This window comes from Protopterus annectens, chromosome 3.part0, assembly GCF_019279795.1.
Source record: "Protopterus annectens isolate FY-2018-M chromosome 3.part0, PAN1.0, whole genome shotgun sequence".
In the NCBI taxonomy this organism is placed as follows: Eukaryota; Metazoa; Chordata; order Ceratodontiformes; family Protopteridae; genus Protopterus; species Protopterus annectens.
Window position 1 is genome coordinate 1,159,009,773 of NC_056731.1, and position 72,089 is coordinate 1,159,081,861.

The window sequence follows — 72,089 nt, forward strand, 5'->3', positions numbered from 1 at the left end:
AGTACAAAACTAGTACTGCTACAGATTGTGTGTGTGTGTGTGTGTGTGTGTGTGTGTGTGTGTGTGTGTGTGTGTGTGTGTGTGTGTGTGTGTGTGTGTGTAAGAAATATCACTAATAATTGTTATCTATACATACACCCAGTATTGCTAGGACGCATGCATTATTCTCCTAGGTATCAATAAAAATACAACTAACAAGTAATTATATTTCAAAAGTAAGGCATAAAATATATCTCAAAACTTTCAGACACTAAGATCTTCTAGGATTCTGGTGACCCCTACTCCCCAGAGTATATAATTGGATACAAGCGGCTCCTTTAATCATCCTTGACTGCGTGGGGGCCCCACAAAAGCTGTTGCTGGCTGGGGAAGAATGAGGAGAAAACAATGTATTCATTTTCTGATTATGATCTTTAATCTGAACAGGGCTGTGATATGACTTTGTCTGCCCTCTGCTCTCAGTTACACCCATTCTAAAACCATCCTTGCTTCATAGGTTCATAGGTTCATAGGTTGGTACTAGGCTATCAGCCCTGGGGCCTATGCGAGCCTAGCCATAACAATTCCCGGGATATTTCTTCCCACAATATTTACTTCTCTGGACCCCTGTCAAGCAGGGTGACTGACATGATCCCCGGGGTGAATTTCCTATCTACCATCCAATCATCAAGGTTCCTTTTGAAGAGGGCCAATGAGGTGCTCTGCTTGACATGTATGGGCAGTCTATTCCGGAGTCTGGGGAGTCTCTGGGTCAGGAACCTATCCCTCCAGCATTTTTTGTTCATTGTGATGACAAGGTTTAGATCCCTGGAGCATGTGGCTCTGAGGGATTGGGATTTCTTTAAGTGGAGCATGTACAACAGCTCAGGGTTTGACATGGCCTTGTATATTAAGCAGAGATCACCTCTGAGTAGACGATATGCCACAGAGTATAGCTGGAGTTTTTTTAAACAGTCAGCATATTGCATCTGTTTTAGGCCTGTGATTCTTTTAGTGAGGTATTTCTGTGGCTTTTCCAGCTGTTGCAGATGTCTTTTGAGGTACATACCAAATGGGGCAATATACTCTATAATGGGTCTAATGAAGGATGAGTACAGTGGGACAATGACCTCCTTTTTTCTAATGAACAGACCTTAGTGATGAGGTGTGCCACATAGATGGATTTTCTGACTGTTGTGGCGATGTGGTTATCGAAAGTGAGACCACTGTCCACCTGTGTCCCTAAATCTCTCATCACACTTTCGATGTTTAGTGTCCTGCCACCTATGTGGTAATTCATGGATACATGTTTTTTTCCAAAGGGGATAACTATACGTTTCTTGGCCTTAAGCTTGAGCCCATGGCTCTGGCACTAGACATCTGTTTCTGTAAGGCCCTTTTGTAGAATATCCACATCATTTGGGGCTTTAATAATGGCTCTCAGTTTGCAGTCATTTGCGAACTTTGTTAGCCAGAGTCCCTTACTGTTGGCCAGTACTTCAGATAAGTTGATACCAAACAAGAGTGGTCCCAGGATTGAACCCTGAGGTACTCCAAGTGTCACTTGTCTGGAGCTGGATTTGGAGTCGGCTACTTTTACAGCCTGGGTTCTGTCAGTAAGCCAGTTGGCAACCCATCGAGTGATGTAGGGATTTATGCCCAGTTTAGTAAGTTTATCTATGATTCCAGAGTGGGGGATGGTGTTGAAGGCCTTGGCAAGGTCCAGATAGGCTGTGTGGGCCACCTTACCCTCGTCTACAGCTCTGGAGACTGATTCGAAGAAGTCAGTCAGATTCAGGAGACAAGATCGGCCCTTCACAAACCCAAACTGGGTGGGGTCCAGTGTTTGAAGGTTTCCAATGTCTTTGTTTATAAGTTCCATGATAATGCATTCCATGCCCTTGCAGATCAGGCTTGTCAGACTGATGGGATGGTAGTTTCTGGGATCCAAGGTGGATCCTCTCTTGTGGAGCGGGATAACTATAGCTGTAAGCCAGTCAGTGGGCATGAAGCCTGAGGTGAGGCTATGATTAAACATGACACTTAGTTGAGGTGCCAGTTCATTTTGTAGTTCATGTAGTACACAGCCTGGGATGTCATCTGGTGCCATGGATACTGTATTCTTAGCTTTGGAGAGTGCGGTTTCTACCTGTGTGGCCATGATTACCGGAATTTGGCAATCTTTTGCTATTGAGATGAGCCCTTTAGGGGGTGAGAGGGGGTTGAAGTTGGCACTAAATCGATCTGCCAGGATATTGGCAATATCCTTGTGATCAGTATATTTAATGCCATTCTGTTGTAGCTCAGAGCAGATCTAAGCATTGCCATTTAGACTCTTTACATAACTATAGAATGCCTTGTGGTTGTCTTTGGAATCTTTGGCAATTTTATTTTCGTGACTAGCTTTTGAGGATTTTATGAGGGATCTCAGCTTCTTACTGAGGCTGGTGAGGGAGTTTTTTGCATCCTGAGATTTTCCTCTTTTCTGCAACAGTTTCTTCCTTCTGTTGTATAGTTTGTTTATAGCAGGAGACCACAAGATTGGCTTCCTTTTTTGGAGAAGAGCATCTTGGTTCTATTTGGGATGGCACGATTTATGCATGAGTGGATGTGCTCATACAGTGCCTTAGTGTAGGATTCTGCAGTCGAACTTCCAGATCCCATCTGCATGGGTGTAGTGAAGTTTGTCACTTCTGACTTCAGTAGCATGAAGATGGCTTTGGAGAAGTTTTTTAAGGAGGTTTCCTTACTGGGGTGTGGGGGTGGTATGTGGATGTCAAGGGTGATTTGCTTATGGTCAGACCTGTCCAATGAGGGGGTGACCACTGGTGTGGAGCATCTATCTCCCATATTGGTAATGGCCAGATCTAGGATATTGGAGCCCCTGGTGGAACAATGGATTAGTTGATCCAGGGCATTGGAATTTATGAATTCCAAGAACCATTGGGAAAAGGAGTTGGTACCCGAGTAGTTTTCCCAGTTAATGGCAGAGTAGTTGAAATCACCCAGTATTAGGGTGTTTGGTTGTATCTTAACATTTTCCAGTATGTTTAGAAAGGTGTAGTGAGAATCTTGGGGTGTGGTGGGGGATCTGTAGCAAGCTACAATTTGGATTGCAGTCTTACCTAGTGTTAGATGCACCTGGAGAATTTCAGATGCATTGTGTTGGGCAACTAGCCTGGAGGTGTGAATATCCTTGGTGAATATGGACAGTCCTCCACCTTTACTGTTTCGGTCTTGGTTTTGTGGCCAAAAAGTGTGGTAAGAATTGTAGCCTGGTATTGCAGGGGTGCTCTCTGGAGCCTTGAACCAGGTCTCAGTTTCTGCACAGATATCAATGCTCTCCATTTTTAGGAGTGCTTCGAGAGAGCGCATTTTGAGGTTTAGACTTCTAGCATTGAGTAGCATCACCTTTAGATTTTGCTTAGATGTGTATGTACAGAAGACTGCTGTAGTTTATGTGTGTGTGTGTGTGGGGGGGGCGGGTGGTGGAGATTGTGTGGTTATTACTTCTTTAATTTTCTTCACAGTCAAACCTTACAGGTGTGCACAGGAGGTCGTTATAGCTTATGTTTGGTGTGAGGACAGTGTGGTTATTGTTTGTTTTACTTTTATGATAGACCTCAGAGCTGTATAAAGGTGTACAAAGCAGGGTTACTATAGCTTCTGTAGGGGCAGTGTACTGTCTTGGAGCAACAAAGTAGAACACATTACAGTAATCATTATTATTTTCACTTTCCTCACAATCATACATCTGGCATGTATACTAGTAGCTGCCATTAGGGGCTATGGGTAAGGAGTGAGGAAGCATTTTATGTATATGTATGACAGCAGTCACTTGAAATACATGACTGTGGACATTTGTACCTCTGCTTTCTTCCCAATCTAACACCAGTGGGATGGATAGGCAGTGTTTTTTTTTTTGGGGGGGGGGGGGTTAGGGAGGCAGGCAGTATTCTGGGATAGACCTGTGTAGCCTCACAACAATTGGCTTGTTAGCTTATTGTGAGTTATAGTTTTGTCAACTTTAAACATTTAGCGTTGGGCACAACTTAATATCTTCCTTGAAAGACAAAAATATAACAATAAGACTGAAATTATTTTCTTACTCATTATTTTTGTTTAGGCCACCATTGGATTAGAAGTCTGGGAAAAATGTTCTAAAATGCATCCCAGAATATCTATAACCCTATGGATTCCTGGACCCTGGCTTATTTGCTTTATTTCCTAAATGGTTATTACTGTGCTATCTTGGTTAGGAGAAGTGTGTTGAAAGGATGCAAGGAAAACTAAAGCTGAACAGCAACACTGAATTTCTTTCTTTAAACATAATTTCTGTTTAAGCCACCATTGGATGAAAAGGTAAAAATGGAGAAAAAACTAAAAATGTACTTTAGAGCATATAGAAAGTTATTGTGTCTTGAAAAAGTTGAAGAACAAGGCAAAATGTGAGAAAAGGAAGGGAAAGATAATGTGCATGGCATGGGAAGTTCAATATGAGGGGAAACAGAGGGGAGGACTGAATGGTGTGTGTGTGTGGGGGGGGGGGGGGCTGAAACAGTATGCATAGGGTGCCATTTCACCTAAGTCCAGACCTTTACATAAGAGTTGTTGTCCTGTATCATTGTTGCAAATAAATGCCAGTAACTGTGAATGGCCCTTTGTGAGATGGGCCATCATAGTGTGGTACACAGGCCTGTTGTAATGTAAGAGCATAGCAGTTACAGGTCAGTCTGTGCATACATCTCCTGAAAGTTTGCAGTGTGAGCTAAAAGGTTGCTTAGGATGGGTGGCAGTGGCATGGTGATACACTGGAAATGCTTAGGGGGCTCCCAACTTGACTTTTGCTGGGGCCCCAAAAATGCTAACACTGGTCCTGACTGCACTGCAGCTTCATAACCCTATCACATCCTTTGTTAGCACATCCATTTTTATTTATGTGCATAACACTGGTATTGCCATTGACATTTTAATTATCATTATATCAATATGGCAGAATTTATGTTAGGAATATTTCTTTGACATTTCAACACATTTGCATGTGGTGTATGACTAGTCTTTACCCATTTTCCCTTCCCTATTAATTATTATGCAGTACAAACCATTTTTCTGTGTGTACAATTCTCTCATTTCAATTCCCCTCCTTCAGAATTCTTTTACTGTTCTTGTCCTTAATATTTCAGGGCTACAGTGCATGCTTGCATCTTAGCTTTGCTTTTAAGCAAGCCATTTTTTTACATTCTATGCTGGTGTAAGCAAGCACCTTTCTAGGGCCCCAAACACTACTGCTGGCCATGAAAAAGTATTTGCAAATGCATATACCTACATCATGGAGGTTTAGCACAAAGTCAACATGTCTGTTAATGCATCCCAGGATTATCTTTTATTAATCTTGAAAGCCTCACCATTTATGCTTTGACAAGACCTTTTTTCTAATGCTGACGGTGGCAACTATTAAAATGCAAAAAGCTTTTCGAAAAGTGTGATTTCTGAAAATAGTTGATTTTTAAACCCTCATCTTAAATCTTTTCTAAGTATTCAAATGTAAAATATTAATTTTCCATTTTGCAAATGTACCTGTAAAATATAAAAAAGTAACTGGTAATTTCCATAAAATACAAACTACAAACCCATATGATAAAAATATAGTCAAAAATTGCAGATAGATTTTCAGGTATTAACCAAATTATGAATAACACACAAAACTATTTTCCCAATACCACAAAACAATATTTGTGTAAATGAGGGGCTGATCATGCCCCCATAGTTACTCCTGTCAGCTGATGACAATATTCCCCATCAAAATAAAAATAAGTGTTAAATAACAACAGCTCCATAAAATGGATAATATGATTTGTCTCTTCATTAGATAGATCATTGCAGAAGTAAACTTTTTCTTTAATCCATTCTAAACCTGTGGCATTAGATATATATATATATATATATATATATATATATATATATATATATATATATATATGGGTCTACTTCATTTCACCTAACTTCCAATTCACTGACTTTCATTTCACTGACCCCATTTCACTGAAATTTCATTTGACTGATGCTTCATTTCACTGACAGTTCATTTGACTGACAAGTATTATTAGCAAGAAAATGGAATATGCCCCCTTCCCCACTGTAGTGCGACCCTGGAGTTAGAATATATAGTTGGGGGGGTGTGGGGGGCACAGCCCCCCACATCGGGGGGTGTGGGGGGCGCAGCCCCCCACTTCATTTCATATGATATTGTTAAGTTTTGATATAATATTGCTTAGTAAAAGAAAAGTAAGTGGGGGGCTGTGCCCCCACACCCCCCCAACTATATATTCTAACTCCAGGGTCGCACTACAGTGGGGAAGGGGGCATATTCCATTTTCTTGCTAATAATACTTGTCAGTCAAATGAACTGTCAGTGAAATGAAGTGTCAGTGAAATGAAATTTCAGTCATTTGGTCTCAGTCAAATGGGAGTCAGTGAATTGGAAGTTAGGTGAAATGAAGTAGACCCATATATATATATATATATATATATATATATATATATATATATGTGTGTGTGTGTGTGTGTGTGTATAAAACTCTCTCTCTCTCTCTCTCTCTCTCTATATATATATATATATATATATATATATATATATATATATATATATATACTTATATAGCTATAGATAGATATATCTATGTTTGTCTTTTTCTATATATATCTATATGAATATAGATGTGTATATATATATATATATATATATATATATATATATATATATATATATGTAGCTCTATCTATATCTAGATCTATGGGGTCTATATTATAACACTGAAGTGTCAAAACTTCGAATGTTGTAACATCAAACCCAAAACCTCGAAGACTGATGATAACAAAGCCGTGGAATATTGAATTTTTTCCTAGGGAAAGAATTTGGTGGGCTGTTTCCATGGCTTCACTATTTTCTCCACTGTGGTGCGATCTCGGAGTTAGTATATTTAAGTAAAGGGGTGCCCCCCACGTTGGGGGGTGTGGGGGACAAAGCCCCTACATTAGAAATAGTTTGTAGTGTTTGTGTGTTTCGTGTTTTATACTGGAACAGTGATTTTTTTCCCTTGGAAAAAAAATCACTGTTCTCAGTCTTCGGGGCTTTCAGCTTTCGTGGTTTTGGGTTTGATGTTGTAACATTCAAAGTTTTGACACTTTGATGTTATAATATAGACACCTCTTACCCTAAGTGGTATCTCTACAACAGAGATGTGGTGATCATAATAATCACTTGGAACTTGCAGAAATTAAATAGATAGAAAGGTTCCATGCACATAGAGATCCTGGTTTAAACTCATACTTCCCACTTGAAACCGGCCCTTGAGGGGCAGAAGCTGAAGCATTAATGTCAATTGACTGAATGTTTTTCTACATTTTGACATCACTAATAAGTTTAACAAATCTGATGAAGGGTATTCTTGTACCTGAAAGTTCTTATCTGCCAGTTTTATAAGTTTCTTGGAAGTTTTTTTAGTCTTACTATTTTGTTAAAGTTCTTACCCAAGTCAAACAGTGTTTTATGGACTGCCTTGTTGTAACAGCATTGATTTTGGTTTTCTCATATTACTTTGTAGTAGGTGCTGTTCTTTGGTGGCTGTTCCTGTTTCTTTGTTTATTTTGGCCTTTTTGGGTGTTTTTAAGAAACAGACCCACATGGCAGAAGGGGTCGAACAACTATCTCTTTAACTGGATTATTGTCCTTAAACAAATTTAAGAGTGAAATAACCAGAGAAGAACTCTATTTTCCAGCAACAGAGTCCATTACTATGTTTGAACTTTAATGGCATGAATGTTTCAGTATATGAACCAGGTGAGGATTATTATATATTTATGAAACAGATGAGGGAATTAGAGAACAATTTTCTTGAACTTAAGCATTTGCAGTGGCAACGCTTCCATTTGGAAGCCTATTTACATTACAACATTGTTCCGAGGGGGTTGATAGTGTTACTAATGACAACATATGGTCAGACATATCCAGATTTATTAAAGAAGTGACAATTATCTAACATGGAGGTAAGCTTTAATTACATAAAGCTTTTAATTGACTTCTTTCAACCTAAAGAATGTGAACTTAAAGTTAGTAATAGAAAAGCAACAAAGAGAGATAGAAGGTAAATTTAATCAAGAAAATTATGCTGCTAAGCTTGAAGAAATGTATTTAAGGGTGTCACATTTTGTTACAAGGTTTGAACAACTGAAAATTAAAAAACTAACTAGAGATTATGTTGATTTTATGAAAGGGTGTGTCTTTGCATGGCCTCGCAATACTGATAATAGAAATCTAAAAAGGGATGGAATTCAGGATGACACCATACAGCAGGAAGCTATAAAGTCCCCGGTTAAGCATGATTTAATGTGTAGTGGGAATAATGAGTCTTCTTCACTACATTTAGTATCTTTCCATACAGAAGTTAAAAATGATGGAAGATGCACTCAATCACCACAGCAGGTAACATTATCTGCACATGTAAATGCTAAAACAGGCAACCTGGATGTTTTGCTAGGTGCTAGACCTAAAAGCACTTCTGTGCAGATGCAGTTTTTTCCGGAATTTACCCTACAGATGTGAGAATATAAGGACAAGAGAGGTCTTTGCTCTCAGAGCAGAGGGAGAAAAAGGAGAAAATTGTCAATAGATCAAGGGAAGAATGCCAACTAGTCAACATGAATATCATAGTTGTGAACTGATCTGTTTTTAGCCTGACAGATGCCCACTTGTCTCTTTTAAATCAAGGCCTAAGTTATGTTCCAGTAAATTGTTAAAATTTATATGATGTTATTTTACAGCTGAAGGTGTTTGGAAGAGACATTACATTAAAGAGTATTTTTGGTAACAGTTCGCAACATTGTGCTAATATATTCAAAAAGCCTAGAGATTTTGTTCCACAGAATAGTTCTGTGGTAGATACCTTTGTAAAAGTGTGTGAACAAGATATTGTGCAACATTTATTGAGGCCAAGGCACCAATTTCATAACATATCCAGCACTGAGAGACAAGCCTTGAAAGATCTGATGATAAATGATAATTTAATTATAAGACCTGCAGATAAAGGTGGAGCCATTGTTCTGATGAGCAGGGCATTTTATGTGATGAAAATGAGAGAGTTATTGAGTGATGATGACACTTATAAGCCCATTACAAGTATGAAGCTGATACAACTAAAGAAATCAATGAACGATATTCTGCATGAACTGCTCATGCGTAGATCTGTTACAAAAGACCTTTTTGACTATTTAGTAGTAGAGCATCTGAATATTCTAGCTGCATAAACATGAGAATAATCCACCTATGTGTCCTATTGTGGCAGGCAATGGATGGATTACAGAGCCAGCTTCTATTTATATTGAGCACCAGTTGAAATGTTTTCTGGTTAAAGCACCCAGGGTTATTAAATATACTAGACATTTTCTGTCATCTCTTAATGCCTTTATTAATCAACAATTAAATATGAATAGGCTTCTGTTAGTGACTATGGATGCTGTTAGCCGTTTCACGGCTATCCCAAATGACTTTGGGTTAAATGCTATTACAGAATTCCTACAGAGAGAAGCTGATATTCATATCAATCAAATCAATGCAATAAGTCTAGTGCTTAAACACAATGTGATGATCTTTGAAGGCAATGGGGTCTGTGATGGGCACCCCATGCGCCAACAGTTATGCTAATCTTGTAATGGCGAATTGGGAACATGATTTTGTGTTTAATAACTATCTATACTCACAGTATGTGAAGTTTTATCAGCGCTTTTTTGATGATATATATGTTATGGGAAGGAAGTGAAGAACTTGCCAGCTTTCATAGATTCTTAGAAGGGACTACTGAGTTTTTAAGATTCAGCATGCATTCTTCCTATGAGATGTTACCTTTTTTGGATGTGATGACCATTCAGACTAACTGTGGTAAGATTGCCATACAATTGTATCATAAGGAAACTGCGTGTATAACTGCTCACCCAAAACGCCAAAGATGCGCACCAGAGAAATAGAACTTCCTGATGTTTTAAAACAAAACAGGTCGGACATCCGATGTAAAATCCACAATTTTATTGCACACTCCACATTAAGCGCTTTCACCTACTGGAATCGTAGGCTTCATCAGAACAGTTTAAAAATATCTTACTATCATTTAAATAGTGTTACATTTTGGCGCCATTTCATATAACTACCTTCATTTAAAGTGACATGCACATAATACTTAAAAACAATTCCACTTGTCATTTTTTAAAAACAAAGCAAAAACCAAAACTCCATTTAAGCTATATAGTAAATCCTATTGATATTACTATAAAATTCATATATTAATATACTGTCACGATACCAAAAGTTGCATTCTATTAACAATGTTCTAATATACTTTTTACAGATATACTGTCATTAAGTCCTGGGGGGGTAGTGGCATCCGTTAGAATTTGCCAATAACATTCCCTATACAATAAAAAGTTCTTTAAATTGCCCCCCCTCGGATTGGGTTGAACTGTTTCTAGGATACCAAATCTAAATTGATGATCTGTCCCTTTCTGCATCACATGTTTTGCCAAGGCATTTTTTTCGTCACTATTTTTTATACTATACACATGAGCATATATTCTCTTCCTAAACTTTTGCTCAGTTTTGCCTATATAATATGCAGTGCAAATTGTGCAATAAGCAATGTATACCAGGAATTTACTGTCACAATTACCTTTTTTAAAAAATATCTTTGTACCATTGTAATTGGACAGTTTTTTTTCCTTTTCCTGTGTTATATAAATACACTGGCTACAATTGCCACATCTCCTTGTATATAACTTCCTGGTACCACCTGCAGTATGTTCCACTACTATAGGTCTTTCTAACAGATTCTTCAAATTAGGTGCCATTTTGTATACTAATTTCGGTTTTATACCCATTAAATCAATCATGGCATCATTTGTTAATAATGTGTACCAGTATTTATTCAATATATGTTCAACCTTTTTACTATAGGGACTGAATTCTACAATACATGCTCTTCCTAAGTCATTTCTGGTCACACTTCTATCATTGGTACTACCTATCAATTCATTATTGTTAATTCCTAACAACGGGTATAAATCTGTTCCTCTTCTTAGTCTTAGTTCCTCTCTTATTTTTTCCATCATATTCATACTATAACCCCTCTCCTTAAATAGAGACATAATATACGAAATTTCCCTGTTGGCCTCTTCTGTTGACGATGTCATTCTCATGGCTCTGATACATTGGCCCTTAAAGATGTTAATTTTTGTTTTGGTTGGATGACAGCTATCATAGTCCAAATAAGAATTGGTAAATGTTTCTTTTCTATGTATTCGAGAATGAAAGCTGCCATCCTTCCTAGTTACCAATGTATCCAAATATGGTACCCCTATATCATTACTATAAGATGTAAATTTCAGGAAGCTACTGCTTTGATTTAAATATTCTACAAAGCCCTCAAAACTATCCTGACTACCTTCCCATATTATATATATGTCATCCAGAAAACGGGAATAATGTTTGATGGATCTCTTGTGTTCACTCTCTAAAATATTATTCATTTCCCAATCCAACATAACTAGGTTAGCATATATGGGGGCACAAGCTGCCCCCATAGCGACTCCCCTAGTTTGTTTATATATTGTATTTTTCCATTGGGTGTATTGTTAGATTCACTACTGAAGCACATATATAAGAAGGTACAGCATATGGTCAAGGATTCGTGGGAATTTTTGAAGAACTATCCGACTACACTTACAACTGGCCATTTGATATTTGCATCAATAGATGTTGTGGATCTATTCACGTGCATACCCAAGGATGAAGGACTAGAAGCATTTCTAAATAGCGTACACAAATATAGTGATCTGACTCGAGACAGAGCTCGATTAGTGTATGAATTAATGTCGATTGTGTTAGAAAACAATTTTATATATAATGATGGTACAATATATAAACAAACTAGGGGAGTCGCTATGGGGGCAGCTTGTGCCCCCATATATGCTAACCTAGTTATGTTGGATTGGGAAACGAATAATATTTTAGAGAGTGAATACAAGAGATCAATCAAACATTATTCCCGTTTTCTGGATGACATATATATAATATGGGAAGGTAGTCAGGACAGTTTTGAGGGCTTTGTAGAATATTTAAACCAAAGCAGCAGCTTCCTGAAATTCACATCTTATAGCAATGACATAGGGGTACCATATTTGGATACATTGGTAACTAGGAAGGATGGCAGCTTCCATTCTCGAATACATAGAAAAGAAACATTTACCAATTCTTATTTGGACTATGATAGCTGTCATCCAACCAAAACAAAAATCAATATCTTTAAAGGCCAATGTATCAGAGCCATGAGAATGACATCGTCAATAGAAGAGGTTAACAGCGAAATTTTGTATATTATGTCTCTATTTAAGGAGAGAGGTTATAGTATGAATATGATGGAAAAATAAGAGAGGAACTAAGACTAAGAAGAGGAACAGATTTATACCCGTTGTTAGGAATTAACAATAATGAATTGATAGGTAGTACCAATGATAGAAGTGTGACCAGAAATGACTTAGGAAGAGCATGTATTGTAGAATTCAGTCCCTATAGTAAAAGGTTGAACATATATTGAATAAATACTGGTACACATTATTAACAAATGATGCCATGATTGATTTAATGGGTATAAAACCGAAATTAGTATACAAAATGGCACCTAATTTGAAGAATCTGTTAGAAAGACCTATAGTAGTGGAACATACTGCAGGTGGTACCAGGAAGTTATATACAAGGAGATGTGGCAATTGTAGCCAGTGTATTTATATAACACAGGAAAAGGAAAAAAAACTGTCCAATTACAATGGTACAAAGATATTTTTTAAAAAAGGTAATTGTGACAGTAAATTCCTGGCATACATTGCTTATTGCACAATTTGCACTGCATATTATATAGGCAAAACTGAGCAAAAGTTTAGGAAGAGAATATATGCTCATGTGTATAGTATAAAAAATAGTGACGAAAAAAATGCCTTGGCAAAACATGTGATGCAGAAAGGGACAGATCATCAATTTAGATTTGGTATCCTAGAAACAGTTCAACCCAATCCGAGGGGGGGCAATTTAAAGAACTTTTTATTGTATAGGGAATGTTATTGGCAAATTCTAACGGATGCCACTACCCCCCCAGGACTTAATGACAGTATATCTGTAAAAAGTATATTAGAACATTGTTAATAGAATGCAACTTTTGGTATCATGACAGTATATTAATATATGAATTTTATAGTAATATCAATAGGATTTACTATATAGCTTAAATGGAGTTTTGGTTTTTGCTTTGTTTTTAAAAAATGACAAGTGGAATTGTTTTTAAGTATTATGTGCATGTCACTTTAAATGAAGGTAGTTATATGAAATGGCGCCAAAATGTAACACTATTTAAATGATAGTAAGATATTTTTAAACTGTTCTGATGAAGCCTACGATTCCAGTAGGTGAAAGCTCTTAACGTGGAGTGTGCAATAAAATTGTGGATTTTACATCGGATGTCCGACCTGTTTTGTTTTAAAACATCAGGAAGTTCTATTTCTCTGGTGCGCATCTTTGGCGTTTTGGGTGAGCAGTTATACACGCTGACCTCGTTGTGGATTAGTCAATACTGCCTTTGGGTTTCTATCATAAGGAAACTTGGAAGAATAATTATTTGGCAAGATCAAGTATGCATCCCCAGCATATTTACTCTAGTATACTTGAAGCACAGCTGCTCAGAGTTTCCAGATTAAGTACTAGAGAAGATGATTTTTGTAAAGACGTATTAAGAATGGGGTCATTTTTTCAACATAGAGGCTATGATAAGAAACAGACTTTAAGGCACAACAGAAGGTTAGGGCCGTATGTGGGCAAAAAGGGAGACCCTACTTGCATTGGAATGATACCCACCCCCAACAGAGTTCTGAACAGATGAAAAAGAGGCCACAGATGGAGCAAGTCAGTTGTGTTGTTCTGACATATACGAGTGATATTAAGTATGTATGTGACATCATTTAAGCTAACTGGAGATCCTTACATCGGATGAGACGATTAAAGAGATTGTTGGAAATAGACTGCATTTTGCCTTTAAGAACAGTCACAATCTTAAACAAATGCTATGTTTTAAACATACAGCATATGTAAAGATACAGGAAAGGAACCTATCCATGTCATTGTTGTTCTAACTGCAAATATATATCTAAGGAACAAGATTTCAAACATCCATTTATCAATTTTATGTTTATACCAAAGCTGTATGCTGACTGTACTACTGAAAGTTTGATGTACTTGGCTACATGCGACAGCTGTACATGTTCCTATGTAGGTAAGATGGTGAGACAGTTTAAAGAAAGGATATGTAAGCATATCAGTGATATCCGTCTGAATGATCTTAAAAATCCCCTGGTGAAACATGTGCACGAATCAAATGGACACAAGTTCTTTTATAGAGTATTACAAGTGGTATCTGAACATCAGAGACGTGGTGATCATAATAATCACTTGGAACTTGCAGAAATTAAATGAATAGGAAGGTTCCAAGTACATAGATATCCTGGTTTAAACTCTTACTTCCCACTGAAACCTGTATATATATATATATATATATATATATATATATATATATATATATATATATACACAACAACCCCAAGCTCACCATACTTTGGAGAAAAGTGAGTATCCCAAGAAATGGTCATCTCAGACTTCATCCATTTTTTTGGCAATTCAGTCTCTGTTTTCTGGCTACTATTGTCCAAGTCTCTCTATATTAAGAAAATAATCAAAATGCTTTTCATTTGCTTATTGAGACTGTTTAATCCTACTTCACCAGGAACCTAGCAATTCTAGTGCATTAGTCAGCTCTCTAGGTTTCTGTCCACAGTAATTTAATTAAATAAAACTTGCTTCTGTTATTTCTGCAAGGTGAACTAATCTCTTCTGGTCACCGGGTTATCTGAGTGCACTTCATCTCTTGTAAGACTCCTCTCTTCTAGTGAATTACTTACTTAATACAGGTTTCCCAAATTAGCGTGTCAGCCAGTGTGAAACATATAAATTAGGCTGCCAATTCAGGCAGGGGTTTGCTTTAGTGAATTGAATCTCAGTGCTTTGGTGTAAGCGTACTGTATACTGTTGTATTATCCTTGTGCAGTACGCAGTACATAAAAGTATGATGCATCATCCTACAGTTCAAAGCTCTTAGCTAGAGTTTGTGGGCCATAAACATCCATTGCCACTACCATGTTATCATGTCTACTGTAAAACGTAAACAGCAGAAAATGAATATGGCCCAAAACTCCTGAATTTAAAATCTATCACATAAAATAATGAATTTTATTAAATGTAAAAAAAAGAACATCATCAGACAGGACTGATTCGTGAAATTCATTCACTTGAATTATGAAGTGTTGACTCATAATTAGAAATAACCCAAAAAAAGGAAAACTATGAGAAAAATGTTAAACAGTTATGAGACAGGTAATATCACAGAAAACTTAAGAAACCTCTACAGAAGCACCTATATATAAATTATAGATAAATATGTGAGCTTATAAATCTGTCTTGGGATTTATAGACACATAATGCTTAGTGCAGTACTAATTAGTGTGCGTAGAAGCTATGCAGAGGGTGTGGATAAATATAGGACAATGTAAATACATGTCCTTTTAGCTGTGAGACTCCTCATACAGCAAATGTCTTGACTGTTAATGATATGGAGGTGCACAGCCTTCATCTATAAATCTCAATCCAAGTGTTGACCGTTTTATAAACAACCAGCAGTAGAAACAATGTTCAAGTTTTGATTCTTTAAAACATTTTAAAATTAATAGCATCATTAAGACTTTGACATCTTTTTACATGTAACAGCATTTGTCAGTGATATAAACTATAATGAATTAATGTGTGAATATCATCCCTTTTCTCATTAGGCAATTTTTTCCAGAGCATACCTAAGTTAGCTGATGTACTGTGCAGGTTCCTGTTCTGGCATCACCTTCAGCTCTATGTTTAGGAGGGAGGGCCAGATTCAGGAAGGCTTACACGGAGTTCAAGAGTAGTGTAAGCCTCCGTGTAAGCCTCCCGATTCAGGAACAGCCCAAATCTCCGTGTAAGAGACAGCTAACACGTCTCTTACACGGACTGGGGGTGGAAATGCTCAATACCTCATTTGCAGCTCAAAGATATGCAAATGAGGTATCTGAGCGATCTACGAAGCAGAAATCAGTCCGTGTAACGGACGTGTTAGCTGCAGAAATGTACTCAGCTGACAACTGAGTACATTTCTGCAAAATTAAAAACGGAGCTATGTCAGCTCCAAATAAAGGGTGCATTTGTTTCATTAAACATGCCAATGGCCAAATATGTGGCCATTGGCATGAAAAACTGTTGCAAAAATATGTTATATAACTTTTTTTTCACGGGATTTTGAGGTTTAACTGCAGCGCACACCCGCGCAAACGGGCTGCGCTACCTAAAACTAAAAACCGAAGCTTATAAGCCCACAATTGTGAGATTTATGTATTACATGGAATGTCAATGGAGGGACTTGCAGACCAAAAACAATATGGCCTCCGTTTAGTGGTTGTCAAGGGGGGGAAGCTCCGTGTAAGACATGTAACTAGTCATTACTAGGCAATCCTATGTAAATGAGGGTTACAATACTGAATCACACTGCCACATAGGTAATGAGCACTTTCTGAGTAGTGTAAGAGTTAGAGAAGGGGGAGGAACAGAGTAAGAGGTAGGTGACATCACGGGGGGGAAGGATAGATACAAATGTACCAGATTGGAGGGCAATGTAAGGTGAAAGATGACAGACAGACTTCAGAGAGGGAGGTGTGTCCCAACAGAACACTAGGAAAGTCAAGAAATTGAAGGTTTACGCTATCCCTACACTCAAAGTTTCCTGAAATACATGCATGCGCGCGTGCGCGCGCATGTAAGGCAGGCTCAACATATGGGAGAGTGTTGCAAACCGTTTACAACGGTTTGCGCGGGCGTGCACGTGTGTAAGGCAGTTTGCGCGTGTTTTAACATGAATCAGCCTAGTTCACACCGTGTAAGGATGAATGCGTGCGTGTAACACCGTGTAGGGATGTGTGCGCGCGTTTAAGTGACTGTGAGCGTGTTTAAGCTGGTGTGCACATTGCTCTCCTTCAGGAAACAGAGAGGAAACAGGAAACAACCAAAATACACAGAGACTGCCAGAGGATACTGCTGGAGTTAATTGGTGGAAACAATTGGAAGCAGGCAATTATGCAGGCAGACTAGAAGCCCAACCCAGCACTTAAAACACTGCAAAGAGCAGTGCAGGGTGTTTCTCACAAGAGATACTGCAAGAAAGTAAGCTATCAGAATTGAAAACTGAAAAAGCTGAACTCAGAGCAGAAATGCTAGGGGCTGCCATAGCTGTTATAATCAGGCAAAGGTGAATTGCTGAGGGTGGTGACAATGCAGATGCTGACAGACAACCCAGAGTGAGGAGAAGGAGAAGAGTATACAGGCCCAGGGTCACCTACCATGGGTTACATGAGCTGGAGATAGTAGAGCGCTACAGAGTGGACAGAGACCTTCTGCAGCAGATTGTTGAGCTGTGCAGGCCACATCTCACACACAGAACCAACAGAGGGAACCCATCCCAGTGGAAACCAAGGTATGTGTTGGCCTAAGAATACTAGCAACAGGTACCTTCCAGAGACCAACTGGTGATATGATGGGGATATCACAGGCATCAGCCTCCAGGGTACTGCACCAGTTCCTGGATGCCATGTCAGCACATGTCAGTGATCATATATATGTCCCTAATGACCGTGAGGTTGTGGCCAGCAATATGCATCTCTTCCAGCAAATAGTGGGATACCCAGAGGTGCTGGGTGCAATAGACTGCACGTACGCATCAAAGCACCAGCTGGTGAGCGGGGTAGAGTCTACATTAACCGCAAGGGATACCCCTCCATCAACTGCCAGGTCGTGTGTGATGCCCAGGGCATAATAATGAATGTGTGTGCTGGCTGCCCTGGGAGCTACCACGATTCCCACATCTGGCATCTGACGCAGCTGTACCAATCATTTGCTAGTGGGGACTTCCCACACGGACACCTAGTGGGGGATGCAGGTTATGCACTTGAGCCGTGGCTGATGACACCCATCAGAAATGCACACACACCTGAACAGGAACGCCATAATGAGGCACACGCACAAACACGTAATGTCATAGAGTGTGTGTTTGGGCTGCTCAAGTCACGGTTCCGGTGTCTGAACACATCTGGTGGAGCCTTGCAATACACACCAACTACATGTACCCAAATGGTCATGATATGTGCTATGCTACATAATATGATCCTGCGGAAACAGCTGCAGCAGGACCAGCACAGGGCTGGGCCTAACATCCCCCCACCATTGCCAAGGCCACCACAGGCAGAGGGTGACTTGGAGGAGGAGCAACCTGACCTTGTCCCAGTAGGCAGAAGGAGGCGTGCCCAGTATGCCCTGGCCTTGGCAAAGAGGCAACGCATAGCACATACACTTGGTCAGTAGGAACACTGGGACTGATATCCGCTCTGACTCACTCATATAGTAACAGGGATGCCTAACATGACACAACCTGCTTCCAAACATGTACAGGGAGTGTAGTATGTGCATCCGACAGAGGCAGCCCTGCAGCACCACCTGAGGCATGAATGCCATGTGTTAAGTAATGTAATACCATGTACCATATGCACACCTGAGGACCCGACTAACATCCACCCTCACCAATCATAAACCACAAAAAACACAAACCTAACTCATAGGTACCACAAGGGATAGTAACCTAGATGTAATGCTACCCAATGCCAGAAGTATAAATGCATGCAGTGTAAACGCACACAGTATAGAGAATGTAGATATCAGTGCTGTAATAGAAAACAGGGTCAAAGCACATCAGCACCCTGACACTACCAGGTCACACCTCTGTCCTAATAGCAGGAACAGCCCCAGGCCTACTCTGGCAACGTGAGTGTCAAACGAAATATTACTGTCAACCTGGGTGCCCAGGTCCCTGATAACCTCTTCTGTGCTTAGAGGATTGCCACCTAGATGGGAACTAGGGGTAACCCTGTTGTTCCCGAAGGGTATGACTATGCATTGTTTAGCATTTAACGTAAGGCCATGGCTCTGGCACCAGTTATCTGTGTCTATGAGACCCTTCTGAAGGATGTCTGTGTCAGATGGGTTTCCAACTATGGTTCCCAGTTTGCAGTCATCTTCAAACTTTGTCAGCCATAATCCTCCTGTGTTTGCTTGTACTTCTGAAAAGTAGATGCTGAACAAAAGTGGGCCCAGGACTGAGCCCTGTGGGTCACCACTTGTGACAGCTCTGGAGTGTGACATGGCACCAGCAACTTTGACCCTGTGTGTTCTGGCACTTAGCCAGTTTGCAACCCATCCTGTGATGTATGGGTTCACATTTAAGCTGGTGATGTTTTCAATGATACCTGAGTGGGGTATTGTGTCGAAAGCCTTTGCCAGGTCAAGGTAGGCTGTGTGGACTGCCTTGCCCACGTCATTGGCCTGGGTGACTGTCATGAAAAAGTCAACCAAGTTTAAAAGGCATGATCTGCCCTTGACAAAGCCAAACTGGATTGGATCCAACGTCTGCAAGTCCCCTATGTCTTCATTTATCATTCCCATTATGATCCTCTCCATAGCTTAGCAGACCAGGCTTGTCAAGCTGATGGGATGGTAGTTTCCGGGGTTGGTGGAGGCACCTCCTTTGTGAAGTGGGTCCACCATTGCCGTATGCCACTCCTTGGGCACATATCCTGAGGTGAGGCTAAGATTAAACAGCTGCCCTAACTGCGGGTGTAATTCCTCATTGAGTTCATGGAGCACACAACTGGGGACACCATCTGGTCCCATGGATAAAGTGTTGTCCACCTTGGATAGAGCAGTTCTCACCCCAGCATTGGAGATGTTTGGGGGGGGCTACAATCCTCTGGTGTAGATACCCCTCCAGTTGGGGGGAGGGGGGGGAGAAATCCGCACTGAACCTGTCAGCCAGTATGTTGGCAATGTCTGTAGGTTCAGTGATATTTACATCATTCCGAACTAATTCTGAGCATATCTGGGAGTTCCCTCCCAGGTGTCAAACATAGGTAAAAAAGGCCTCATGATTGTCCCTTGAGTCCTGAGCGGGTTTACTCTCAAAACTTGCCTTGGATGATTGTATGGGGGAACCCAGTGTTTTACTCATAATGAGCAGGGGTGTCTTCCCTTCTATGGATGTTGCTCTATCTTGTAGTAGCTCCTTCCTTTTGTTGTAGAGCTTGTTTATGGCTGGGGTCCACCAGACTGGATGCTTGCCTGTGGTACAAAGAGTCTTTGTTTTGTTTGGGATTGCTTGATCCATGCAGTCCTGGAGGTGCTGGTAGAAGGCATTTGTAAGTGATACAGTGGCTTGGATAATGGTGTCCGCTGGCTTGGGGGCCTTGAAAGAGACCACACCAGTCCTTAGAAATGTGAAGTCGGCATTTGAGAAGGTCTTCACTGTTTGTTTTTCTATCTGGGGTGTGGGTGGGATGTGGACTCCCACTGAGATTAGTTCATGATCTGATCTCACCAATGATGGGTATACTTCTGGTGTTGAACAGTGTGACCCCATGTTCGTGATGATGAGTTCTAGTATGTTGTCTCCACTTGTGGGGATGGTGACCAGTTGTTCCATGGCATTTGAGTGTATGAACTCTTGGAACCTTTGGGTTAGAGTGTTGGGGCTTGATTAGTGATCCCAGTCTATATTTGGATAGTTGGAATCACCCAGTATGATGGTGTTTGGAGATACATTTATCCCATCCAGTGTTTTCAGGACAGCTGTGTGAGGTACCTGAGTTTGAGAGGGTGGCATGTAACATGCTACAAACTGCAGAGCAGTCTTGCCTACGGTTACTGGCACCTGGATGGTCTCCGATGCATCGTGTGTTGCCACCAACCTTGAGGTGAGGGTGTCCTTGATGAATATGGACACCCACCTCTCCTTTCTTGGTGTTGTCCGGATTTTGGTGCCGGAACGCATGATATGAGGTAACACCCAATAGTGCCGGGGTGCTGTCAGAAGCCGTGAACCAGGTTTCAGGCACAGCACAGACATCAATGTGCTACATACTGAGAAGGGCGTTGAGTGTGTGCAGCTTGAGGGTGAGACCTCTGGCATTGAGCAGCATTACCCTTAGTGTCTTTCCTTTTCTGTGTTCTAGGGTGGTAGGTGTAGAATCTGATTCTTGCATAAAAAAGGCACAATTGGGGTGGCAAGAGCATCAGCTGAAATCCGGAAGCCCAGGGGTGACAGGTGCAAGCCGTCCCTTGCAAATCAGCGTGGCCTGTCCAGCATGTCATCCCAGGCAGACAGACATTGGACCCCCTTTGAATGACACCATAGTTTAAGCAAATTAATACAGCTGATCATCTTGTCTCTGTTTATGTGGCATCATACTTGGTGAAGGTAGGATACTGTTCAAGGTCAGGGTCATACCTGCCTGGCCTACATAATCAGAGGGATCCTCTATGTCTCTTTCCATGTAGTCCAGGGAGGTACATCTCAGGTCGTTCACACCAGCATGGATAATGACTGGGTCAGACTTGTACTTGCAGTTGAGTGACCTGAGTGCTTGCATTATGTGGTGGATTCCAGTGCCCGATAGGCAGCTTACTGTGACCTCCTCCGTACTCGATCTGGTGAGCGGGACGTCAGTGTGTCTGACTATGGAGTCACCTATGACAAGTGTGTCTGGCATTGTGTTTGGTCTTAAGGACTGTGACTGTTTGGCACACTGACTCTGTGGTCTATGTGTTGCATGTGCTGTGCCCTGTGGAGGCAGTTGTGTGGGTGTCTGCTGTGGTGGCCGCTGCTGTTTTGGTGGAATTCTGATCAGAGCCTCCGAGTATGTCTTTGTGTGTCTATGTGTATGATTTTAAGTTGTGATAGTGCTATGTGAGACTGGGTTTGTGATGTGTGTGGTTACCTTCACCTTCTCTCTGGTCTTGCTAGTCCTATGTTGAGAGAGCTCAGCCTCCACTTTGGCTATATAGTTGCATCTCTCACATGTATGTGTGTTTTATGGGAGAAGGAGAGGGTTGTCAGTGTACATGAGGCAATTGTAACATTGCCTCAATATTCCCAGGTTCACCAGCTGAGCAGGAGAGGACACTAGCAACTGATCCCTAGACATGCTAGAAGGAATAGACAAAACAATGTTGGAATACAGGGAGATATCAAGCCCCCCAAACCACATCATAGTGCTTGACTGACAATACCTACACATACACCACAGTTTCATAGTGTCATAGTTTACTAGTAGGCTATCTGCCCTAGTGCATGTATATGCCTAGCCATAGTGATGTGGCTATTGCCACCCCTTATAGTGGTAATCAGTGTACAGAATAGATTCCGAATATTGTGCCTCTGACTTAGTAGTGACACATTATGACCCCCTTACGTAATTGAATAACATGACTGTGCCTCTGTCTAGTCTGTGCCTCTGTCTCATATGCAGTTGTCCAGATGTATCTTGAAGAGACTCAGTGAGGGACTCTGTCTAACATGAACTGGGATACTCTGCTAGAGTGTGAGATGCCTCTGAGTTATGACTCTGTCCCTCCAGCATGTCCTATACATGTATGTGCTGAGGTTCAAATCTTCAGCTCTCATGGTTCTGGTGGATTTGGATTGCTTGCAGTGGAGCATGTCCACCAAATCCTGATTGGACATGGTCTTGTATGTCAGGCATAGGTCACCTGTAAGTATGCGGTATGACACTGAATAAAGCTGGGTTTCCTCTATTCTGGAAGCATATGACATGTGTTGTAGACCCCTGATCTTCATGGTAAGGTACCTTTGGGGTCTCTCCAGCTGTTGCAAGTGCTGGGTGAGGTACATACCAAATGGGGCTTTGTATTCAATCATGGGCCTGATAAGGGAGAAGTATAGTGGTACAATGACCTCCTATGATCTGGATGGAAAACTCTCCATGATAAGGTGGGCAAGATAGAAAGTCTTTCTAACCACTTTGGCAACATGGGTGTCAAACGAGATGTCACTATCCACACGTGTCCCCAGGTGTCTGATTTGTTTTCTGTGCTCAGTGGGTTGCTGTCTATGTATTGATCTGTGGGTACTTTGTTCCTCCCAAAGGGGATGACTACACATCAGTTGCATTCAGTTTCAAGCCATGAGTCTGGCACCAGCTATCCGTCTTTGTGACGGCATTCTGTAGGATGCGTGTGCCGGCTGATGTATTCACTATGGTGCCTAGGTTGCAGTCATCTGCAAACTATGTCAGCCACAACCCTCCTATGTTTGCTTTCACATCTAAAAAGTAAATACCAATTAAGAGGGGTCCCAGGACACATCCTTGTGGGACACCACCTGTGACTGGCTTTGAATCTGACAAGGCACCTGCAATGTTGACTTTATGGGTTCTGTTTCCTAGCCATTTTGCAACCTATCCTGTGGCATATGGTGTTATATGTCAGTTGTTGAGCTTGTCTATGATGCCTGAGTGGGGTATTGTGTCACAGGCCTTAGCCAAGTGCAGGTAGGCTGTGTGGACTGTGTAGCCCTCATCAATGGCCCTACTGACAGTTTCATAGTAGTCAACTAGGTGCAAAAGGCAGGATCTGCCCTGTACAAAGCTGAACTGGGTGGGATCAAGGGTCTGTAGGTCAGCAATGTCTCTGTGTAAGAGCTCCATAATGACTCTTCCCATAGCTTTGCAGACAAGGCTGGTTAAGCTTGTGTGGTGGTAGTTGCCATGGTCTGTGGAGGCATTTCCTTTGTGGAGTGGGACCACTGTTGCCGTACGCCAGTGTTCAGGTACATATCCTGTAGCAAGGCTAAGGTTAAATAGCATTTGTATATCCGGGTCCAGCTCCTTCTGGAGTTCACATAGCATGCAACCGGGATACCATCAGGTCCCATTGATGCTGTGTACTTGTCTTTGCTGAGTGGCTCTCACATGGACATCCAAGATGACAGTGAGGTTACATACAGCTGTGATAACTATCTTCTTTGGAGGTGAGGGAGGGTAAATCTCTGAAGCTGTCCGCGGAATGTTGCCAATATCTGTCAGGTCACTGGAATATATGTTGTTGTGTACCAACTCTGAGCATATCTGAGGGTTCCCAACCAGGTGTCTGACATAACTGAAGAAAGCAGTGTGGTTACCTTCATTGTCTTTGGTGATTTATGTCCCCAAGTTGACCTTGCATGTCTTTATGAGATAATGTAGCTTTCCACTAGTGCTAATCACAGCTGTCTTCCCTTTTGGAGATGTAGCTCTGTCTTGCATTAGTATCCCTCATCTGTTATACAGTTTGTTTATGGCTGGGGTCCACCAGACAGGCCACTTTCCCTTTGTGGAGAGGGTCCTGTTTTTATTTGTGATTGCATGGTCCATGCTTTCTGACATCTAGCTAAGAGGAGGTCATTGTGGTTCTGCAGTTATCTTTCATCAGCATTAGAAATGACCACAACAGCCCCTGTGGGGTGTACCTCATGCAGACACATCCAGCAACTGTAAAGTCCACAACAGTACCTCACCAGGAGTATGAAAGAGCTGGAACACATGTAATGTGTCGCCTGATTAAACAGAGTGCAGCTCCACACACTGCCATGCTGTCCACCCAGATGCAAGCTGTGCCTGATGTAGAAAGCCATGTCCAAGCTGGAATCAATGCACATGCTGCACCTTGTACAATCTGAATGGCAGGGAGCTATGCACATGAGGGACCTGAACCCCAGCACTGACATACATAGGACAGGCTGTACTGCATTATCCATAACACAGAAGCCACCCCCACGCATGAGTAAACTACCAGTACAGGTTATCCGTAGAGTCACTCGTTGATTCCCCTCAACAGGAATCCTAATGAGTGGATGGGAGATGGTAGGTTTACCCTGGGTATCAATGTTATGTCACAGGTAGACAGAGGCACAGTATACTAAACAAGACATATGTCATGGCAAACTACACTTACAATGTGTTGACGGACAAACACACTCTCCGACTAGCATTAGAAATGGCCTAGGGCACATCGGTAGTGTTTGCCAATGTACACCCATGTTGTGGAATACACTACTGATGTTGGATGAGGCTGTTGTAAGTAGTTCACATCTGAACATAATGCAACATGGTCAGATAGGTTCATAGGTACATCGGTTTATACTAGGCTATCTTCCCTAAGGCAGGTATAAGCCTAGCCCAGAGTTTGTTGGCGTACACCACCCCTTATATGGAAACAGTACTGTGCCTATTATTATGTCGTGCCTCTCTCCAGCAGTGACACAGTGACAATCCCCAGGTTAAACGTATGACCTTCCATCCACAGGTCAAGATACCTCTTGAACACAGCCAGCAAGGTGCTCTGCCTCACATGGACCGGGATTGTATTCCACAGCATAGGGAGTCTCCGAGTGATAACTCCATCCCTCCAACATGTCCAACGTACATCCATGCTAAGGTGTAAGTCACTTGCACTAGTGGTTCAGGTGGATCTGCCGATTCTGAGGTGGACCATATCCATTAATCCCTGTTTGGACATAGCCTTGCATGTCAGGCACGTCACCTCTAAGTAGACAGCATGTGACTGAATAGAGCGGGAGTGTCTTCAATCTGGCAGCATATGACAGATGTTGGGGTTCCTTTATCCTTTAGGTGGGGGACATTCAGGGTGTCTCCAATTGCTGCAGATGTTGGGTGAGATACATCCAGAATAGGGCATTCTACTCGATCACCGGTCTGATAAGTGAAGAGTACAGGGGAACAATGACCCACTAGATCTGGATGTGAATCCCATCCTGATCAGTTGGGCAATGTAGAAGGTCTTTCTAGCCACTTTAGCAACGTCAGTGTCAGAAGAATGGCGACTGTCAACCTGGGTCCCCAGGTCCATGATAACCTCCTCTGTGCTTAGAGGATTGCCACCTATATGGTAGCTTGGGGTTACCTTGCTTTTCCCGAAGGGTATGTCTACACATGTTGTGCACTTTGACTTCAGGCCATGGCTCTGGCACCAGCTATCAGTTACCGTGAGTCCCTTCTGAAGGATATCCGTGTCTGATGCACTGTCCACTATGGCACCCAGTGTGCAGTCATCTGCAAACGTTGTCAGCCAAAGTCCTCCCATGTTGGCCTGTACTTCTGAGAAGTACATGACAAACAATAGGGGGCCAAGGACTGAGCCCTGTGTGACACCACCTGTGACCAGCCTGGAGTCTAACATAGTGCCAGCAACTCTAACCCTGTGGGTCCCGTCCTTAAGCCAGTTTGCAACCCATCTTGTGACATATGGGTTTACATTTCAGTTGGTAGGGTTTTCCACAATACCTGAGTGGGGTATTGTGTTGAAAGTGTTTGCAAGGCCAAGGTAGGCTGTATGGACTGCCTTTCCCTCAACAATGGCCTAAGTGACTGTTTTGAAGATGTCAACCGAGTACAAAAGGCATGATCTGCCCTTGACCAAGCCAAACTGGGTACAATGTCTGCATGTCCCCTATATCTTTGTTTATGAGCTCAATTATGATCCTCTCCATAGCTTTGCAGACTAGACTTGTTAAGCTTATGGGGCAGTAGTTACCAGGGTCTGTAGAGGCACCGCCTTTGTGCAGATGTGCACAACTGGACCCTAACCAGGCTGTGGTGCACACTATGGAAATGTAAAGCAGTGATAGGACTAAAGCCCAGGATACTGACCACCACAGTGAAAGTACTGAACCACTACACTATACAGTACTACAGTGTTAGGTCAGTATGAACGGATGTTGACAATTGTGTGCAAAGTATCCCATGCAAAACCTGCAGGCACAGTATACTCCCTGTTGTGTTCACACAAAAATCATTTGGACAGTAACTACACAACATGGCACAGAACACACAACCATAAACTGGAGGTATTTGTTGAAGGTCACACTCATCCACAAATGTGATGGGCTGCAGAGTTCAACATATGGAAAGCCCACACTGGGCATGCTCACACACTTAGTCCAAATGTTACTCCTAGCAACTGTGAAAACACACCAGAGGATGCTCATTCCCCTTTCTAGACACTGATCATGTAAGCACCCTATAAGTATATCAAGAGAAAAGGAATCGCCCAGTAATTTGAATAGCGTGCTCTGCTAATGCGTCTGTCTGTAGTGTCATAACATAGTTAGGTAGGGGTTTGAATCCAGCAAGTGTGTGTGAAGGGGGGTAAGTGTGTGTGTGTATGAAAGAAACATCCCTTTTGGCAACTGGGAAAACACACCACAGGATGCTCATTCCACTTTCTAAACTCTGATGATGTCAGCACCCTATGAGTATATCATGGGAAAAGAAATCTCCAAGTAATGTGAATAGCTCGCTGTGCTAATGCATCCATTTCTAGTGTCATAACATACTTAGGGAGGGGGTTGAATGTGGCAAGTGTATGTGAAGGGGGGGTAAGTGTGTATGACTGAAATATCCCTTTTGGCAACTGGGAAAACACACTACAGGGTGCACATCCCTCCTCCTACACACAGATGATGTCAGCACCCTCTAAGTACAGCATTAGAAAGGATTTCTCCAATTACTGCAAATAGCACACTCTGCTAATGTGTCTGTTTTTACTGTCATAACACAGTTAGGTATGGGTTTGAATCTTGCAAATGGAAAGTATGTGTTTTACTGTGGGTGGGGTTAGTGTGTGTGCACAATGATGGGGGTGGGATGTGGCTTTTGCCACATGGGGCTATGCACTGCAGGGTGCACATTACCCTTAACAAGCAGTGATGTTGACAGTACCCTATACAAACAAAACTACAAAAGAGAAGGTGGTGGTACCAATAACACATGTAAGGTAACACTTCTTCAAGTAATGTCCACAAAACGAAGTAGGATAATCAAACAATTCTTTTATTCTATACAAACAACATGACAACAGACAACTGCCAGTACTCAGTATAGTGTTACATGCTACTGTAACACGCACATGTACCAGAATATACTAGATAGTGTTTTGAAGCCTGAATATGGCAAGTGTGTGGATGTGGGATGTGTCTGTGTGTGCATTTCCGTATGGGAAACATGTTTGATGTGGCAATCAGGGTACCACAGTACCTGATGCACATTACACCTTTGAACTGATGAGGTTGCCTGCACCCTGTGAGTACAGGTAGAGAAGAGGAAGTCGGTAGTAAACAACATAGTGCACTTCTCAAATGTGTACCTGTCATGTATCGACAGCTACTCATGTAGGGTAATAAATAATGGGAATGGCAGGTGTGCATGTGTGTGGGTAGCAGGGTGTGTATAAATGCATGTGTGACAGAACAGATACATATAGCTGAATCTACATAACAGCACATGCAGTCCCATAGTCAATGTTAGCATGTGATGGTGTGCAGCTGGTACACTTTGGTAAGTAGTATGGGTGCAGATAACAATTGAGGACATTCATACAGTTACTGCAGCAGGACTGCTGGGATATACACACAATCATAGTGGAACAGTGAACAGTTACCAACATGTTACTACTTATACACATCTATGTAGTCACCCTGTGCATCAGCAACGTGTTTACCTTTTCCTGCACCAATGTTGTAGTATGCAGGAGGTGGCACAGTGTCATCATATGCACAGGGTGTGGGTTAGGTATGCCCAAGCCAGCCACTGGTAACACCAATTGACATGTGTGTGTGTATGTGTGTTTGTGAGGGGCAGCAGTACAGGGTGGACCAGTGTTGGTGCAGTGTGTGTGTGTATGTGTTTGCCCTAGGTGTTAGGTGTCTGCATGTGTGTAAGCACGCACACAGTCCCACATAATGGCTGCCATGTACAGGGTTTTGTGGACAGCCACAGACTGCACCTGTCAGGTCATCCAGATCAGTGTCTGTGGGCACGGACACGGTACCTGTGCCTGGCAGGGTGCTACGGGCGTATCCGGTACTAACCCAGACTGGGTACTGTCGTCAGAAGCAGGGGTGTGTTGACTGGACACAGTTCCCTGTTGGGACTGTCCAGAGCCACGTGCACGTGGTCTCCTGGGGTGTCTTGATGACAGCACAGACCCAGCATTGCTGGGGCTGGTGCTGGCACTTGAGGTGCGTGAGTGGGCCTGTTGTCGTCCGCGGCCACTGCCAGCTGGTGCTGTTGCTGGCATACGGCCATGTCGACGTCGCAAATGCACACCATCGCCCTGGCCCATGGACATCTGGTTGTGGAGCAGCTGTTCTATGCCCCCACAATGTCTGTCAACGACATCTGTGAAGTTACGGATAGCATTCACAACGTCACGCATGCCGTCTGTCATGGCTGTGCGACATGCTCTCAGCTCCCTCAGACCCTGTCTGGTGTACCTTTCCATACGTGCCTGTGCCTGCATGACAGTTCGAAAACCCATGGGCGACTGTCTGCGTGGTACCATTGGAGGACCCTGCTCATGGCTGCCTTGTGGGGATGCATGTACCACAGGTACCACATTACCCTGATCTATGCCCACTGCAGACTGTCCATCACCTAGGGACAATGGTGACAAAGGATGTAACGGCAGGATGACTGTGCGCATTGACGAGGTTGACAGCTGTGTACTGTCAATTGGCTGACCAATGGTGGACCCAGACACACCTTTCTGTACCATTACAGACATTTCATCATCATCAGTACCTGGGGCACAAGATTCAGGTTCCCTGCTGCAGGTCACCAGAGCAGCACCAGAACCTACGGGAGGAAAACAGGGAACACAGATTACAGTCTCAACACATATTTGACAGAGATGTACTTCAATACTAATGCACACATTCAGAAATGGACACATGCACTCATGGACACTAACACACATGCACACATGGGCACAGGCACAGGCACACTCGCACACATGCACACCCCACAGTAAACACACACATCAGTACCGTGTTACACTACTCTTAATTTAGTACAACTGGGTATTGCAGGTATTATTAAACACACTCACCAGCATGTCTACTACAGAGTTACACTACTCTTACTAGTATTATAAATTGTTTTTCAGGTAATGTTAAACACACTCACCAGCATGTATGGCCTGCCTCGTTGCTAGATGGGAGGGACCTGGAAGTGTGAAGAGAGTAATGTCAGTGGGCACAAGTGTGCCATTTGTTTTGCACATGATACAGTACAGTAGTACACTAGTTCCCTTATACACATCAGCTGCTCATAATGTCTGTATCACACATGCACAATTACATATCATGATGACAGATACATACCACATGCACACCTTATGCGTGCATGAGGTAACAGTGTACAGAACAGTCATATGTACATACCTGGAGTTAACTCTAATCTCACCCTTACCTCTCTTCAAATGACAACTCAAACTGTACTTCCAAAACCACTGGCTTTGTTCTTGTTGGACTCCAGGCTAACGTCCCTCTCCCCACCCTCTCTTTACCTTTAACCCCTCATTGTGCATAAAAACTAGCTTCTACCCTGTTTCTTTCACCTTGATGTCCTTCTATGCTCTGACCTACTTCTCCCATCCCTCCCACCTCCTCTTGACTGTCTTCCTTCTTTTCCTCACTTCCCTTCTTGACTCCTGCCTTTTCCCTATTATTTTATCTTTCATACTCCTTCTACTTCTCTACCCTTCTGAGCTTTAACTATTATCTATATGGCTTTTGCCTTATTGAATAACCGTTATGCTTTAGGTAGAATTGCATTGAAACCGACAGTACATTGTGTATGACTTTAAACTGTTTGAGTTCCTTAAATGTATGTTGATTTAATTAACAGGCTGGTGTATATTTCTATTATGTTGGCTGTCTGTATTAACAACTTGTCTGTCTGCCTTTATTATGTTATGTGTGGAGCTTTTCTCCCCAGGCCTCTACTGAAAATGGACATATATCCAGCTAGACTATCTTGGTCAACAAATGTTAAAGTAATAACAATAAATAAATATGGCATCTTACCTGCATGCTCGGTGTCTTGCTGCTGTGTGGATCCAACCTCCATCATGATGCATGACTGTTGCTGTTGTTGTTCTGGGGCTGGATCCACAACACTTAGCAGTAGCCCCTCCTGTCTGGTGAGGGGGGGATGTGTGGCCACCCCCCCACCTGTGGCAACCTGTTGCCCGCGGATATCTGCAGCACGCTGGCGGACATTTCTAATCAAATCACTGCAGTGATGTCTCACCTGCTCATATGTCCTATCATGCATGCCAACATCATTTATCCTGCTAACTAGGTTTTGCCACAGTGCAGACCTTTCCTGCTGATTCTGGGTGGTGCGTGAGAACAGGATGGCATAGTCACGCACCAGGCTCTGGTGAATCACGTCATCCTCTGCAGCAGAATATGCGGGGTTCCTTTTTGGAGCCATGTTAACCTGGAAAGGTACACAAACAGGTTATCAGCATAGTATCTCAGCAATACATGGTACACATTCTATACAGGGAGTATTAAATTGTGCTTATTACTGCTTGGTTGTAACTTGATTACAATGTAGCTATCATTCTAAGTCATTTGGACTAAGCACTTGGCCTTCAGACCAGTTGTTTTACATTAGGGAGGTTTGTGGCAAGCACTGTGGTGGCAGGACACATATCTTTCATCCGTTGAAGTTGGGAACTGCTGATTGAGGGCCCAGTGTACAAGTGTATTAGTTCTGGTATAGGCAGTTGGCCTTCAGGCCAGTTATTTAACATTAACAAGGTTTGTGGTCTGCACTGTGTGACAATAGGCTGTACTCTGCCATTCATAGCTGGGGACATCTGGTTTCAGGTTTATAGTGCCTGCATATTTGAGCTGTATCTTACTGACATTGCTACACCTTGTTTGTTGTAGCAAACACTACATCCAGGCCTCCTGGATCTACCTTTGTTTATATGCTTGTTATTTGTTAGCTTGTCATTTCACTGGTATGCTACTTCCACATAATACACAGCTTCTCAACACTTCTGTGACTCACTACTGATATCTGCATTGCTTACTGTACGTATTTCCATGTTACACATGACAGCAAGTGACTGCTTGCCATTGTTGCATTTACTTAATTGTGACACATTGCACTTAGGTTACCTGGCACTTGCTCACTGACGCTTTTATATCAGTCAGCAGTAGTAGGTAATATCAGTACACCCTCACTCCCCCTGGACCTTGTTTTCAATTATTACAGAATTCACAATAGTATTCTAGCATGTCCAAAGGTCAGTTGTCAGTCTCCTCCCCAGTCCAGCTGGTGAGTGTGGTACTCCAGAGACAATGTTAGAACAGCTGCATGTACACAGACAACCCCCTCCTCCTAACAACAAATTCAAACTCATGTGAGTGATGCAACCATATACCAAACTGGAGGCTAGGCTCTGTCTACTCAATACCGCCATAACCAGTCAGGTGGCGAAGGAAACCACACTCACTACACGTCCAGTCTCGCATAGACCTACCACGACAGCAGAACTAACACATGATCACACATGAACATACTTGTAGGCTCGGACTACAGGTCTGCCTACGCAGCAGAGACCTCCTAAGCAGACACTCAGGCAACCACTACCATGGAAACAAACACGTGCAACACATATCACACAAAGCCAATGTGCTGAACACTCACAGCCATTAACAGTAAACAACACACCTAATACACCTGTACTAGGTGCCTCTATCATCAGGCACACTGACATCATTTTCACCAGGCTTAACGAGGTGAGGGTCACGGTGTGCAGCCTGTCGGGCACTATGACCTGCCACATAACACCAACACTCAGGTAACCCCAAGGCAAGTACAGGTATGACTCAGTCAATGTCCATGCTGGTGTGAATGACCTGACACATTCCTCCCTGGACTACATGACATGAGACAGTACGGAGCTCTCTGAGCACGTAGCCCAAGACAGTTTGACCCTGACCTTGAGTAGCATCCTACCCTCACCAAGAACGATGCCACAATATCAAGGCACAATGATCCCTTCCAACAATTGACTGACATACTGGTGTCATTCACAGGTGTGCCAATGCCTGCCATCTTGGGGTGGTATGCTTTGCTAGGGACAGATTGCACCTGTCACCCCTGTCCTATTGGAATTTGGCGGAGCCTCTTGCTACACCCATAGTGCCTGTATTAGGCAAGGCTCATAAGGCAAACCCACATCCATTTGTATCACAAAGGATGAGGAAGTAAGAGTGATGCTACTCAACACCGGAAGTCTAGACCTCAGGATGCACGCACTCAAAACCCTACTTAGCATTATGGACATCAATATCTGTGCAGTAACATAAACCTGTTTCAGGTTTCACAGGAGCACACCAGTACTACCAAGTTATAGCTGTTACCATTCTTGTCGGCCCCAACACTTGAACAAGGGAGGGGGAGTATCAATATTCAATGCAGATTCCCACGCCTCCACATTGGTGGCAAAGTACAACATAGGTGTTAGGCCATTGAGTACAGAAGACGTAGTTGGGGACCTGGGGAAGAAACATGGTAGCAGTCTGTCATTTGTCAACCACATGGCCAACGTGGATTGAAAGACATGTTATATAGCCCAGCTAATCATGAGGGATTCACATGTATGGCAGGGGAGGTCATTGTGCCTCTTTACTCATCCATCATCAGGCCTATAATTGCGTATAATGCACCTTTTGGGATGTACCTAACCAGACACCTACAGCAACTGGTACAGGACAACAGTACCTCATCAAGAGGATGCAATGGCTCAAACAGATGCCATATGCTGCCCAGGTAAAGGAAATCCAGCTGGACTCAGTGGCATACTGCCTGTTCAGAGGCAATCTGTGCATGCCATATACAGCCATGTCCTACCCAGCAGTAATGAACATGCTGCACCTCAGGCAATCAGAGTCCCATACAGCCACATGCTCAGGAGACCTGAACCTCAGCACTGACGTACATGGACATGCTGGAGGGGTATATTCCTAACCAAGAGGCTCCCTTCACTCTGTAATGAGCTCACACTACAGGTTAGGCAGAGTCCCTCATTGACTCTCTTCGATAGGAATCTGGATGACTGGATGTAGATCATAGTTGTACCCCAGGTATCACTTCTATGTCACTGTTAGACAGAGGCACAGTATACTAACGTCGGACAAGGGCATAGCAGCATAACTTGTAATTGGGTGGCAAAAGACAAACACATTCTACTAGGCTTATCAATGCCCTAGGGCAAATAGCCTAGTATGAACCTATGAACATGTGTGTACTGCTATAGTACTTCTGCCATATGTTGCATGTGTGTGTGTTGTGGGGGATGCACAGGTAATGGCCAGATATTTCTGCACAGGCGACACGTCTGACACACTCTGGGTGTTCATCCCTACATACTGGATGTGTGTTGCCATCCAACCCTGTGATGTGGGCACACATTACTCAGCCTGGATATACATATCCCAACAACACCACAAGCACAGTACACTACCTTGCTATGTATGCATGTAATTACACAATTATTCACTAGTTATGACTGTGATGCTATCCATGCAGCCCATTGGGCCAGTAGAAGCCACAACACACACTGCTGGCCCCTTTGCATATGCTTACCACAGACATCCCACATACTGCATGTACTGTGCACACACATATCTAACCCAGAACATCTGCACACCACTTATTAATCCTGTCCAGTGGACTACAGATACAGGCACATTGTATAACAATAGCAGGAGGCTACTGCAGCACAGGGCAGATTCACATGAAGGCAAGGCATCTGTGGTCAGCAGTGTTAAGATGCTTCACATTCACCAAATGCACAGATATTGGCAACATTGTTGCAGACAGTTTAGGTGCAGGTACCCCCCCCATTCTCCTACACATGTGGTATTAGTTATCCCAGATGACTGTAACCTCCCTATCCTCTCACATGTTCAGGTGAGAGCCACCCTCAACATTGCAGAACACATAGCATCACTGTTACGAAATGGTATCCCTGGATGTGTGCTACGTTCACCCCTGGAGGACATAGCACCACATGACAGACTGATATTAATCCCTGGCCATACTACAGGATATGTACCTGAACAGTGCCATACATACACAGTGGTCCCACACCAATGAGGAGTAACCTCTACTGACCCTGGTAACTACTGCATCATATGCACAACTGGCCTTGTGTTCTAAGCTATGGAAGTTTTAAGTATGAGCAACATGTACAGCAATATTACATATGTATATATTTCAGGACTATGTACACACAACCTATCTCATGGACATACCTATAGATAGTGAACTATGATACATTTGGAGGTGTCACAGTAAACACAGTATTAGCCTGCTACTTTGCATTACCTGTGTTTGTGGCAGCTGTTGCTGTGTCAGTGGTGCTGCTTGCTGCTTGCTGTTTTCTGCTGCTGCTGCTGGTTTTGCTGCTGGCAGTCTGTATATTTTCTTATTTCTGTCTCTCTCTCTTTCTCATTAGGTTTGTGCAATGACTGTATTGCATGTGTGGAGTGTGGGTACTGAATGCTTTTGTAGGTATCTGCATAGGTCCATGTGATGGCCTCTGCACCAATTGTAAGGCAGCATTGGCTAATTGCATACAGCCAGTTGTGTACTGATTGCATGTCTCACTGTGATTTCAGGACAGTGCCTATAAAAAGGTATGTGAGATAGGCGTTGCCCTTTCAGATTGTAAGGGCGTGGACTATGCTGGTATGCTGTTGGCAAATGTTCTGTGAGTGTGAAGGTTAGTACATCTCTCATGCTTCATGCTGTGTTGTGAATTCAGGTTGCTGCATTTCTCCCACCTGTTCCCTGTAGTGAGTGTGTATGCATACTGACACCCACAACTATATTTATTATGTATTGCTATATATACATATGTGTACATATACATACTGTCATATATGTACATTAGCTGACAATATTGGGTACAAGCTAACAATTTTCAGGGCTGTTTCTGTTAACACACACTAGTATGGGAATCCAGTAATTGGGACAGTGAAAGTCTGTCTGACATGCTTAGGGTAGTACACATACTATATTGCCTTTATCTTCATTCCTACTATTACATGTTCCACTTATTTAGCACTATATTCCTGTATGAGAGTCATGTCTTGCTGGTAGGTCATACAGACTAGTGTTACAATGGTCTTGTGGTAGGGCCTACTAGTATGCTTGTATTTTGCTTTCAAATTGAGTACAGGGTCTATCAATCAAAGTGCTGGAGGCACCTTCCAGCAGTTAAGGGGTTAGTAGGTCTCACAGGAGTCAGGCTGTGTTGCAGATTCTGGCTGCTGCATTTATCTTCACTGTTTCCTGTAGTGAGTGTGTATGGATACTGACACCTACAACTATATTTCATATGTATTAATGTATATTTATATGTATGTATGTGTACATATACATACCTTCATATATGTACATTACCTTACATTATTATGTACAAGCTGACAATTAGCAGGGCTGTTTCTGTTAACACTGAACTAGTGTGGGAATCCAGTAATTTGGCCATTAAAACTCTACCTGAAATGCTTTGGGTAGTACACCTCCTATATTGCCTTTATATTGATTCTTACTATTACATGTTATATTTATTTTAGCACAATGTTCTCATATGGCAGTCATGGCTTAGTGGTAGGTCATACAGACTAATGTTACCAAGGTCCTGGGTTTGAGACTGGCAGTGGGAATTTATTTTTCTTTCCAAACCTTCAAAATGAGTACAGGACCTGTCAATCAAAGTGCTGAAGCCACATTTAAGCAGTTAAAAGGGTTAGTGGGTCTCAGAGGGGTCAGGCTGTGTTGCAGATTCTGGCTGCTGCATTTATCTTCACTGTCTCCTGTAGTGAGTGTGTATGGATACTGACACCTACGACTATATTTCATATGTATTACTATATATTTATATATATGTATGTGTACATATACATACCTTCTTATGTGTACATTACCTTACATTATTATGTACAAGCGAACAATTAGTAGGGCTGTTTCTGTTAACACTGAACTAGTGTGGGAATCCAGTAATTCGGCCATTAAAACTCTACCTGAAATGCATTGGGTAGTACACCTCCTATATTGCCTTTATATTGATTCCTACTATTACATGTTATATTTATTTTAGCACTATGTTCTTGTATGGCAGTCATGGCTTAGTGGTAGGTCATACAGACTAATGTTACCAAGGTCCTGGGAGCGAAACTGGCAGTGGGAATTTATTTTTCTTTCCAGGTTTTCAAAATGAGTACAGGACCTGTCAATCAAAGTGCCATAAAGGCACTTTTAAGCACGTAAAACCAGGTCTGCGCTCGTTTGCGCGGAGCTCATGCATGCGCACTGGCGTTGAGCTCCGCTAACACACGCGCACACCCGCGCTATTTTCTTTGAAAGAAAAGAAAAAGGGGTGACAGGAAAGTGGTGAAAAAGGGGTCACAAAGAGGGTAAGACAGTAGGGAAACAAGCGTGGGATTTGCAGGAAGGATGTAGGTAAGGCCCATAGATACCCATGTCTTTCGCAGCAACAGCTGTGTATTTCTATGTATTTTGGTGAGACATTTGAAACCTTCCACCCCTGAGAGAGGTGTCAGGACAACATTAATATTTGTTGTAGAGCCAATTGTAATTAACAGTTTAAATGTCCAGTGGACATGTGTGCAACATGGACAGCTATGTATGGGGCGTACTTTTTTTGTGGGACAGAGTGCCCTTTTTTTTTTTTTTTTTCAGGTGAGAGTGGTATGTCAGGTGAAGGAAGTCGGTATAGCTGGGGAGGTAGGTTGGGTAGGTTAACAGACAAGACAGACAAGACGCATACAGGGGCGGTGTATGACACAAGTGGGGGGGTTACACAATTGACAGGGACGGAGGTTGGGATATCCAAGACGCATGAGCCCATAGATGGCAACAGTGGAACTGATATCCCCACCCATAGGCAGTTGCCACTGTTCCTTCACAGCCCAGGATGGGGCTGTTCTGGGGGCTGTGTAGGCGGGGCTACGGGCATGCCCGTAAGCTGTGCCACCTGAGCCTCGAGCTGGCGTAGGGGCCCAAGAACAGAGTCTTGGATCTCCCTTCGCACCACAGACCGGACACCTTGGAGGGTGAGTGGACGTACTCCTCCAGCCACGCTTGCAGAGGGGGGACGGGCCCCATCCCCTGCAGTGCTTCCACCCGAAGGTGGCACAGGGCCACCGGAGGAGGGTCCAGCCTGGGCACTAGTGCCAGGTGCAGTCGCCAGCTGAGGTGGGAGAGGTGGGTCCGCTGGGACCCGCCTTCCCAAACGTTCAAGGTTTGTGAGTAGTTATGTTAGTTTGGGTTAGTGGCATTTTATTCCATTCAAATTAGTTGTAACAGCATGCATTGGTATTCCCATTAAACAAACACCCAGATATTCACACCATTGCACAACGGGCATATCAATATCACATGCATTATTTGAACAGGGATACACATTCAAACAACATGCAGGGTTGATTGATGGCAACAGGCCATCAGGTTTGCAAGTATGAACAGGGCACATGCACAAACAGACATGCATATATTTTTTAAACGGACAAATGTCCATGGTTAATGAAATGTTCACATACCAATATTTAGTGGGTGTTTACAATTGCAATTATAGGATGGGTTGGAGAAAGGAAATGATGACACATTCATAACTTACACATTGATATACATTTGTAATAGGTACACAATTAACTTGAGTCTGATTTTTAAAATGATTTTTATTTGGCTGTCATGCTAGACCTGTTACAAATACATCACTATCCTACTTATTTTGAATTTGATCAGATACATCATCCTGCTACACTTTGATGACAGGACAGGGGACAACTATGGCTGTTTAGTCTGTCAGATAATCATTCATTCTATCTGCAAATTGTTTACTGTTATCACCATATACAGATTTTGGCCTAGACATTCCAGATTCAGACACACTGAAATCAGTTTGGGATGTTAATATGTACTTCCCACATGCATTTAGTTCTGTAGAAACACACTGAGGCTTATATATTCAGGGGTTATTACTACTTTATTTATTCATACATGACCCTTTCTGTCAGTCTCACACATCCTGTAACTTCACAGTTCAGGTTGGTACTTCTAGGCTTTGTTCACATATTAGACCTGTGGTGATTCAAACACTTTCCAACAGCCTCACTTCTGTCATGATTCAGCATTTCAACAGGGATAAATCTCACATGTGACTACCTCAGATTCTGAAGCTGTACTCTGGAGACTACTGCAGGTTATACTATATTTAATTAATGGTGGGACATCTGTATTACAGCACTATTTATTTCTGTCAATTATATTTCCAGTTACACTTGCATACTGATGAACTTGTTGCAGCCATACCTGCAGACTTTCAATTCTTGCTTGCACATTATATTACTTTTAATCAATACACTGCAGTGTTCTGATACATGCTACACTATAATATTTATTTACAAGTACTAGGTGGGGTTACTAACCTGCATGGTGGCGCAGCCGCGCCAGCCTATGGTCATGCGTCTCACGGTTCGCAGAGCGGACACCTGCAGCTGTAATACAAAGGAAGTAATATTGGACTACACATCTCCATGGTATCAGCTAGTTGAAATCCTTACATACATGAGTAAAATGTAACTTACTCAGCAGTGGGGCGTTGGGCATACCCCGGGCCTCCTGGATCCATTGGGTCAACTGGTCTTGCTTACGCCGCTTCAGGTCAGCATGGTGGTGATGGACCTGCTCACCAGTGCGTGGAATGCCAGTAGCACTGGTCAGATCATGAGCCAACCGGTCCCATGCCTCCGCCCTATATGCTCCCCATGAGACCTGGCTTTGCATGAGTTGGGCCTCATGATGGTGGACTAGGAGCCAGACCATGTATCTGGACTCCTCAACGCCCCAACGCTGTGCTCGAAAGCAACGTCCCTCACCTACTCCACTCATGCTGACTGCAGGTCTGTTCTACAATCGGTTATGCTGTGTATTCCCGCCTATGGGGCTTATATATACCACTTTTCCCACACATTTCTGTGATTGGCCGTTTTGGAATTGTATCTACTTCACTGAAAATGCTTTATCATGCTCCATTCTGGATTTTATCCCATATATATGCTATTTCTGCATTTCTAGGTATTGCTGTCATGGCTTAGTGGTTTAGTACCTTGACTCTAGTGCATGGTATCCTGGGTTCAAATCTGACCACTGATTTTTAATTTTCCTGACAGAAATGAGTTAAGGACCTGTCAATCAAACATGCCATAAGCACTTTTAAGCACTTAAAAGGAGGTCTGCGCTCGTTTGCGTGGAGCTAATGCATGCACACTGGCAGTTAGCTTGTGGGAGCGGCGCGCAAACGGTGTGCGCTGGGATAAACCTTAATTGGCTAGTGACACACATGTTAAGCTGAGCACAGCTAGTTGCAAACAGTTTCAGCCTGTTAAACCGGTGCTTAGCAATGGGCATGCAGTTTGCAGTTTTTTAAACACTACGCAGCTACGGGCACTCTGTCTCACAGCAGCTTAGCTATCAGTACATTTCTAATTATTTTTATTATTGTGTTACTTCAAAATATATGCTCCATTTCATTCCATTTTACAAAAGGGTATACTTTTACATTTGTACAATACTGTCAGGGGCCTTTTTAGTGCTTATTTACAAAAAAAAAAAAAAAAAAAAGGTTGTTGTGTGGGCTCGAACCCTGCCTACCTACTCTTAAGCCGGCAACTCTACCGCTAAGCTATTTCTTCTTGGCTTACTTTGCATATTTAGTTCTCATATCTTTCTCCACTGCCTGCTAACTGCAATTGCGCTAGTACCACACCCGCGCACATGAGCGCACACAGTAGCACACATTTACGGGGTTTAAAAAAAATAAAACAGTTTTTATTTTCATTTTATAGCATCTGTTCACTTTGTACACTGATGGTCTTTGGGGGAGTGTGTTGTGTAGTGTGTTTATTTACATTTCCATGGCCTCTCTCGTGGCTGTTTACTTTCAGCCATTCCACACTTCCGGGGATGTGTCCGCATGCAGGGCTTAGCCTACGGACACGCCCCCTACTCTCTTACATGGACCGTGTAAGAGTTACAGTGTGATTCAGCATGCCTCATGCACCTCATGCATATGCATGACATGCTGACATCACACCGTTTAACTGCAGCCTCCGTGTAAGAGTTATAACTCTTACACGGAGGCTTCGTGAATCTGGCCCGGAATAAAGGTATTTTGCTCTGGAACTGTAGCAAGCCGCTTGATAAAAGTTTTTAACAAAAGGTTTGTAAGAGTTAAAATACCACACAGGAAGCACTTATGCAGTTCAGCCATGATGATGAATACAGTACTGACATTCATTTCTAAAGGGTGCACTGTACTACTGCAACATCTGCCAATGCCCCCCCCCCCAACACCTTGTGTTTGGTGAAGCCACCCCCCTTTCCTCACTCTAGCTACACTTCTAATTTTGAGCACATAAAGTTCATATTTCTTACAGCTGGGACATTATATACTAGGCCTATGTAAAGTATTGCACAATTTTTTGGTGAACAATATTAGAATGCAATACTCTAATGGAGTCTAGAACCAGAGTGGAAATTACTTTTTTCCAAGAACAGTCTAATAAATGGCACCCATTCCTGAACCCAGGCAAACCTTTAATTTCTCCAGTGGGGTGGGGTGAGAGACCGCCCATCCATTCCCTGCACAAGGGGAGAAGCCTTTGGCCTTTTCTTTTCCTGACTTAGCTGAGAGTCATATTCTCCCATTTGTTTCCTCTGAGGTGAGATTTGGATGTGAGGGAGTTATTCTTTCCAGTTATGTGACCCCCTTCCACAAACCTAATATCTTCCTGATGGTGGCTGGCTATCTATCTATCTATCTATCTATCTATCTATCTATCTATCTATCTATCTATCTATCTATCTATCTATCCATCTATCTATGTATCGATCTATCTGTTTATATCTTGCTATATATCTATACACACACACATCTCTCTCTCTCTCTCTCTCTCTATATATATATATATATATATATATATATATATATATATATATATATATATATATATATATATATATATATATTATATATATATACATATATGTGTATATATATATATATATATATATATATATATGTGTGTGTGTGTGTGTGTGTGTATGTATGCTGTTCTAGGGAAGTCCCATTCAGGCATTCATATTCCTATGCATACCTCTATGGCTCATACACAGCATATCATCAAGCTGACCTAATAGCTACTTCTGTTGTTCTTCCACCCTCATGTGGGGTCAGTGGTGCTGGAGGTCATACCACATACCTCCCCCAAGATGGCTGAGGTAGGGCCAGCTGCTCATTGCCACCATTTCTGTTCCAATCATTCCATTAGGCTGTCTGGGTCATAGTCAAGGCTTTACCAATCTAAGTCACAGGACTGGAGACTGGAAATAACATATTGTCATCAGAGTAAAATCTATCTGCTATGTGCACCATGTCCCCTTGTTAAACAAATGGCTACAGCAAAATATATTTATCCAGGCCAGGCCTTGTTTAAAAAAATATTATATATCAGATACAATGTGACAGACTCAATATTACTGGTCTGAAAATATAACAGCTCAGTTATAGAAACATGGAAAATAAGACTTTACTTCTCACAACTGGCTCTACCACCACTAATGTAGCATCCTAAATTTCTCTGAAACTTGGTTAAAGATAACAGCATACATTTGGGAATCTATTATCCAAGAAACAAAATGATTTATAGTAGTGCAAAGGTCCTCCCATTCGATTCTCGGCTGGGGCATCTTCTGTGTGGAGTCTGCATGTCTTCCCCGCTGTCAAGTGGCGTTCAAAAGACATGCGTAGAATGGATGTGACTTCATTGAAGGTTGGGCATCGAGCTGGCACCTTGGCACCATAAAAATCTACTGCCAATCATTAGCAGACCAGAGTTCCTCTGTGGCGACCCCTAACCGGGAAAAGCCAAAAGAAGAACAACATTCTTTATGGTGACAAACTTATTGATTATTTATCTCAAACACAGGTACTATAGTCTAAATAAAAGGAGCCTTTCATGACTCATAAATATCAATACAGAAAAGCTGTTGTCAGTAGCTTGATTCTGTAACTCCCTGGGAAAAGTTAATTCAGTGGTCAAGGAAGCCCTTCACTAGTTTGATATCAACATGAAGACCAAACACATCATTACTGGTTGGAAACAAGTAGATGAATCTAGTTACTCATTAATTTAGCTCTGTGACTTCAGCCAGTTATTTTTCAAGATGAGAACAGATAAAAATATCCAGTGTCAAAGTTTACTTAATGGAGTCTCTGCTTCAGTCCCAAATCTCATTTTCATGATATATACATTGGCAGCCTCCATCACTGACCATCTTTCATAATTTGACTGCTACCTAATGCCTAGGATTGATAAACTAATAGAAATATTGGGAAAGCATGATTCCTAACCACTTGATACCTAAGACTGAAATATTAGCAGACCCCTCCAATGGTCAAAGTCAAAGAACAATATGTTTTTTATTCATCTCCAGAGGACATCTTCAAGTATATCCTTTTTGGGGAGTTATAGTTTTCTCTTTGACTTTTCAAGATTGGTAGTCAAAGTCTTAAAATCCAATCTCAAATATTTTAATTAACTAGAAGATGTACTATTATATTCAGGAGAATTGACATTCACATCTAACTAATATATAGGCCATACCAGACTCTGAGACAAGCCAGGTTGTCAGTGCCTCCAAGAGCAAGTTAGATAATATAGGGGTAAAATATTTAAGACATGTCATTGGTAGGGGATTGCTAGGTCCCAGAATGAAAAATTTAAAGCTGTGAGGAAAATGGTCTATTCTTGGAAGCAAAAAAAAAAAAAGTGAGTACATTCTTCAGATTAGCTGAATGCTATCAAACATTTGCAGCTATTTTCCATCAATAGCTTGCCCTTACACAGGTTTAACCAAAGGGAAGATGCTCTTTAAGGTGATGCAAACACGAGAGATGGACAATATGTTTTAATCATCTGAAAAGAATACTTGTGTCCAGAGCCTGTATTAGCCCCTCCTGAGTTCAGTAGGTCTTCATAGTATATACTGATGCATTACAGTATGGTTGTTCTCTCCAGAGTGGTATATAAAAAATATGTAAATAGTTGTCATTAGAACTACTGCTTTAAAAATCTAAATACATGTATGTATAAGGCAGAGAGGACTCCTGTATGATTTAGCTAAAAGTGGCAATTAAATAATGCATAAGTAGAGAGGGCTGTATCCCTATCAAATCTGAGAAGTTATCCTCTGATAAAGGGGGAATGTTTTGCTGGAATATTGGGTTTGTGTGTTCTGCCGCAGAAAGAAAGAATCACCAGGGATTATTCTGAGAAGACTCAGATATCTTCTTGTGAAGGAATGCAGAGGAGAGAGAATCTACAGAAAATCATCTGTATATTATGCATCTTAATTATTAGACTGGTTTGGAGGTAACTGTTATTTATTTTGGTGGCTGTGGAACTTTTGAGAAAAAAGTACTGTATATGTTTTTTTTCCCTTATATTCAAAAGTTTAAATGTATTGTATTTTTGTTGCTCTTTTTATACAGAAATTTACCTTGGTACACCTGGTATGTAAGAATGAGACTGCACCACCATATTTTGCTTTGTCATGAAATAAAAATGAGAAATTTTTGATAATCCTTGGACTGGCACCACATTGAAGTTCATATAACATACTTTAAAATATTGAGTCTGGAATAATGCAATTATAAATTGCAAGCATACCAGAATATCTATTTGGCCAAGAAATATCAAATGTTGGTATTCCTAGTGTGAGTCTGCAAAACTGTTAGGGCTAGTAGGCTAGGGTTCAGGTTCAGGTTAGGTGGAGGTCCACGTGTGTGTTTTGCTTAGTGTTGGAGGTAGGTGTAGGATTACTGTTAGTGTTATGACTAGGGTAAGAGTTCACAGGTTCACAGGTGTGTTCTAGGCCAATGGCCCTGGAGCCTTTACAAGCCTAGCCCATAGAAGGGCCCTGGAATTGTGCTGCCTGACGTTAGTTCCCAGTGCCTCTATCAAGCAGAGCCACTGGAGTGGTCCCTGGGGTAAACTTTCTATTTCCCATCCATTCATCAAGATTTCTCTTGAAGAGGGCCAGTGAGGTGCTCTGCTTGACATGTGTGGGATGCCTGTTCCAGAGTATGGGTAGTCTCTAGGTTATGAACCTGTCCCTCCAGCATGTTCTGTTGATTGTGGTAATGAGGTTGAGTTCTCTGGAGCATGTGGTGTGGAGGGATTGGGATTTCTTTAGATGTAGCATTTCTAACAGAGCTGGTCAGACATGGCTTTGTCAAGCAGAGATTGCCTCTTAGTAGATGATATGAGACAGAAAATAGCTGGAGTTATTTGAGTCTGTCCATGTAGGACATGTATTTAAGGCCTAGGATCCTCTTCGTGAGGTACTTTTGTGGCCTTTCCAGCTGCTGCAGGTGTCTAGCGAGGTACATGCCAAATGGGGCATTATACTCGATGATTGGTCTAATGAGGGAAGAGTAGAGAGAGATGATAACCTCTTTCTTCATGGATGTAAAACCCTTGGTAATTAGATGTGCCACAGTGGCAATGTGGTGGGTGAAGGAGAGGTTGCTGTCAACCTGTGTGCCCAGGTCTCTTATAATGCCTTCAGTGTTCAGTGGGCTCCCATTGTTGTGATAATTAGTGGGAGCTGAGATTTTCCCAAAGAGGATGACACATTTTTTGGCATTAACCTTAAAGCCATGGTTTTGATACCAGTCATTGGTCTCAGTAAGGCTTTTCTGTAGGATGTCTGCATCACTTGGGGAGTTAATAATGGTACCCAGCTTGCAGTCATCTGCAAACTTAGTCAGCCAGAGTCCCTCCATGTTGGCCTGGACCTCTGAGAAGTATATGCCAAACAGGAGAGGACCCAGGTCCAATCCCTGTGGGACTCCACTCATGACTGGTCAGCAGTCTGACTTGGAGTCCACTACTTTCTCATAGTGGGTTCTATCTGTGAGCCAATTTGTAACCCACCTAATAATATAGAGGTTGATGCCTAGTTTGGTGAGTTTATCAATGATTCCTGAGTGAGGAATGGTATCAAAGGCCTTGGCCAGATCGAGGTAGGCTGTATGAACTGCCTTACCCTCATCCACAGCTCTGGTGACTGACTCAAAGAAGTCAACCAGGTTGAGCAGGCATGATCTACCTTTCACAAAACCAAATTGCATGGGATCTAAAGTTTGGAGAGTCCCTATATCCTTGTTAATTAGGTCCATAATGATGCACTCCATAGCCTTGCATATCAGACTCATCAGGTTAATGGGGCAATAATTCCCAGGGTCTGTAGTTGCTCCCCTTTTACAGAGAGGGATGACTGTAGCAGTGCACCATTTAGTAGGGAAAAAGCCTGAGGTGAGGCTGTGAGTGAACAGGGCACACAGGTGTGGTGCCTGTTCACTTTGTAATTCATGTAGAACACAGCCAGGGATATTCTCGGGTCCCATGGAAGCTGTATTCTTGGCCTTGGATAATGCAGCTTTAACCTGTGCTGCAGTAATGTTGGGTGCCTGGCATTCTTCTGGTATTGTGATTGGTCCTTTGGGGGAGGGGTAAAGTTGGCACTGAATCTGTCGGTCAGTATATTGGCAATATCTGTTGGCTCACTATAGGAGGTACCATTGTGCAGTAACTCAGAGTAAATCTGGTTATTGCCATGGAGATTCTTGATATAACTATAGAAGGCTTTGTGGTTGTTTTTAGTGTCTGCCACAATTCTGCCTTCATAGCTGGCTTTAGAGGTTTTGATGAGGGATCTCAACTTTTTGTTGAGGCTAATAAGGGGGTTTTCTAGTCTAGGGGCTTCACTTTTTTTCTGCAACAGTTTCTTCCATCTTTTGTAGAGTTTATTAATGGCAGGGGACCATCAGATTGGTTTCCTTTTTTTGGAGGAGAGCATCTTGGTTCTGTTGGGTATGGCTAGTTCCATGCCTGTATGTACGTGTTCATACAGTGCACTGGTGTATGATTCGGCAGTCATGCATCTATTTTCCATTGCATGGGTTCCATGAAGTTAGCCACCTCTCTTTTTAGGAGCCCAACATCAGCTTTGGAAAAGTTTTTCATGGTGGTTACCTTTGCGGAGGGGTGTGGGTGTGGGTGAGATGTGGATTACAAGGTGATTAGTTTGTGGTCAGATCTAACCAGGGAGGAATTGACAATTGGTGTAGAGCAACGGTTGCCCATGTTAGTAATAACCAGGTCAAGGATGTTGCTTCCTCTAGTGGGGATAAGAATGAGTTGGTCCAGGGCATTGGAAATGATGAATTCCAGGATCGTTGGGCCAGTGTATTGTGCATGAGTAGTTTTCCCAGTTGATGGAGGGGTAGTTGAAGTCAACTAGTATGAGAGTGTTGGGTTGGATCTTAATAGCTTTTGGGGTGCTTAGGAATGTGGAGTGAGAGTCTTATGGCATGGTAGGGACCTATAGCAGACTACAACCTGAATGGCCATCTTACCCAATGTTAGTTGTACCTGGAGTATCTCAGATGCATTATGCTGGGCTACTAGTCTGGAGGTGTGCATATCCTTTATGAATATGGAAACACCACCGGCTTTGGAGCTTCGGTCCATGTTCTGGGGCCAAAACGTGTAGAATGAGTTATAGCCTGGTAGCACAGGGGTGCTTTCTGCTGCTTTAAACCAGGTCTCCATTAAAGCACAAATGTCGATGTTCTCCATTTTGAGGAGTGCTTTGAGCAAGTTCATCTTGAGATTTAGACTTCTAGCATTGAGCAGCATGACTCTCAGATTGCATTTATTTATAGGTGTTAAGGTGGTAATCTGATCTTTGGAACACCATCTAAAAAAGGCATTATATGGGTGGCAAGAGCCTTAGCCAGTACCCGTAAACCCAGAGGTGACAGATGCTGGCCATCTCTGGCAAAGCATTGAGGTGTGTCAATCATGTCATCCCAAGCAGACAGATACTGGATAAACTTAGAATGACACCAGAAACTTAGCCTATTGTTGAAGTCAATCATTTTCTGCTTGTACTGCAGTATCATTCTGGGTGATGGTAGGATATTGCTCAAGGCTAGGGTCATACCTGCCTGGGCCACATAATCCGAGAGCTCCACCATGTCACTTTTCATGTAGTCCAGGGAGGTGCATCTCAGGTCATTCAGACCCACATGGACAATGATAGAGTCATACTTTCACTTGTTGTGGAGTGACCTGAGTGCATGTGCTATGTCTCAGATTCTGGAACCTGATAGATAACTGACTGTTACTTTCTCCTTATTCAACCTAGTGAGTGGGACAACAGTGTACCTCACTATTGAGTCACCTATGATTATTGTACTGGCAAGCTATTTTGCCTTAGGACTTGGGTTGAGGGGCACACTGTGTAGGTGAGCTATGTGTCTTGTGGTTTGTGCTGTGTTGTGGTGGTCAAGTGCATTTCTGCCTTGGAGGTTTCTGCTGTTTGGGTAGATTTCTATTGAGACCCTCCATGAAGGTGGGTATGTGGCTTGTATTTTTATGTGAGAGCTGTGATGGTGGGTGTTCTCGAGGGCTATGTGTTCCATGTGGTGTGGTGCAGGTGTTGACCTTCTCCTCTTGACCAGCTACTCCGGTCCTGGCTGGAGAATGCATGGCTTCCAATTTGGAGATATAAGTGCCTCTCTCACAAGTCTGAGTGTTGGGAGGTAAGAGGAGAGGGATGTCTGTGTACATGAGGCAGTTGCTACACTTCCTCAGAATGTCCAAGTTCACCAGGTTAATAGGAGAAAGCACAGGGAACTGACCTTTACACATACCAGGGAGCTGACCTTTACACATGCCAGGAGTGATGGTTATCATTACTAAGTACTGGAGCTGTTTTCTTGTGTGTGCTACAATAATAGCTACAAAAATCCTGATAAAGTGCTGGGAAAATAAGCTAGTTAAAGTGCAAGAGAGAAGAGAACTAGCAAGATCTAAGGGAAAAATTGAAGAGCAGACTTTCTGGCACCAATAATAATTTATCCCAGCTTAGCAGCACTGAGCAGCATGCAAACAAGCGCAAACCCATACAAACACAGGCTTTTAAACCAGAAAGTTAAAAGAGATAGAAAAACTGCCCAAATGGCCAATAAACTACAATTTCAGAGCCAGAAATCACTCTTCTTGTGGTAGATAGGCTACCTAGTGCTTTCCACTCCCACTGATAAGCTGGACGGCTTCCCTCTAACACAGAAAGGTCTGGGGAACTGAAACTTACAAAACACTCCTGGATACAGCAAATCTGTATCTGGACTACTCTAGTAACATGAAAGTTGCGAAGCAAGCTTAGAACTTTTTTTTGCAAGAAAAACAGTTAAACAGTAATACAAATACTTTAAATGCAGTGCAAGCTAGCACTTGAGTGTGTAGCAATATTAACACAAATACAATTAAAATAAATACAGTTAAATGAAAAAAAACAACTTAAATCAAGTGCAGAAGGCACTATAATTAGAAAGAATCAAAATGGAGGCACTTAAAGTCTCTCTTTCTCTTTTCTGTTGCTCTTGTAGTCTGAAGGATGCCAAAACTGGATCCATGGAGCTTAAACAAGCACAAACCCGCATAAACATGGGCCTAAATTTAGGGCTTGGGTTACATGCATAAGTAAAACTTCATTAGCAAAAAGTGTAGGAATATCACATAACTGCAAATATCTTTACAAGGTTGGTGTTGTCTTTTGCAGGGTCTATACTGAATTAGTGAATGCTTAGAAAAGCGAATGCTAATTCAATGACCCCTTTTAAGCGAAAACTTGCAATCCCGAACACCCGGAACAGAGATTTTTTTTCACAGGGCAAAAAAATCGCAGGGCCAGTTTTGGGAGCTCGCCATTTCCTCCACTGTGGTGCGATCTCAGAGTTGGTATATTTAAGTAGGGGGGTGGGGACACAGTCCCCCACATTATATAATGTTTTAAGTTTTTTTTTTTTTTTTTTTGTGGACCAGCGATTTTTTTTCCCTGGGAAAAAAATTGCTGTTCCGGGTGTTCGAGATTTTAAGCTTTTGCTTAAAAATGGTCGATGAATTAACGTTTGCTTTTCTAAGCATTCGCTAATTCAATATAGACCCCTTTTACATACATACAGTTAGCATTCTGATTATGGTCTATGCCTCCCATGTATAAGTATGATGTTCGATCCTTCCCTCTGATCAGTGCCTGTTTGGAGTTTGCATGTTTTCCCTGTGTCTCTGTGGAGTTCACCTCTAAAAAGTATGCTGAGTTTTTCCATCACAAATTCACCAATGAATGGAGCTGTGGGCAGTAGCACAGACTCTACATGGTGCTCTATAGGGAGAAAGAGTTGTATAGACCAACCACTTTGGGCATCTCCTATGGTCCGTAGAATCCTCAAGATGGTAGACCATGGATCCCAGACTCTGAGCTGTGGCAAGGATAGCTACTGAACTTAAAATATGGCTCTATGTGATTTAGTCATGTTGACTAATGTTGTCAAATGGGCATGGGGTATTTGCAGGTGATAACAGTGGGAGGGGTGCCTTTGCCCCTATTGGCCAGTGTGTGACTACCATATGGCCCAGCAGCCCTGGATCAATAAGCTACTAGCTGGATGGTGTCTTGTTGCCCAGCCAAGGTTACCTGGGATAGCTCTGTTGAGTGAAAGCTGGAAGTAAAACCAACCTGCCAAACATGAACTAAAAATTACCATACTCATTGTAGGCTCACTGACAGGATGGAGCTTGGAAGTGGGTAGTATGATGGTAAAGAAGAGGTGGACATCCTATATATCCAAGAGACAAGATGGAAGGGCAGTGCAGCAAACCCACTTGGTTTGGAATACAGTCTACTACTCAGGAGGATGACAGGCTAGAAATGGTCTGGGAATTCTGGTGAGAGACAGGCTTCAGAAGGCAGTGAGGGATGTCATCAGAGTTAGTGACAGACACATATCAATAAGACAGTATTCATAATTTTAGCCTATGCCTCACAGCAGGATTGTGATAGTAAAGAGAAGAGTACATACAGGCAGCAGTTGCAGGCCCTACTAGATAAAGGACAATATGAACTGCTGTTGATACTGGGTGACTTGAATGCACATATTAGGACAGACAAAACAGGATATGAGGACTGCCTGAATCTACATGGATAGGGCAACAGGAATAAACAAGGAGTGGCCATTCTTTGACTTCAGTCTGGAAAATGGCTTGATAGTAGCCAGCACATGGTCCGGAAAGAGAGAGAGTCACCAGATCACATACAAGAGTGGCCAACATATTGCTCAGGTAGACATCATCCTAATAAAAAAGGACATTGGGGTAGAATCAGTGATTCCAAAGTCATTCCTAGTGAAACAGTCAGCCCACATCATAAACCACTGGTTGCCAAAATCAGCTACAAGCAGTAGTAAGAGAAGTCTCTAAGGTCAACAGAGACTAGGCTGAAGACCTGGAAGTTGACTGGAGAGAAAGTACAACAGTTCAAGGAATTACTCAGGGCTATAGCACCCCAAAAGTAGAAGAAACAGGTGGAGTTGAAGAAGAGTGGCATCTGCTCAAAACAGCTTGTGTGAGGACTACAAAATAGATATGTGGCTGAGTCAGGTAAAGAAATAAAGTATATAAGGAAAGCTGGTGGTGGAATGGAGAAGTCAAGGAAGTCATCAAAAGAAAGAAAGAGTGCAAGAAAAAGTAGGAGATAGAAAAGATGGACTAGGCTAGGAAGGAATATAGGTTAACTTACAAAGAGGCTAAGAAAGGAGTTGCAATAGCAAAAAACAGGGCATCGTAGTTATTCTACCAGCTTCTAGAAAGTGACACAGTACGTGGCACAAAGAAACTATATCAGGTTGCAAAGCAAAGACAGAAAGATAAAGAAGATAGTCAGACACCCTTCATAAGCGATACCAGCAACAACCTGGTCACCAGTCCACAAGACATCAAAGGCAGACGGAAGGAGTACTTTAAGCAGCTTCTGAATGAAGAAAACCCCACAGAAGCTGTATTGCCCCAGGCACAGCCTATGATGAGAGAAGAAGAGGTGCCCACCCTAGAAGAAGTAGGAATGGCACTAAGGAAAATAAAATCAGGGAAAGCAGCATGCTCAGAAGAGATCATAGCAGATATGATAAAGATGCGAAATGGCTTCCAAGGGTACTCATAGCAGTGTGGAGAGAAAGGCATATACCAAATGACTGGAGAATAAGCATACTTGTCCCAGTGAACAAGAACAAAAGGGACATCCACAACCGTGGCAGTACAGAGGCATCAAGCTCCTGTTACATTGCATGAAAGCTCTGGAGAGGATGATTGATAAACTGATACACAGAGTAGTAGAACATAAGATGGAAGATGAGCAGTTCAGATTCAGATCAGGATGCATCATAACTGACCTGAGACAGATAGTTGAGAAGAAGGTGGAGATGAGGAAAGAGTCCAACTGGGTATTCCTAGACTTGGAGAGAGCATATGACAAGGTCCCAAGAAAGCTGATTTGGACAGTCCTAAGGTGGTTCAACCTCCCAGAAACATTGGTAGAATTAGAGCAGGCTATGTACAAGAACCCAGTGACTCAAGAATGAACAGTGTCCAGTCTCACAGATGGCTTCCCTGTGGGACTGAGTATGCAAAAGGGTTTAGCTCTGAGTCCACTGCTGTTCATACTGGTGATGGGCTACATTAGCAAACATCAGAGAAAGCAGTCAACAAAGTTGCTGTATGGAGATGATGTGGCATTACAGGCAGACTGAGCAAGAATTTCAGCAAATGACAGGGGAATGGAATGCAAAACTGAAGGCACATGGGATGAAACTGAGTATAGGTAAGCCAGTGATAATGGCAGCAGATGGGCAAAATCAGAAGAAGCTGAGAATTGAGACAGAAGGGAAGATAGTGGAATAGATTAGCAGCTTCAGGTATCTGGGAGGGTTGTTTCAGGAGACAGAAAGTCTGAATGAAGACACCAAAATTACAGTCAGAGGAGCTACAAACAACTGGCATAGACTGTCAGGTGTAATGTATGACAGAAGAATGCCAACAAAGCTGAAAAGTAAAGTGTACAAAACAGTGGTGCCCAGTACTACTGTATGGTACAGAAATCTGGGCAGTAAAGGCAGAGCAGATGAGGAAGCTAGAAGTGCCTGAGAAGGGTTTTAGGATACACATTGTGGGAAAGATGAAGAAATCAGAACATAAGAGCAAAAGCCAAAGTAGCTCCAACTGCAAAAAAGATTAAAAATAAAAGATTATGATGGTTCAGATACATGTGCAGAAAAGCAGAAGGCAATCTGGTAAAGAAGATTTGGGACACTCAAGAAGAAGGCAAGAAGAAATGAGCACATCCAGCAAAGAGGTGGATGGATTGTGTGAGAGAAGATTTGTGGCAGTCAGACATAAGGGTCAAAGAAGGCAGGAGTGTGGCATTGAATTGAGAGAAATGGCAACAGGTAACATGACACTGCAATCTTATGTAGAAAATGGGGAAAAGGGGCATTGATGATGATGATGATGAAGATGATGTTCACTTTTAAATTCATCTCAGAGCAATTCCTTCTCTGGGATTATTTTTCCCTGGATTCTTGTTTGACTCCATGACATCTCTTTTTCCAGATTTCCGCTCAGGTGGTGCCAAGAATTTTGATGGGATATGACAAAATACCGTTTGCCTTATTCTAGTTTTTTCATGGTTCCTTCCATTTACTGGACACCACTCACTCAGATGTAAATACTTTAGAGGTATACATTTTTTGTAACCTGATATTTAAAGTAGTTTTTATTTATTGTGTTCAGTGGATATATTTATTATGGATGTTCATCATAAAAATAAATAAAGTTAAGCAAACAGCCTTTGCCACCACAGCAGGCTAACACTTTGTCTCAGCTGCAGGTGGGTAACTTTGCTGTGGCCATTTGTTGTACCTCAGACCACTCATCTTTTATACTGGAATCCCTCAGTTGTAGTACCTACAGGCAGTATAGACTGGATGTTTGCCACATCTTCTGTGGCTGTTGGGGGCCACTCAGTGGGAAAGGGAGAGCCACATTTGTCTGTCCTGGGAGAAGGAACAGGGAAGGCTTCACTGTTTAGTCAGAATGTTGTGCCCACCCCTAGTTAAGGTGCTGCTATCAATAACACTGTTAGCCTCATATTTCAGTAAAAAAACAGAAAGCTAAGCATGTATCTACTCCTCCTCAAATTTCCACAGACTGGGATAGTTTACTGGGTCTGGCTCTTGGTTTAATTAAGGCTATTGAACTTTCTTGTAAAGCAGTTTCTGGTAAAAAAGAGGGATACTTCCTTTCCTGCAGAGATTCAAAATTCTGAATATGGACAGCAAGATGAAGGGCCAGATATAGAGTTTTCTTCTCAGATTTCTGGTTTAGACTCAGAAGAGAGCTTGGTTTCTGATTCTGCCTGTGAGGCATATCTCCCAAGCTGTTATAGCAAGAAATCTGGACAAAACAATAAATAATGGGAGGACAAAGGCCCAAAAATAAGTACATTTTTTAAATATTGCTCTTGCAAACTTAAAAAGTAGATAGAACAACAGGTTTTGCATTAGTATGAATTATCTTAAGGGTATGAAGTCTGAAACTCAAATGACTGTCATTATTTTCTGACTTCAACCCTCAATAATTTGCCAGTGATTTGCCAGAAAACCACAATTTTATAAGAAATGGACCAAAAATATGAGACAAAAATGTGTGCATTCTGCGAAAATCTGTACAATTGAGAGGTATGCCTGTGGAGATTTATCATTCTCTGAGACTACTTATAGAAAATGCCATTTTTTTCAGTGAGAGAACACTGAGGTTTATCAGTCCCTCAGAAAATACTATGAGATATTACAGAAGTAATTTCCAGAACCTGCACCCATTCCTTATGTTTTGTATGCCTTGGAGGATCTGTGTGTGTGTGTGTGTGTGTGTGTGTGTGTGTGTGTGTGTGTGTGTGTGTCTGCTTGCAATTTTCCTGACAGCCAGCCAGTTGCCCCTAAAAAGGCAGATAGTATGTATAAAGTTTTAAGTTTTTATACACTCTTCCCAAACCTGATCCAGCAAATAGCTTTAGTTAATCTTAGTTCATTCAAATCCTTCTATTTCTGATAAGGATGGAAAGACTGTTGATAAGTATTGGGAAAAAAGTGTATGCTTTAGCAACTTTGATTTTCAGAATTTTGAACTGTTAGGCTCATGTTAAAGTTTGTCCTGTCTAATAGTGAAAGCATGAAGAATGTTTTGTCTGTAGTTTCTTTTCATAAGGAAAAATCTCATTTCTCCTATTGTTGAAGTCAGAAATCATTGTATACAGATTCTGTATGATTATGTTGATACCTCTTCAAGGGCTATGTTTACTGGCACTATTCTGAGGAAGTTTTCATGGCTGTGTTCTCATAACCTTCCAGATTATGTTAAAATCAGATCCTTCAGATAGATAATTTTTTTTGGCCCCACTGCTACAGAGGTGTTCATAAAGTGTGATAAAAAGGGTAAGCTGATACAGAAAACCTCAACATTTTTAAAGCTCTCTTTTTCCACATTTTCCAAGAGATATGTAAACTCCTCATTCAGTTTTGGTAGGGAACAAAGTAAACAGTCTCAACAAAAATACAGGTAAATAGACTTAACAAGAAATGGCATTGGAGATCCAGGAAGAATTCAGGAAATTTCCAAAACAAAGGACACTCCAATAAGTCAGAAAGACTATTTAAGAGAATCCCCCCCCCCCCCACACACACACACACACACACACTGGCACTTCATTTTGTCTTCCAAAAAGTCTGAATCTCCATTTTTCTGTTTAGCAACAGACAGTTTTAGAAAAATGGGTTCTGAAGTTCACCATCAAGGTTCTATATGGTCTCCAGAGCAGGCTTTAATATTTTTATCTGTCCTTCATCTCATGCTGTCTCAGGGAGTGATAGAACCAATTCCTTCTTCCCAGGTGGAAAAGGGGTTTTATTCAAGGAATTTTTAGTGCCAAGTAAGACAATTCTTTGAGACCAGTTTTGGATTTGTCTTTGCTAAACTTGTTTATGATAGTGCCCAATTTCAAACTAATGTCACTTCACAACCTACTCTCTCTTCTTCCTCTTTCACATTCCCTGGTAACACTAGGTTTAAAAGAAGCTTATAATCATATCCCAATTCATCAAGACCTCAAGTGTTTCTTAAGGTTTTATGTGTCTGGATCACATTATTAGTTCTCCACCTTACCATTTGGACTCTCCACTGCACCAAGAGTTCTCAAAATGACTAGCTACAGTTGTAGCTCATTGCAGGCTACAAGTTATCCACATTTTTCAATATTTAGATGGCTTTCTTATCTTTGCAGAGTGTTTTTCAAAGTGTCAGTAATCTCTGTCTTGGGTGAGAGAGCTCTTACACAAGCTGGGATTCCAACAGAACATTCAAAAGTGTTTCTTGACTCCTTCTCACAGGATTGTGTTTCTGGGCTGGGATGTAAAATAGACACCACAGTTCAAAGATGTTTATTTCCACAGGAAAACATAGATCTGTTTCTAGAACTATTTCGAGGGTTTTCCTCCCAGACATGGTCACTGTAAGGGATTTTGGGCTTCATGGCTTCTGTGATTCTCCTGATACACCTGGCAAGACTCCTCATGAGAAAGATATAATGGTATTTGAAGTTTCTTTGGTCCAGCATCAACATCCTTTGCCTTTTCAAATCCCGGTTTTAGGGTTTGTCAGAAGAGAAATTATTTAGTGAAGATAACAGCTATCCCTAAATGTAAGCATTCCCTTCTGTCTCCCTGTAAAACAGTCAGTCACCACAGATGCCTTGGACAACCCTTGGGGAGCAGTGCCAGGAGGGACATAAGTGCAATATGTGTGGGACACCAAGGACAGATGCAAGCACATAAATATAAAAAAATGCTTGCCCTGATCAAGGCACTCAACTCTCTGAATCATCTTTGGTCCCCAGGACTTCTTCAACTTGTTAAAGATAATACTACAGTCATGTGGTACATTAACGAGCAACGGGGAACCAGGTGGCATCATCTTTGCAGGTTAGCCATGTTATTTTGGGATATACCTTCATAGCACTATCCACTCTGCAGGCATCCTACATTCCATCAGAGCAAAACTGCATGGCAGATAGGCTTAGCAAGACAATGGCAGAGCCTTACAAATGGAAACTGGATAAGAAGGTCTTCTAAGATTTGATTCATCAGTGGGGAGTTCCTCAAGTAGACCTCTTTGTCTCTTCTCTAAACAATCACCCAACAAGATTCTGCTCCAGGACTCCATGCAAGAAGGCCTGGAAGACAGATGTCTTTTCTTTTCCTTGGAAAGGAATGTTCCTGTATGATTTTTCACCATTTCCAGTAACATCCAGGGCACTTCTGAAGATTCAGAAGGAGCCTCCCAAGATCATTGTGGTGACTTCCTTCTGGCCTAGACAATCATGGTTCCCCCTTATTTTGGAAAACAGTAGGGAACATTACCACAACTTTCTTCACAGATCGGATCTACTCAGACAAGAACAGGGGTGTTTTTTACACTCCAATACCAAGTGACTTCAATTAACTACCTGGATGATAGTCTTAATTCCTTTTAGGCTCCTCTTTACTGAGGATGTGCAGCAGGTATTAACGGAGACAAGAAAACCTGCTGCTAGAAAATTATATGGTAGCAAATGGAAAAGGTTTTCTAGTTGGTGCCAGCAAAATAACCATTATCCATTCAGGGCTAATTGTTAACTGGTTTTACAATATTTGATTGAGTTACTTTCCTATGGCCTTTCTTATTCCTCTGTCAAGGTTCATTTTTTAGCCATTTCAGCATGTCAGCACATGGATCATCATCTTTTAATCCAGCCTCATGTCAAAATGTTTTTGAAAGGGGTATTGCATAAGAGGCCTCCAAAACAACTGGTGGCCTGTCATTGGGATCATAAATTTCTGTGTTAGAGAAGATAACGCTTGACCCATTTAAACCAGCTAAGCTGGCTGACTTGAGGTTATTAACATGGAAAACAGTTTGCCTGACTGCTCTGTCCTCTGCAAGAAGAGTAGGTGAATTGCAAGCTCTTATTGTGAGTCAGTCCTACCTTATTTTCCACAGAGATAGACATAGTTTCTTTGAGAATTAATACTTCATTTATGCTTAAAGTGGTATCTGAACTTATTTTAAGCCAACTATCCACCTCCCCATTTTCTTTCCTGAACCTGAAAATGAGGGAGAAAGGTACTCCATACCGTGGATGTCCACAAACAACTCAGACACTAACTTGACAGAACTAAATCTTTCAGATTTTTAGATCAGTTTTTCATTTCTTGTGAAGGTAAGAAGAAAGGACAGCCTGCCCCAAAACAGACTATTTCTAAATAGTTATTTAAGGTTAGTACATTTTTTGTTATACTCACCACAATTTTGTTATACTCACCACAACAAAACTATTCCAATCAGGGTCAAGGCTCAATCTAGCAGGGCCTTGATTTCATCTATGACTTTTTTTGAAATGGATGGATTCTAGAAGCATTCTAGAAGCAGCAGCTTGATCCACTGTATATACATTTACAAGCACTATAAGCTTGATTCCTTCTCTAGCCTAGATCAGACTTTGCAATGACCATTTTGCAGGGTCTCATGGACTCTTTTCCTTCTACCTCTTAAATGTAGTAATCTAGGGTAATCTACCCACATAGCTAAGGCTGCTACAGCAGTGATCAATATGATGACCATAGCACAGTTGTGTAAGTAAACATACCGTAAGAGTAGATGTTCGAACGATCATTAATGCAAACTTTCCTCCCTCCCTCTATTCCCCTTGTTTTCTGGTATGTTTTTTGTGCCAGGGTGTGGTTATTTATTTTTTGCGCTTACTAGCACTGCCCTTTCAGAGCTCAACTTCCCTCTTTCTCTGTTGGCAGGAAATATCTGAAGGGCTTGGTGCCCAAACTTGCCCTTTAGTCAGCTCAGGTCATGTTGCCTGACAGTTTGGGTGTGTGGAAGGTACCCTGAAGCTTTGGAAGCAGGCAGGCTGTTATAACCTTGGTAGGATATAACTCATATAGCTAAGGCTACTGCAGCAGTGATCATTCAAACTTCTACTGTTATGGCACTTTTACAAAGATGACTGCTGGAACCCTGAAACCATTTCTTATTCTTGGAGAATAGAAAAGGATCAGTTTAAGACTACACTGTTCTAACAGTATCCAAGCATTTTGTTTGGTGTGCTTGCAGTTTAGGAAGTGATTTAGTCCAGTTTCATTTTCAATCACCTCATCTAAGAAAATTGCATAAGTCAAAATTGGTGCACCCCAGAACTGTAACTAGGGTGAGGCAAAGTGGTCAGCTACCTTGGATGGAGGTTGTTAGGGGGTGTGATCAGCAGTAGCCAATTGGGCATGAGTGCATTTCTTTGATTCATTTAAAAAGCAGTAACCGATATTGAAGCTCCATAAATAAATGCATTACGTTGCACCGTGTGCTAGTAACTGTAGCAAGGTGAGCTCATTGTCTTCAACACTGGAAAACATTTTTGTGGCACACATACTCAAAAGACTTTTTGAGGGAGCACAACTCTGGGGACTGCACATGGTGCCACTTTTGACGGGCCCCATAGATTTTTTGAACATTAAAAGAGAACTGACACGCCTGTGAACCACAACTTCAACAAAATATATTTTTAATTCAACTTGTGTGACCTTTGCTTTTCAATCAGGGAGCATTAATATATTTGTGTGTTTGTTTTACCTATTTAAAAATCAGTTTATTCTGTCACTAGTTTGAGTGTGCATCTGTGTTTGTGTGTACACTCACATATGTCTGTCTGTGTGCATATGTTGATATGTGTGCATCTGTGTGCATGTATGTGTGCGTGTGTGTGTGTGTGTGTGTGTGTGTGTGTGTGTGTGTGTGTGTGTGTGTGTGTGTGTGTGTGTGTGTGTGTGTGTGTGTGTGTGTGTGTGTGTGAGTGCATGTTATAACTGTGTATGCATATCTGCTGTAATGTAAGTGGCTGTAAAACTGCATCAGACTGCAGAAAGTTACAATTTCCAACAGAAATCATAGTGTACAAAGTAATGAAGGGGGCTTATTTTTCTAATAAGATTAACAAGCATATTGAAAATCTTAATAAGAAATAAAAAGTACAAAACAAAATAATGGAAACAAATACATAATGCCCCAGGGATGGTATTATATGATAACAACAGACATTTTAAGAGCAGATAGGTCCTCTGTCTGTGGTGGTAGGCCTGAAAATACCACAGTCTTGTCTGTTCCTTCCCTATAATATGCTGTCATATATCTGTATCAATATCTGGATCTCTGACTGTATCTATAGCTACCTACCTATGTATCTTTCTAGCTACATGTGTGTGTGTGTGTGTGTGTGTGTGTGTGTGTGTGTGTGTGTGTGTGTGTGTGTGTGTGTGTGTGTGTGTGTGTGTGTGTGTGTGTGTGTGTGTGTGTGTGTGTGTGTGTATATACATACATACATATATATATATATATATATATATATATATATATATATATATATATATATACATAAAATATATAGTGTGTTTGTGTCTGTGTATCTGTGTGTGTGTGTGTTTAATAATGCAAATGTCTTTACAGTTGTGACAATTACCTTACAAAAAGTGATATGGATAATTATGAATGATATATGAGCTGAAATGAACAGAATATAATATGTTTCTTATTCTGGTATACAGCCTCATTGTAACTCTTGAATGCTGGCTCTGCATTCTGCAGCTACCAACATTCTTCATGCACTGTGTTTCTAGATAAGAAGGTCATAAAGTGGCTTATAAAGCCCAATGTACAACTACAGAAAAGACAGAGTTGCCAGTTCTTCAGCATAGCGGGGTAATAAGATGTCTTGCCAGTATACTATACTGACCATGTGGACCAAACACTATAAAATGACATAATAATTTTCATACAAAATCCATACTTCAAGATAATAGCAGTGACATAAATTCAATGTTCATAGCTCAATAGTAGAAAAACGTACAGATGCAACTTTGCAAAAGGTAAAAAGCTAGCTATTATGAGAAGGAGCTGAGAACCAAATGGCCTGCCAGTTAACACCTGCAAGATTATTTGTATCTTAACAAAAACTATTGAAAAATAAACCACCTGCATTCACAAATCACAATTTCACCTTTGTACAAATGACCAACAATACAAGCATCTAGTAATAATCCTTGATCCTGCACCCACCTTTAAAATGCACATTAACCTTATTAACATAAAAGTAAACACCTCATTTAGAACTGATTACTTTATCCTCAGTTATCTTAGCTTGGTCATTGGACACCTTGGGTAATCCTTAGAATGGTGCCCATTCAACCAAGGTAGGTGACTAAATAAAAGTACACACTGACCTACTAAATATATTTGGTAAGGGATTACCACTTCTGGGATCATAGCTGGCACTACATTCATGCCCTCATAATTTTCTCCTGTTTCAAATAAAACTTTAGGTATTTAGGTAACTCATGGAAGCTTATAGTCAGGCAATATTGCAAGACATTAGACTGATATACTTCATGACATTTAGAACTTGCAAGTTTTCAGTAAACTAGAGCAGTTGCCTAACAGTTAGTATTGAGGATTAAGGCTTGGATACATTTATACTCTGCTTACTATTGTCTAGGGTTTGGTTCTCTCACTCCCCATTTTCATACTCTTGTGATTTTGAGCAAACTTACTTACACAAGCAGTGCTCCTGGCCTGAGTTTTAAAAAAGGACCATGTACATCACTGCTCTACCCCAGTTACCAAATAAAATACATATTTGCAATAATCTATGATTTTGGACTGTTGTCCCCCCAAATGTTTTGCTTTGTGTAGAATTCTTGAGCAAATAAGTGGGAAGGTATGTTTTATCCAGTCATGTTTTGAATATGTATTTGATATTTATGTATTTGCATTTTTATATACTGTGTATTTAAAGATGTAGGTCATGTGATTTTTTTGGTTCATAGGTCTATAGGTTCATAGGTTAGTACTAGGCTAGCAGCCCTAGGGCCTATACAAGCCTAGCCATAACAATTCCCTGAATATTTCTTCCCACATTATTTACTTTCCTGGACCCCTGTCTAGCAGGGCGACTGACGAGATCCCTGGGGTGAATTTCCTTTCTCCCATCCAATCGTCAAGGTTCCTCTTGAAGAGGTCCAAAGAGACACTCTGCTTGACATGTATGGGCAATCTATTCCAGAGTCTGGGGAGTCTCTGGGTCAGGAACCTATCCCTCCAACATGTTTTGTTTATTGTGACGACAAGGTTTAGATCCCTGGAGCGTGTAGCTCTGAGGGATTGGGATTTCTTTAAGTGTAGCATGTCCAACAGCTCTGGGTTTGACATGGCCTTGTATGTTAAGCAGAGATCGCCTCTGAGTAGACGATATGCGACAGAGTATAGCTGGAGTTTTTTAAGGCGGTCAGCATAGGGCATCTGCTTTAGGCCTGTGATTCTTTTAGTGAGGTATTTCTGAGGCCTTTCCAGTTGTTGCAGATGTTTTGAGAGGTACATACCAAATGGGGCATTGTATTCTATAATGGGTCTAATGAGGGATGAGTACAGTGGGACAATGACCTCCTTTTTCTGGATGAAAAGCCCTTCGTGATGAGGTGTGCCACATAGAAGGATTTCCTGACTGTTGTGGCGATGTGGTTATCGAAGGTGAGACCACTGTCCACCTGTGTCCCTAAGTCTCTTATCACACTTTCTGTGTTTAGTGTACTGCCACCTATATGGTATTTCATGGATACATGTTTTTCCCAAAGGGGATAACAATACATTTCTTGGCATTGAGCTTGAGCCCATGGCTCTGGCACCAAGCATCTGTTTCTGTAAGGCCCTTTTGTAGAGTATCCACATCATTTGGGGATTCAATAATGGCTCCCAGTTTGCAGTCATCTGCAAACTTTGTTAGCCACAGTCCCTTAGTGTTGACCTGTACTTCAGAGAAGTAGATGCCAAACAAGAGCGGCCTCAGGACTGAACCCTGAGGTACTCCACTTGTCACTTGTCTGGAGCTGGATTTGGAGTCGGCTACTTTTACAGTGTGGGTTCTATCAGTAAGCCATTTAGCAACCCATTGGGTGACATAGGGATTAATGCCCAACTTAGTAAGTTTATCTATGATTCCAGAGTGGGGGATGGTGTCAAAGGCCTTGGCAAGGTCTAGATAGGCTGTGTGGACCACCTTACCCTTGTCCATGGCTCTGGAGACTGATTCAAAGAAGTCAATCAGGTTCAGGAGACAAGATCGGCCCTTCACAAACCCAAACTGGGTGGGGTCCAGTGTTTGAAGGTTGCCAATGTCTTTGTTTATAAGTTCCATGATAATACGCTCCATGGCCTTACAGATAAGGCTTGTCAGACTGATGGGACGGTAGTTTCCGGGATCCAAGGTGGATCCCCGCTTGTGGATTGGGATAACTATAGCTCTGCGCCACTCAGTGGGCATGAAACCTGAGGTGAGGCTATGATTAAACATGACACTTAGGTGAGGTGCCAGTTCATATTGTAGTTCATGTAGTACACAGCCCGGGATGTCATCTGGTCCCATGGATGCTGTATTCTTGGCTTTAGAGAGTGCGTTTTGTACCTGTGTGGCCGTTATTACTGGAATTTGGCAATCTTCTGGTATTGAGATGGGCCATTTAGGGGGTGAGAGTGGGGTGAAGTTGGCACTGAATCGATCTGCCAGGATATTGGCAATATCCTTCGGATCAGTATATTTAATGCCATTCTGTTTTAGCTCAGAGCAGATCTGAGCATTGCCATTTAGATTCTTGACATAATTATAGAATGCTTTGTGGTTGTCTTTGGAATCTTTGGCAATTTTATTTTCGTAACTAGCTTTGGAGGATTTTATGAGGCATCTCAGTTTCTTACTGAGGCTAGTAAGGGAGTTTTTTGCATCCTGGGATTTTCCTCTTTTCTGCAAAAGTTTCTTCCTTTTGTTGTAAAGTTTGTTTATGGCAGGGGACCACCAGATTGGCTTCCTTTTTTTTGGATGAGAGCATTTTGGTTCTATTTGGGATGGCACGATTCATGCATGAGTGGATGTGCTCGTACAGTGCCGTAGTGTAGGATTCAGCAGTTGAACTTTCAGTTCCCGTCTGCATGGGTGTCATGAAGTTTGTCACTTCTGACTTGAGTAGCATGAAGTTGGCTTTAGAGAAGTTTTTTATGGTGGTTTCTTTACTGGGGGTTGGGGGGTGGGATGTGGATGTTAAGGGTGATTAGCTTATGGTCAGACCTGACTAACGAGGGGGTGACCATAGGTATGGAGCATTGATTTCCCATGTTGGTAATGACCAGGTCTAGGATATTGGAGCCCCTGATGGGACTATGGATTAGTTGATCCAGGGCGTTGGAATTTATGAATTCCAAGAACCGTTGCGCAAAGGTGTTGGGACATGAGTAGTTTTCCCAGTTAATGGCAGGGTAGTTAAAATCACCCAGTATTAGGGTGTTTGGTTCTATCTTAATATTTTCCAGTATGTTTAGAAAGGTGTAGTGAGAATCTTGGGGTATGGTGGGGGATCTGTAGCAAGCTACAATTTGGCTGTCGGTCATATGACTTTCTGGACCTATATATAAAGAGTATGAACTCTTGTATGTTAGTATTGATAAAGGATTGTATCCGAAAGCTTTGCTGGTCATATTAAAGTGGTTTTTCCTACTGAGGTCTGTGCTTGTGAATTTGGAAGTTGGCACTTGTGTTTCTGGACTTTGTGTGTACACTCACATATGTCTGTCTGTGTGCATATGTCGATATGTGTGCATCTGTGTGCATGTGTGTGTGTGTGTGTGTGTGTGTGTGTGTGTGTGTGTGTGTGTGTGTGTGTGTGTGTGTGTGTGTGTGTGTGTGTGTGTGTGTGTGTGTGTGTGTGTGTGTGTGTGTGTGTGTGTGTGTGTGTGTGTGTGTGTGTGTGTGTGTGTGTGTGTGAGTGCATGTTATAACTGTGTATGCATATCTGCTGTAATGTAAGTGGCTGTAAAACTGCATCAGACTGCAAAAAGTTACAATTTCCAACAGAAATCACAGTGTACAAAGTAATGAAGGGGACTTATTTTTCTAATAAGATTAACAAGCATATTGAAAATCTTAATAAGAAATAAAAAGTACAAAACAAAATAATGGAAACAAATACATAATGCCCTAGGGATGGTATTATATGATAACAACAGACATTTTAAGAGCAGATAGGTCCTCTGTCTGTGGTGGTAGGCCTGAAAATACCACTGCCTTGTCTGTTCCTTCCCTATAATATGCTGTCATATATCTGTATCAATATCTGGATCTCTGACTGTATCTATAGCTACCTACCTATGTATCTTTCTAGCTACATGTGTGTGTGTGTGTGTGTGTGTGTGTGTGTGTGTGTGTGTGTGTGTGTGTGTGTGTGTGTGTGTGTGTGTGTGTATACATACATATATATATATATATATATATATACATAATATATAGTGTGTTTGTGTCTGTGTATCTGTGTGTGTGTGTTTAATAATGCAAGTGTCTTTACAGTTGTGACCATTACCTTACAAAAAGTGATATGGATAATTATGAATGATATATGAGCTGAAATGAACAGAATATAATATGTTTCTTATTCTGGTATACAGCCTCATTGTAACTCTTGAATGCTGGCTCTGCATTCTGCAGCTACCAACATTCTTCATGCACTGTGTTTCTAGATTAGAAGGTCATAAAGTGGCTTATAAAGCCCAATGTACAACAACAGAAAAGACAGAGTTGCCAGTTCTTCAGCACAGCGGGGTAATAAGATGTCTTGCCAGTATACTATACTGACCATGTGGACCAAACACTATAAAATGACATAATAATTTTCATACAAAATCCATACTTCAAGATAATAGTGACATCAATTCAATGTTCATAGCTCAATAGTAGAAAAACGTACAGATGCAACTTTGCAAAAGGTAAAAAGCTAGCTATTATGAGAAGGAGCTGAGAACCAAATGGCCTGCCAGTTAACACCTGCAAGATTATTTGTATCTTAACAAAAACTATTGAAAAATAAACCACCTGCATTCACAAATCACGATTTCACCTTTGTACAAATGACCAACAATACAAGCATCTAGTAATAATCCTTGATCCTGCACCCACCTTTAAAATGCACATTAACCTTATTAACACAAAAGTAAACACCTCATTTAGAACTGACTACTTTATCCTCAGTTATCTTAGCTTGGTCATTGGACACCTTGGGTAATCCTTAGAATGGTGCCCATTCAGCCAAGGTAGGTGACTAAATAAAAGTACACACTGACCTACTAAATATATTTGGTAAGGGATTACCGCTTCTGGGATCATAGCTGGCACTACATTCATGCCCTCATAATTTTCTCCTGTTTCAAATAAAACTTTAGGTATTTAGGTAACTCATGGAAGCTTATAGTCAGGCAATATTGCAAGACATTAGACTGATATACTTCATGACATTTAGAACTTGCAAGTTTTCAGTAAACTAGAGCAGTTGCCTAGCAGTTAGTATTGAGGATTAAGGCTTGGATACATTTATACTCTGCTTACTATTGTCTAGGGTTTGGTTCTCTCACTCCCCATTTTCATACTCTTGTGATTTTGAGCAAACTTACTTACACAAGCAGTGCTCCTGGCCTGAGTTTTAAAAAAGGACCATGTACATCACTGCTCTACCCCAGTTACCAAATAAAATACATATTTGCAATAATCTATGATTTTGGACTGTTGTCCCCCCAAATGTTTTGCTTTGTGTAGAATTCTTGAGCAAATAAGTGGGAAGGTATGTTTTATCCAGTCATGTTTCTTTTCTGATTCTTGCCCTAAGTTGTTGGGACATATGCTTCAATGCTATGGCTTCACATACATCACTCTGCTGCTGTCTTAAACATCGTTTGCACACAAAGACAGTGGTTGATTCCGCCACTTAAATATGGGGAGGGGAGTTCTTACTGACTGTGATCTGTGTTTGAGTACTTCTTTCTTGAGGTAGTGATGAAGGGAGGACCACTAAGTCTTGCCATGTATGCCTTTTTGGGGAAAGAGGGGTGCTTTAACATAAAATATGGAACCACCTCCCTTGTTACAGATGATCTCAGGCTCCCGTTCTTCTGCAGATTTATACTTTGGGGAATGCAGATTTCAGGCTGTACCATTTAGCCCTTCATTCCCCTTGGAAATGCACTTCTTTGAACCATAGTAGAACTGAAACCTTGTGATTAGAGTGTAACACACAGGTTCCAAATAGCTTTCAGTAATGCCATGGGATCCATTTAGAACTACAACTGTATTTTTTCAGGGTAAGTTTATCTCCATGTATAAAACCTGCCAACTTTGTATGTTTATCAAGAATCTTTTTTCTGAGCCCAGTGCATAAAATCCTATTGCAGTGAGACATTAATGGAAATGTATTATATAGTTTCTGTATTACATTTTTTCAGAATCTGCTAGATGATAATTGTTACTTTAATCCATAACCCAGACCCTACTTCTGTCTGAATATCTTCTTTTTTTGGCTTTTCCCGGTTAGGGGTCGCCAGAGCGGAACTCTGGTCCACTAATGATTAGCAGTAGATTTTTATGGTGCCGAGGTGCCAGCCCGATGCCCAACCTTCAATGAAGGTACACCCATTCTGCATGTCTTTTGAACGCCACTTGACCGGGGGGGAGGACATGCAAACTCCACACAGAAGGTGCTCCAGCTGAGAATCGAACGGAAGAACCTCTTGCTGTGAGGTGACAACGCTACCACTGCACCACCACGACTGTTCCTACTTCTGTCTGAGTATATACACCAAAATCCGCACACAGTCTTGTTGGAGTATTATTTTTACATTGCATTTGCTTGATGGCAAAAGGAGACAATAGACCTGTTGAGTCTGTCCTTTTAAGTGCCTTAACTTTCCCCCTCTTCTCCATCCTTACTTTTTCATATACCTTTTTTCCCCACCTGTCCCAATCCTTTTGAATACCTTTTTGGATTCTCTGTCCACAACCCACTCTTGTCGACAGTTCCATGTATCCACAACCCTGTCTGTAGAAAGGTAATTTTGGACACATATAGGACATGCTGTTTTGGCTTTATATCCTTTTAGTAAGGTATCTCTGTGGGTGTTCCAGTTGTTGAATGTGTCTGGACTGATACATGCCAAAGGGGACATTATTTTCAATGACTGGCCTAATGAGGGCTGAGTAAAGGGATACAATGACATACATAGATCTAGACACAATACATTTGCTTATAAGCTGTGCAATATAGAATGACTTTCGTACAACAATGGACAAATGTTAGGTCAAATGTTAGGTCAATGTCCACATAAATTCGGTATCAGAGTCAGCTCTCATGCCAAAATAATTTCAATAGTTCCAGCAATATTTTTAAGTGCAAATGGGCACAGTGGACCATTGGTGTCTGTTTCACACCTTAATTTAAAAAGCCTAAGTCTATAAAACTCCAGAATTGGTATTGTTATTACATATCAATAGGTTTTGGTGCCTTTTGTAAGGTCCTGGAGAAATTTGGATTTGACCTCAGTTTTTTTTTTCCAAATGGGCAAATGCCTTGCACAATGGGACTAGGCCTAGGCTATTAACCCTTGCTAGAATCATGTATGACCTTAGAAAAGTGTGTCCACAATCTCTGATTATTCATCCTTGTGATGCAACTATATTCAGACATGTAAACCTGCTTCTGAACAGTCAAGGAATAATACCTCAGGAGTCAGCTATGTGTAATTCTCTACAGAAAATGGTACTGTAATGATGCGATTAGTCAAATACCGATGTGATAAAATTCATTAGGTTTTAAGAGAGACTGGTGATAAAGTAAAGTAAAATTATATTGGTCCTTCTGGATAAGACTTTGCCTGACAATCAATTCTTTAAAGTGACTCCAGTGTTTCAGAAATACCATGGGTTTCTGAACTGGCCCACCATGGAAAAACAAGTTAAAGATAAACTTGCTGTTCTTAGTAGCAGGTTAAATAATCTCAGTACAGCATAAAGAAAATCAGGCTTTTACTTCTAGGGAGACATCCAGCTGTTATTTATTTAGCTTTATTTATTTATTTTTATTTTGCATTTGTTTACTGAGAGTGACCAACTGGGCTAGTAGCCCTTTTTCAGCGAAAGCCTGGGTTTTATTTGTTATTCTAGCTTGGGCAGAGTCCATAAACAGCAAAGTCCATGGGGAATGCCACAGAAACAAAGTCATGATAAATAAGGGTTTATATTATATAATCAAACTTTCAAAACTTCGAATTCCATATGTTCGACAACATATGATTGACGTTCGAAAGTTCAAATATATAATAAAAAAACAAAAAAAAACTTACCTTAATGGTGCAGGCAGGGGAGCAAGATCCCCTGCACCCCCCACGTGGGGGGGCTGAGCCCCACACACCCTCCTTACTTAAATATACCAACTCCAAGATTGCACTTCAGTGCAGAAAAGGGAAATTCTCCCATTCTGCACTGAACGGCGCCGTTATACCTAACCTTCGAACACTTGAAATGTCGATCATATGGTGTCGACCATATGACGTTCGACATTTCAAGCATTTGAGGTTCTAATAGGAACACGATAAATAAGATACTAATATATGCAGATGCAATCCACAGTCAGTTGAACAGTAAAGACTAATGTGATGAAACACCACATAGTGACAGTATCACTCTGAACGTGATAATAACAAGGGCAGCATGCAAATCAGTTAATATGAAAATAATCTTATCCTATAAAGGACCAAATGGAAACAATAGATTATTGGGCTGTAATTATTATCTGAAAGACATCAGGGGAGGGTGGAATTCATACAGCATCTTTTTTGAATTCAGAGATGGCTGTACCACACTGCAGTGCTCTAGCATAAAGACATGCATCACCAAGTAGGGCTGGCTCTGCGTCCATGCTGTATGGAGTGATGCAGTTCAGGGAAGTGGCATGTGCTATTTAGCCATGTACTGTCTATCCCAGAACCATCTCTAGGAAGGCATCTACATACCAAATAATGCATGAAATGAAATCACTCAGACGTCGATCAAAACAGCTGGCCCTAACTCGTCTCTGTTCTAGCCATGTCCATCCATTGCAGAAAAGGTAAGTATTGGAGGGTTTAGTGGTAAGGTAGGGTTAGGATGTGTTTGAATGATGAATGCAAGGGGTATACAAGTATGTGTCTGTCTGAGAGATAGTGGTAGGGGAGTTAGGGTGGGGATCAGGTTCATGTGTGCATATGCGTGCAAATGGATGAATGGATGACAGTGTGAATGTAATCGGGTGGATATGGGGCTGTGTGTTGATGTGTTTGCTCTGCATGTGTGTGTGAATGTGGTTTGGAGTGACTGTCATAACCTCAAACACCCCTAGCCTGCCGAGTATAGTCTACAACATTGAGCAGAGGGAACCACTAGTTACTAGGTAATTCTCTAAACTCTTTTGCATTAATGGTTCTGCAACAATTATAGGGATTGGAGGTGAGGGATTGGTGGAATCCTAGCCTCCAGGTAGTAAGTTACACTCTTGTGCCTTAATAGCACTTCGGCTATTACAGGGATCTATAGTGGGGAACCACTAGACACCAGTGAGTTCTCTTAACTCATGTGCCTTAAGAGCACTTCATCTAGTATGGGAACATGATGTGTGCACAACAGCTAATTACCACAACGTGCAGATTAACAATGATCTTCACATCATGGTAGTAAACTGCAATGCAGAGACATGCAAATTACCTGAGAATGAGGTCTTTCCTCATTGAGGCTAACATATGTCTGTTTCTGGATTGCAAAATACCTTGCCGAGGGAGCAGTGCCTTTTAGCAGCTCTCACTAAGACCTTTAATTAATGAATATATACATACAGTAGATATATATATATATATATATATATATATATATATATATATATATATATACATATATATATATATATATATATATATATATATATATATATATATTTATACACACAGACATACACACACACACACACACACACACACACCTATAGGGTGGCACACTGGAACAGCAGATAGTGTTGTTTCCTTTTAGCAAGAGGATCCCCAGTTCGATTCTCAGTTGGGGTGCCTTCTATATGGAGTCTGCATTTTCTCCCTGTGTTCACATTGGTTTCCTCCCACATTCCAAAAACATGCAGTAGGTGGATTGGGTACTCTAAATTCGCCATAAGTGTGAGTGTAAATGTGAGTGCGTGGTGTGGATGAACTACTGTGGCAGGGCTAGCCACATGATGGTGTAAACTATGGCTCAAGATAATTGTCACTGTTGAAGTGACACCCCGACCCCATGTGCAAAAATGGGAAAAAGGGGTTGTGGATATATATATATATATATATATATATATATATATATATATGTGTGTGTGTGTGTGTGTGTGTCTGTATGTGTGCATACATGTATATATATATATATATATATATATATATATATATATATATATATACACACATACATATACACACACCCACACACACACACACACACACACACACACACATATATATATATATATATATATATATATATATATATATATATATATACAAACATATATATACACACATACAGAGGAAAGCAATGGGTCAGAGAGAAAGTAGGATAGAAATAAGAAATAAGGGTGTAATAAAAGACAGGAAAGACAATTGAGGTGAATGTCTTCTGAAAGCTGAAGTATTACAAGTTAATAAAGTGCAATGCCTAAGAAGAGGACATAGTTCTTATAATCCCCCAGCTGCTTGTCCATTTGTTGTCTAGGCATGGTTTCATGGCCTTCTTTAAGCCAAGCTTGAAGCATTCTAAGAAATCAAAAGCAGGAATTATAGGACTTGACATTCATGGTTGGCAAATGCAAAGCCTTCATATCTTTTGATAGGTGATTAAACAAACATTTGCAATCGGGAAATTTCTTTGATGGAACATGCCTAACAAAGCAGGGTATTTCAGGATATATAGCCAAGTTACCTGTCATTCTGTGCTGGTTCTGTTTAAACAGGTTAGGCTGTTCCAACCGCTGACTGTAGAGCAATACAGTGTTGGGATATGGCGGTTAACTCTGTGGAAAAATAACCAGATTTGCTGTAAGTCCAGGTTTAAATAGAAATGTA